The sequence below is a fragment of the Gossypium hirsutum genome, chromosome D11, assembly GCF_007990345.1.
Source record: "Gossypium hirsutum isolate 1008001.06 chromosome D11, Gossypium_hirsutum_v2.1, whole genome shotgun sequence".
In the NCBI taxonomy this organism is placed as follows: domain Eukaryota; kingdom Viridiplantae; phylum Streptophyta; class Magnoliopsida; order Malvales; family Malvaceae; genus Gossypium; species Gossypium hirsutum.
The window spans coordinates 15,908,526-15,969,617 of NC_053447.1; the positions used below are offsets into that span (position 1 = coordinate 15,908,526).

The 61,092-nt window shown below is 34.1% G+C and overlaps 5 protein-coding genes and 2 pseudogenes across 11 annotated transcripts; 4 read left to right on the forward strand and 3 right to left on the reverse strand.

Annotated features, from left to right (window-relative positions):
• Window positions 1-3,216: 3,216 nt before the first annotated feature.
• LOC107910951 (protein GAMETOPHYTE DEFECTIVE 1-like) lies at window positions 3,217-5,938 on the reverse strand (annotated as a pseudogene).
• A 2,571-nt stretch (window positions 5,939-8,509) lies between these two features.
• On the forward strand, window positions 8,510-10,310 carry LOC107912459 (aspartic proteinase NANA, chloroplast). The gene is made up of 2 exons (XM_016840646.2): window positions 8,510-9,149; window positions 9,384-10,310. Exons 1-2 carry the CDS (start codon window positions 8,572-8,574, stop codon window positions 10,207-10,209), a joined length of 1,404 nt encoding a protein of 467 aa, XP_016696135.2. The 5' UTR covers window positions 8,510-8,571; the 3' UTR covers window positions 10,210-10,310.
• An 8,712-nt stretch (window positions 10,311-19,022) lies between these two features.
• LOC107912458 (nuclear transcription factor Y subunit B-3-like) lies at window positions 19,023-21,574 on the reverse strand (annotated as a pseudogene).
• A 9,604-nt stretch (window positions 21,575-31,178) lies between these two features.
• Window positions 31,179-33,287, forward strand: LOC107912457 (alpha-1,6-mannosyl-glycoprotein 2-beta-N-acetylglucosaminyltransferase). The gene has a single exon (XM_016840644.2). The coding sequence runs from the start codon at window positions 31,667-31,669 to the stop codon at window positions 32,984-32,986; it is 1,320 nt and encodes a 439-aa protein (XP_016696133.1). The 5' UTR covers window positions 31,179-31,666; the 3' UTR covers window positions 32,987-33,287.
• Window positions 33,288-34,504: 1,217 nt separating this feature from the next.
• On the forward strand, window positions 34,505-40,357 carry LOC107912456 (phytochrome C). Of its 5 annotated transcripts, XM_041106268.1 has the most exons (6): window positions 34,507-34,739; window positions 34,903-35,045; window positions 35,303-37,401; window positions 37,902-38,718; window positions 38,886-39,182; window positions 39,672-40,357. In XM_041106268.1, exons 3-6 carry the CDS (start codon window positions 35,358-35,360, stop codon window positions 39,883-39,885), a joined length of 3,372 nt encoding a protein of 1,123 aa, XP_040962202.1. In that variant the 5' UTR covers window positions 34,507-34,739; window positions 34,903-35,045; window positions 35,303-35,357; the 3' UTR covers window positions 39,886-40,357. The 5 variants fall into 5 exon arrangements, with proteins under 5 accessions (XP_040962203.1, XP_040962202.1, XP_016696129.2 ...); XM_041106269.1 differs by having other exon boundaries at window positions 34,505-34,697; window positions 34,903-37,401; window positions 38,886-39,123; XM_016840640.2 differs by having other exon boundaries at window positions 34,507-35,045.
• A 2,703-nt stretch (window positions 40,358-43,060) lies between these two features.
• Window positions 43,061-44,935, reverse strand: LOC121223795 (uncharacterized). Of its 3 annotated transcripts, XM_041106272.1 has the most exons (3): window positions 43,866-43,986; window positions 43,676-43,763; window positions 43,061-43,567 (listed from the first exon to the last, which is right to left on the reverse strand). In XM_041106272.1, exons 1-3 carry the CDS (start codon window positions 43,981-43,983, stop codon window positions 43,546-43,548), a joined length of 228 nt encoding a protein of 75 aa, XP_040962206.1. In that variant the 5' UTR covers window positions 43,984-43,986; the 3' UTR covers window positions 43,061-43,545. The 3 variants fall into 3 exon arrangements, 2 of the variants coding, with proteins under 2 accessions (XP_040962206.1, XP_040962205.1); XR_005921158.1 differs by lacking the exon at window positions 43,676-43,763 and having other exon boundaries at window positions 43,866-44,935; XM_041106271.1 differs by having other exon boundaries at window positions 43,676-43,983.
• Window positions 44,936-45,924: 989 nt separating this feature from the next.
• On the forward strand, window positions 45,925-49,566 carry LOC107912455 (putative pentatricopeptide repeat-containing protein At5g09950). Its single transcript, XM_016840638.2, has one exon. The coding sequence runs from the start codon at window positions 45,958-45,960 to the stop codon at window positions 49,192-49,194; it is 3,237 nt and encodes a 1,078-aa protein (XP_016696127.2). The 5' UTR covers window positions 45,925-45,957; the 3' UTR covers window positions 49,195-49,566.
• The last annotated feature ends 11,526 nt before the right edge of the window (window positions 49,567-61,092 follow it).

The window sequence follows — 61,092 nt, forward strand, 5'->3', positions numbered from 1 at the left end:
AGTAAATGTTAAGAATTTATTGTATTTGATCTGTAAGCTCTGGTAATATTCCATAACCCTGTTCTGGCAACGGATATGGGTTAGGGGTGTTACAAATCAAAATAAAAGATTAATTACACTAAACTGCACCTAAGAGGACTAAATTGAATAACAGATAAAAGTGTACAAATATCAATTCAATGAACTAAAGTGGTCGGTTGATATCCATGTTTCTATTTAATTCTTGAATTAATGATCTAAATTGCTCAAACTCTTAATTGGTCCAATGTTACCTTTCGGTCACCATTTTACCCAATTGGATAATTTAGTTCGGTTTATCTCTCGACCTCACTAAATTAAATTAGGACAATCAAAATGGTACACAATAGGTTCTCCTATCGATATCACCTATCGAATTGTTCATCTAGAGACGTCAATTCTAGGTTTTGAAGTCTATTTGATTTAGTCTAATTTTTACGATTTAGTCCCTAACCCAAAAACTATCCATACAACATTTCAAACAACCAACCACATAAGATTTAGCGCCTATCCATCATCAACATACAAATATCAGTCAATTTCATGCTTAAATGATTCATCAAAGAAAACATAAAAAAATGACAAAGTTGAGAAGTTCTTAATGGCTATTGAGGGAGTCCTTTTTAAAGATGATAACAGCAAGAAAGGAGAAGAAAATACAACCCAAAGATGATATTTTTATACTTTTGAAAGCTGACAAAGAGAAAATCTATTAGGTACTTTAAAGAGAAATCAAAATAACAAGAGAATGTTTTGCATCTAATTGTAAAAAAGTTAAAGCTACAATAAAATGAAGAAACTTAACAACTACTAACTAACTAAGCTAAGAAAGGAAAAAACTAAAAACCTAAACATGATAAAAGTAATAAAAGAGAGAACTAGAAAGATGATAAAAGAGACCCATTTATGTTTGACATTAAGTAGGCCTTTAATACAACTAAGTTTACAACCCTAACATTTGACAAAAATGCTCTTGGAGTTCATAAGTTGACTTCATAGATGTTAAACACAAAATTGCCCTTGCTACATGTAGAGGAGAAACTTAATTATAAAGTAATTATACCAAACCACACAATGGAAAATAGTATGTTCAATTGGTTTAACCTAAGAATGTCTTAAACCCTAACTCACCAAAATCAATTAGCCATTAGCCAAACAATTTACCATTAGTGTAAATAGACAAGGAATCATTGAGTAATATGGACTTTTGCAATGACAAATTTTGTCATTTAGTTTTAAGAATTTAATTTAAAGTTTTAAATGTTTTAGGTGCTTGTATGAGAATTTATTTTAAAAGAAATTAATAGTCTAGTTAAATTTAAATAAATTAAAAGTAGTAATGAGAATTATCTAAAAAAATGAGAAATTATTTTTCAAAATATTTTAAAAGGTTAATAGTAATTTCTGAAAAAATGAAGAGACTTAATTAAGATTAAAAAATTTAAAATGTAATGAGAATTAAAAAAAAATTAGAATCTAATATCTGACTCCTATTACCGTTCGAACTTTTGGCTTTAAGAAAAACACAACATAGAAAAACATAGATAAGAGTTAGGGCAGGTCAATGACACTATTAAATTTTAAATAAAAGAAATAAAATAAAGATATAATAACTTATTTGACCCTTCAATTTTATAAAAAAAATCATTTTAACTCTATTTTTTTTATCTCTTTTAGCCCGTGAATTTGCATTGCCTGTCAAGTTACTTCAAAATGGATGAAAAAATGTTACTAACATGGCATCTATGTGGTAGTCCACGTTATCAATTAATTAATTTTTTAAAAATTTTAAAAAATATATTTTATATTTAATTTTTTTAAAATTTTAAATTTTTAAAAAATTAATTAATTTATGATATGATATCCACATAGTAATTCACGTGTTAATAAAATTAACAAGTGTTAACTTTTTTATCTATTTTTTAGTGATTTGATAAATAATACAAATATATAAATTAAAATAACTTTTTTTTCTATAAAATTAGAATTCCTTGTAAATCATTATGCATAAAATAATTCAAAGTCAACCACATATATTAGCACAGATAAAGGATACATTGATGGCCTGTGGAATGTTTTTGGACCTTGTTTCCGATTTTAGATGAATTAAAGTGGCCGAAAAATTGGACTGAATCACATTTAATTCAAGTGAGTATTAACTCAATTAGTATTAAAGTCAGTTCTTTATTACTTTTGAGAAGTACTTTTGAGAAATTTGAGTGTTTGGCATTCATGTTAAAAAGTGCTTTTGAAGAATAAAATGCCTATTTTAGACATGAGATTATAAAGTAACAAATATGTATTTAAATAATGTTCAAATTAGTTAATATTATGATATTTTAGCAAAAATATAAAAAAATAATTTATTATAACTTATTGTTAATATTTTAATATATAATATTAATTTTAAATATTTCTAAGTAATTAATATTAATTATTTATAAAATTTAATTAAAATATATAAACTATATTTAAATATTTAAATATAAAAATTAAATATTTGTAATTAGATATTGACACGTTGTATTATTATAAAAATTATTTTTTATTTTTAATTAATGCTTTTAATAAATTTGTATTATTTTATTTTAAAATGTATTTGAATATATAACTCATATTATATACTAACATAACATAGAAAATATAAACCTAACGAATTAAAATATTACATATATTTGGATTAAAGTTTTAAAAAGGGATAATATTTATATACTAAATATAAATACTAAAAATTTGTCAATAGCATTTACAATTTAAAGTGAATTTATTAAACTAGATGCTATATTTGATAAGCATATGAAAATGATTTGGTTATATTCAATAAATGATTTGGTTAATACAATACTTATATTTGATAAGCATATGAAAATGATTTGGTTAATACAATACTTATATTTGATAAGCATATGAAAATGAAAGTCGAGACTGTCTGATAAAGAACGTAAAAAAGAATATTTCATGGAAAGAAGATTGTTAGGATGAATTCTTCAATTCCAATCATTTAAATAACGAGTCTCAGGAACCAAACAATATGCCAAATTAGTGGACCGTCCACATCATTAACATTGCATACTGTTTTAAGATGAACAAGAATGGAACTAAAGTGTCTACCGAGGAGTAACATACTGCTATTTTTGTAAATAAAGTACAGAAATTGTATAAATAGATGGTTGAATAATACACATCCAGAAAAGATCATTGCCAATAAGCCACTAACAAAGTTGCCTCGTAAACAAAGAAATAGTTCTTAGGTTCTGCCTAAATTTCATGATAATGATATAAAACTACATCAAAGATCAGAGTCACTTTGTTCATAAGAACATAAAATAAATCATTGGCAAGAAACAATTTTGCAGCATGTCATATGTGTTGAGCATCCAAAGGAAATAAGAAATTGTCGGCCAGTGGCTCTCATCTTACTCGCCAGCATAGTAGTATCGCCTCACTATGGCATCCTTAACCCCCATTTCAACTTCTTGTCCAAAACACACTAATTTACAGGTTGTTTATTCAACACTTAGGTCCAATAGCAAAAAACTGACATCATATTTATAAGAACATATGTAAGCACTAAAAGACACCAAAGCTCCAACATTTGGAAACCATATATTACTCTCTTTTTTCCTTAAGAGACGTGAATTTCTCCACTGGCATGTACCTCTTTTACCGTTTTCTCGTACTCATCTTCTTCGTCTTCTTCTGCATCTTCTTCCTTTGCATCCTCATCTTCTTCTCCACCCTAGCCAAAGCCTCTGATAGGCCGTGATACTCTAGGGGCAACTTTGGCCTCTTCAACTATTTTCATGATTTCATCAACACTTTGGAACAGCATATAATCACTCATAACATGTGCCAAGAAACACCAGCTGATCTTTAGAACAGCATGTAAAGCCATCAATTACTCTAGCACACAAGATCATTTATTGAACACTTGCAATGATAGACAAAAGTAACTAAAAACGGTAAAACACTTGCAATTTGGCATGAGAATCACACAAAGCTGATGCCGCAAATCAATGAGGCGAATTGAGCCCTTTGAACTACTATATGCTAGCATATTACAGTGGGTAGGGTGAAACTCTGCTGATGTTATAACCTCTGCAATGATAGACATTACAATAACCATTACTTTTGCAAATATATTGAACAGCACTGAACTTGCATATGCTTTAAGAAGTGAAAGCAACAAACTAAAGTACCAAAATAGAATAGGCTTACCAGTTAGATCCTCCATGTTTGCAGGCTTTACATCGACAATATTGAAACTTTGATTGCTAATTTCCAAGTTCCAAAGATTTATACTGGAGGACACTGCTTCAACTCTGATAGCCTCCTTGAAAAAGTGCTTTCTTCTCAAAGCATTGGTCAAAAGGCTCCTGAAAGATGAAACAAAAGGAGGTCCACACAGAATAAGACATTAACTACGGCCCTCGCAAAAACTGCAAAGTTCTGTGAATTAGCATACCTACAATTTTTGGAAATAACTGCTTTAGCTCGTTCCATAGAGAGACCAAGCAAATATGCTAAGTTTGCAACATCATTAGGCCCTCTTAACTTCACATACAGAAGGTGCAGCACTAGAAAGTATGACATTTTTTCCTCGAGTCCAATCCAGCAGCAACTGGAAAGAATGCTACAGATAATTAGTTCACATTGACAGCATCCACTACTATCTAGAACAACCAAAATTGCATCTTATAAAGCAACTAAAAAATCATAACTAAATCTCTCAATTTTTGCTACTCACCAATTGTTCATATCCTAGTTCATCACCATTTCATCAGCTATAAATTTATATTTTAATGCGCTAAAACACAAGAATTATGAGAACACAGTAAAAAAAAAGAAGAAAAAAAGAAAGAAACAACCGTTCAAAAACAATGTGACAAGCTCTGGATTCCTCACCTTAGCATTGGATATGATTTGCCTCATTTGATGAACATCCACAATAAGATCAGAATATGTTATTTCAAAATATATCCCACGCTGTGAGACCTCAAGATGAAAATATCCATTAAAACAAATCAAATTTTCAATTTTGAATGAGTATAGAAATCAAGTCAATAACAAACCTTAATAGCAGCTTTAACCATAGGCAATTTCAATCGAAACAGCAACTTGTCTGAGAAATCAATTGAAATTATATCCACCTAAATCACAAAAAAAAAAGTTAAAACCTATATCTTTAAAACCAAATTGGAAAAGGAACCAAATATATATATCTATCTTATTCCCAGATCTTGTCCATACCTTTATTCTTTAGAATAACCTTCTGGCCTGGTTGAGTGCCAGGACGGACCTGCAAATTGAAAGCAACATAGATTAGGAGCCTCAACTATAACAAATAATTAGAGGTCCCTTTCTAAGCTTATCACAATCATACACAATTTCCAACAAACCTTGAGCACAACATCACTGGTAAGAGTTGGGACCTGGATGGTTCCTCTCAAGATTGCCTGCAAAAAAGGGAAAAAATTCAAATTAATTCATTTATCAGATAGAAGGACCAGTCTCACCAGGAGGACATATACAAAAGGCACATTGAAGCAAACAGTAGAATATAATCCCAGAGTTAACAAACATATTAGTCATTGCTTAAAAAGATTTAAAAAGAAATGCACAGTTAGAAAATCCAACAAAGTTATTTGACAGTGGGATATAATCCACTGTAGGATATAATCCCAGAGTTAACAATCCCATAGTTTACTACTAAATTTCAAAGAAATGAAAACCCAAACATTCTAATGGATCAAAACCCATTAATACCATCGCAAAATCGAAACTAAATTTCAGCATAAAATTAGAAAAAACGAGGAGAAATCGTAGAAAATCGAAGTAAAAAAGGTAGGGAAATTGAGAGGGTGGCTGGGGTAGATCAGATAAAACCGAAGCGTTGAAAACTTACCCGGAAAGTAACCATTGTTGTCTCTTACTCTTTTTGCTCGATGTAGGAGATGAAGGAAGCGTTGACAACCTAAGTTTATCTCCTATCCAATCTTCAATCAATTACGAAAATCAATCCCAGACGAACAAAAATATACAGAAGACTCACCGGCAGAGGGCAGAGGAACAAAGAACCAGCAGAGGGCAGAGATGAGGGCAAAGAACCAGCAGAGAGCAGAGAGCAGAGACCAAAGAGCAAAGAAGGGCGTTCGTGTGTGGCTAAAAAAGTAAATGAACCAGCCCAAAAAGCACTTTTTGGCTAAAAAACTAAAAATTTTTACTTCTCCATCTGGCCAAAAACACTTCTCAGCTTCTGAAATTTGCTACCAAATGAAACTTGTTCTTCATTGCTTTTCAAAGAAAAGCACTTTTCTAAGTAAAAGCTCGTTTCTTAAGTAACGAAGAACACAGCCTTAGTATTGTTGTCGATCAAATCTTCTGTTTCTGTTTAAAGATGGGAGAGGACTATAGTTAATTCTAGATATTATATAAAAAAGAACAGATATGATAAAAATTTATAGATTAATGTTAATTTTTTTTAATATTAGCTTAAGGGTGTAAAAAGCCTTAAACATTTTCAAAAAAACAATTAACTCTCTCTTTTTTTTACACTCAATTTGGTAATTGAACTTTCAAACGTATAAAAAAGGTCTTCAAACTTTTCAAAAAAAAAATTAAGTCTCTCCTTTTTTTTACACTAAAATAAGTAATTGAATTATCAAAATTCATTAAAAAGACTCTTTGACCATTAACTTAAACAGTTGACTGCTCCTAATTGTTTTAGTTAAAGTTAACACGTGTCACAACTATGACATGACATGTGACAAAAAAAGATAAAAGATAAAAATAAATAAAAATTATAAAAGTTATTAAATTTTAATAAAAATATAAATATTAAAAATTAGAAAAAAATTTATAAAATTTTATAAAGTCGTAAGAAAATTATAAAAAATATAAAGAAATATAAAATTCGTAAAAAATTATAAAAATATTGTACCAAAAGAAGTTTTTTTATATTTTTTTATTTTTTATCATTTTTCATCACATGTCACGTTGTGTTACGATACGTGATGGCTTTAACTGAAAAAATACCAAGGAGTCATTAACTTTGACGGTCAACGGTTAAAGTTAATGGTTAAAGGATTTTTTTTCTAGATTTCATAATTTTTTTATGATTTTTATAAAATTTTATAATTTTTTAAAGATTTTTATATTTTTTCTAACTTTTAATAAAATTTAAATATTTTTATATTTTTATTAAAATTTAATAATTTTTATAAAAAATTTATTTTTATAATTTTTTGTCACATGTTACGCCGTGGTTGTAACACGATGTGACTTTAACTGGAAAAAAAATTAAAGATAGTTGATTTTAAAAATCAACTGTTAAAGTTAACAGTAAAGTCTTTTTAATACATTTTGATAATTTAAATATCAAATTGAGTGTGAGAAAAAAAAACAAAGACTTAATTATTTTTTAAGTTTTCAGTATTTAATAAATATGAAGTGCGCAGGGGATTTTCAACTGTTACACACGTACCAAAATAAGTTCATATTACAACAAATATACAAAAGAAAAAGTTATTTAATTATGAAAAGAACATAAGCATCCTTATATATTTTTCATTTTCTTTTAAGGCCTCCTTTGGATCTAAATTTTGCATCAGTTCAGTGCGTTTTCTATTGATTTCTGTGCAACTGCTGCTTTGAAGCTCTTTGGATGGCCAACTTTCAGTGCAGTGGAAGGGAGTTCATCGCACCACACCCCAAAATTTCCACTGCTCTATTTCTGGCCAATTGAAAATTCAAAACTCCAAACGCAGCTGTCATTCCTTTTTTACCCCTTTTCATTTATTAATAAATTGAATAAAGAAAAGTAAAAAAAAAACTTTGATGGAAAAAATAGAAAACGTTGATGGCTAAAGGAAAAAACATTTTATTATAAATTTATATTTTAATATTTTATTAAATAAATTAATAAATTCACATATTTTAATAATTTAAAAAAAGTAAAATAATTTAAAATTTTTTTATTATATATCAATTCTAATATGATGTCCTTAATAGTTATTTTTTATTCTCACCTCACCGTTACAACTGCGTTTGAATCCAAACACATACTTCACCGCTATTTCTAATCTCACTGCTACAATACCTAATCTCACCGCTATAGTAACTAATCTCACCGTCACCGCTATTTTTAACCTCACCGGAGCTAAACACACCGCCCATCCAAACTAAGCCTAAGAGTTATACATATTTATATGAAAAAGAATGTGTTATACAATAATTGCTTTTATCGGAAATAAACATACCGTCCATTTAAAGTCGCATTAGTTTTAAATATTTTAATAAAATTTTTGTTTATTAAATTTGAAAGAAAAAGTTAAATTACAAATATAATTCTCTGTTTTTATAAAAATAGAGTTGGACGAAAGAGTCAAATCAAAGAGAGTAAATAGTTGGGTGGAAAGAAAATGAGGGAGATGCAAACAAGTGTATGGAGCGAGGGGGATGCATATCATGTTTAAAAGCTCAAGGAGGGTGAAACAATTCAATCATACTTGCACCGGCATTCGGTTTTTCTCCTTCTCAGCCTTCAAATAAAGGATGGAGAGGAACATATCCCTGGTTTCCCTGTTATGCTTCATTCTTTTCAATGGGTGTTTGGTGTTTGAGGCGGATGCTGTGAAAAGCCAACGCAGCGAAAAGCTCAAGCTGATTCACAGGCATTCACCTGAGCTAGGACACAATCCTGGAACGACCCTTGGACCCCCAAAAAATTCAGAGGAACGATTAAAACAGCTGGTGCAGAGCGACAAGGCTAGACTTCATGCCATTAAACGGAGGCTAGGCGTAGTGGGGAAGGCGAACGATTGGGTGGAGTTCCCATTCCGATCGGCGGCAGATATGGGGATCGGGCAATACTTTGTTTCCTTGAGGATGGGGACCCCTGCCAAGACCTTTACTCTGCTGGTGGATACGGGTAGCTGTCTTACATGGTTTAAATGCAAATATTTGTGCGTTGATTGTTCCTCAGTCGAGGAAGGCCAAAGGTATTTTTACCCTAATCAATCAAGCAGCTTTAAGAGCATTCCATGTTCATCACAAGAGTGCAAGACCATCGACAAAGCAAGTACTCTCGTAACTTGCCCTCATCCAAACGCACCATGCTATTATGATTACAGGTAATTATATATTCATAATCACTTTTTTATTTTTTTTTACGAGTCCAATATCACAACAATTGTATTATTTGTTGTTTATTTAAATAAATTAAAAAGCTTAATGATAAATTTAGTCACTTTTGCATGTTTTGTCAAAATGGTTTATTTTTGTTTATTAATCACATTTTATCCTTTTTTGGCTGGCTGTTTGATATACTAGAGTTAACCTAACCTTGTTACGCTTGTTGTTCATAGTTATTTGGATGGATTAAATGTGGGGGGATCCTACTTCAATGAAACAGTTAAATTCCGATTCAGCAACGGCCAAAAGAAGGGACTAGAAATGACGATGGGGTGCACCGATGGTTTAAACCAAAAGAATAGGTTTAAGACAGTCGATGGGATACTAGCATTAGGGCTCAATCCGTTGTCTTTTGCTGTGAAAGCAGCTCATGAGTTCGGGGGCAAGTTTTCCTTCTGCTTGGAGAATCATTGGATCATAAAATCGGAGAGCAGCTACCTCGTCTTTGGTGCAGAAGATCAAGTGCCAAACATGCAATTCACAGATCTGTTAACCGAAGAATCAAAAATGACCTCACTTTATCCTATAAAGGTCACCGGTATCTCAGTTAATGGCACGATGCTGGATATTCCATCATATGTATGGGATATGACTGACAGAGGAGCCGGTGGGATGATTGTGGACTCAGGTAGTACCGTAACGCATCTGGTGGAACAGGCGTTCGAAAAAGTCATTGCTGCTTTCGAACCTTCTTTAAGCATGTATAACAAGACGAAAGGGAATTTGGATTATTGCTTCAATGCTCCACCAGCTGGAGAGTTTGATGAGACGCGCGTTCCCCGAGTGGCCCTCCATTTCGAGGGGGGAGCTAAGCTCGAGCCGGCGGTCAACGGTTATATCTTCGACGATTCTAAAGGAGTGAAATGCCTAGGGTTTACTAGGTTAGCTTGGCCTCAAATGAACATACTGGGCAACCTCTTAATGCAAAATCATTTGTGGGAATTCGATCTCGCAAACAAAAAGGTGGGTTTCGCTCGTAGCAAGTGCATGTTGGATTAATCCACCATTAAATTAAACCCCTACTATAGGCATGGAGTACTGTAATTGAATTTCCAAGTTTTCATGTCAACAGCTTTTCAATAATACAACATATTACATAATGTGTGATGCATTATAGCTAGTTTTATATTTTCTAGCCAAATAACACAATAATACATTCATTATTTTCTTTACATTCCTTTTTCCTCATTATATACTATAGTTATTACTCTATATACTAATGCCTTTCATTCAACCCAAAAACATTTCATATTACCTACGCAACAGGAAATAACATTATATACAATACTCACCATCAGGGACTTCATTCTTAGTTTTGGAGCCTCAAATTAGATTTTCAAATTTCTTAAAGGGATTACATAGAAATTCAAAATTTATACTTATGCATATATGTCATATATTATTAAACTTGCTTACTCGGTAGATTGTTTTAGTTTTTTTATTTAAATACAATAATTTTAAATATTACAAATACTAATTTATTTTTAATATTATAATATTATATATAATATATAATAAGATACACAAGCAACATGTGATACATAAATCACAGGCAATGTAACAATTTTTGTTATACGTGCTCTATGTATCAATTTTAAACAAAATCTAATATTATAAATTTAATATACACAACCAACTTGTGTGATATGTAGAGCACAGATAATTTAACAAAATATCATACTCGTGCTCTATGTATCACTTAAGTAATATTCTATAAAATGTAAGTGCTCATTTAGATATCTACAAAATATTTAAATTTACTTATAATATCAATTATAAAATTAAATTTATAAAATAATTATAAAATATTTTAATTGACAAATACAATAAAACCGGAGTAAAGAAACTAACATATATATATATATATATAATATCCATGCTTTTATCTTATTATTACATATTTATGTTACCTTTGATCTTTCTTTTTGAGATCAACTGCTTTGACAGTAAATCACGACATATAAACAATATGTGTGAATTAGAATCCAACTTTAACCGTGTAAAATCACATTTTCATAATTAATATTTAACCAAACATTAACTATATCTATTATATCCTTGAAGAATATTGATTTTCAACTTAACCGTTTAGTAAACTCTTTTAACACAATATCTAAAATTATCCATATAGTCTCTTCCCGACTTATAAATAGGAGGATGATGCAATTCAACACACTTAAGCCCATGTCCTCCTGCATTGACAACAATACCCATACCAATTGAGCTAATACCCAATCAGTAGGGGCGGAGCCAAAGGGGACTGGTAGAGGGCCCGACCTCCTAAAATTGAAAATTTCACCTTTAGTCTTTTTATAATTTTAAAAAATTTAAATTAATAAATGACAAATTTACACTTTAATTACAAAAATAAGAAAAATTAATTTAATTCTTTAAAAATTACAAATACATAAATTATTAAAATCGTAAAATTTTACTTTTATTATCATAAAAATATAAACTTAAATTCGCTCCTAAAAGAATTTCTCACGTGGCCCTATCAATCAGCGAGGCTTAGCAAAAGTCAATATATCACATTTTCATTTTCATATATATTGTAAAACATCTTTCTTGATCTAAAATGAGATGTTTTTCATTTAATGAAAACTACAATTTCTTCCTTTATCCAACCTATTTAAATGATAAAGTATTAGTTTTTTTCCCCTACTATATGTGCATATTGGTTTGTTAACCTTATAAGTAAATTTTAAAATATTTTTATAATTATTTAAAATTTTAAAAATGGTTTAAATGTATTTAAAAAGAAATTTTCATATTTAAAAATAGTTGTTTTAAATTCTTTTTTACTTTCCAGATTTTGAAAAAAGTTTAAGTTTGACTGAAAAATTAAAAGGAAAATAAGATAAGGTGTTTCATAAATAAGAATTTTTTAGTTAATAATACTTATTTTAGTGAGTAAGATTTTTAAAAAATTCAACAATGTATTAGTGTTAACTGTAATTATGATATTGTAATTATGAAGAATAGATTGCCAATGTAATTGTTAAGGATTTTTAAATTTGGGGTAATTATAAGTGTTGGGAGTGTTTTTCTCATATGTCATTGAGGTATTTATATATGCTTATATTGTTACTATTACATCTCATAATTGGGTCTATCATTTCCTTTCGGTCTTGGGGCTTCCGATACTGACATTCTCTGCTTCTGGTGCTGATATTCTCTGCATGCTCCTTAGCTTGTTGGATGCATGTCTGCGTAGCACACGGTCTTTTCTGATCATGGGGTTGGCATCCTCAACAAGTTCCGTACCCGTTGGTTACGAGTATGGATTACTTGTAAGGCTCGCAATCCTTTTTGCGAACACCGTTCGCGACCCCATCCTGCGAGATGTGTCTACAAACTCTTCTTGCGAGTTGTCTTGGCGAATACGCCTCTTCCGAGTCGAGTCCATCTAGAACAAGGGTCGGAGACCCGAATCCTTCTAGGACATTTGGGTTGGCGATTACAGGTATATAACAATAAGGGTAAATTATTTAGTTATGATCTAGGGTGCTTTTATTTTAATCTTTCAAAAAATATTTCAATTTAGCCATTGGTGTTAGAAAAATTTATTATTTTACTCATTCAAGTTTTAAATATTTAATTGCTTTAGAGAAAATAAAAAAGAAAAACCTCAATTTTAAATATATATTTTTTGGCTAAATTTTCTTTAAATCTGAATCTTCAACATCTTGCAACCTCCATTATCCTCTCCATGCCCAACACCTTTTTCCGCTCTCATTGCATTACCCACGTGACATTTCCTTACATTGCCTACCTGAAATACAAGAGAGCATACCATGGCACAACCAGAACTTTTCTTCATCATTTGAACAAAGATTTAAAGAGAAATAAAGACCAGTCAACATTTGTCTTTAATCTATGGCCACTCCTCTTTTTCTCATAAACTCTCTATTCTCCAAATCTTTCCCTTCATTTCCCTCCTCAACCATTAAAACCAGGCCTCTATGTTCTACCATGGTAATCCCCATAACAAGCTTCCTCTTTTCCCTTTTGATTACCTTTTCTTTTATCCCTTATTGAATTTGCTTTTTTTAATGGTTTTGTTAGATGAGAGGAAGTTTCTGAAACTAAAGAGGCAGCAAATGTGGATACAAAGAAGAAAACTATATTTGTAGGTAGAGCAACGGGTAGTACTGGGAAAAGGGATTTCAGTCAAAGCTGGGGTTCATGATTAGGGGAAAGCTAAAACTTTGCTTTCTAACGATAACCTATCTCTTGTTTAAATTTATTAATGAATTGAACGTGTTCTAACTTGGATACATCGAAAGTTCAATGGCTTGCTATAAATGGTAATGTTTTGTTTTTTTTCAATAAAGAAATGGAAATTTACTAAAGAATCAAAAGTTCTCTAGCTTGGATGATCTTTGTTGCTTGAGAGAAATTTGGGTTTTTATAGCTATGTTATTCGGCTTCCAAACTCATCTCTAACGTGTATTCGATAATATGATCTTTTGAGAATCTACAAAATACATGGAAATTTGGGATTTCCTTACAGAAAATGTCACTTGGGTGGTGCAATGTGTTGGTCGGTGGTATGTGGAAAGGGGAAGGAGGTGCTAGGCATGGAGAGGACAATGGAGATTGGAAGATGTTCAATGTGGGTTTTAATTGGTGGATGCAAAAGTTTGACTCAAATTTAAAGAAATTTTGACCAAAAATCTATTTAAATGCCTCTTTTCTTTTTCTTAACTGTCGTTAATAGATTAAAGCTTGAATGACATGATAAATTTCTTTAACGATGGTGTCCAAATTGAAAGGAAATTTTTTGTGACCAAAATAAAAATGTTTTAAAAGTTAGTTGATCAACTAGATAATTTATTTTAATTATAAATTTTATATAAAAATATAATAATTAAGGATATTAGTGATGCAGTCGTAAACTAACTAAAAATTTAATTAAGCTAAGTGCACTTATCAATTAATTGTATAGTTACGGTGAGTAAAGATATCATTCCCACGAAGACTAAAAGTATTAGTAATTACCATCTTTCTATTATTTAATCGATAAATTCAAGTGATTGATTAAAAACTAAAATTAACTAAATCAATTAACTACGAACGTGACAAAGAACAAATCAGGAAAATAATCAAATAATAACCAAGAAGCGAAACAATACCTAGGAAATAAGTCACCTAGACTTTATCTGTCACTATCAATCTAAATTACGCAATTCCTTTACTTAGTGTCTTGATCTGTAGAAGTCCCTAAATTATGTTAATATTTCTCTTAAAGAATAAAAGCAACTGGCTCTAGGTTGATTAATTGAAATTTCTTTCTAATTAAAACCCCTATTATCGTTTTAACTCGATCTATGGAACCCCCTATTAGATTTGACTCTAATCCAGTAGATTTATGTCGTCTTATTTCTAGAATTGTATGCAACTCCATTCAATTACGCTAGATTTACTATTAAAAATGCTCTATTCCTCCTTTGATTTAAGCAAATCAAACATGAATCAATAGTTTAGAAATATTAAACCAATAATTAAGAACACATAATTGAAAAGAAGATCTAAGTCTTTACTGCGTAAAATAAAAATCAAACAACAGAATTTATCATAGAGTTCATCTCCCCTAGGTATTTAGATAATTAGTTTATGTTTGCAAATAAAAACCTCCCAAAGATAGTATAATCGAAAGAAACAAAGAAACTCATTATAATCTCCTGAGAAGTCAACCGGGAGTCTTCAATCTTGACAAAATCTGCTTTAGAATCGGTTTCAATGGTGTTTTTCAAATTGTTTTCTTGAGTATTCTATGACGGTTCCCTCATATCTTCTTATTTTTGTCATATATAGGTCTTAGAATGCACAAAACCCCTAAAAATCATGTTTTTTTCCGTTTTTCAAAGTGTAATTCGCGAAACCGAACGACCTGTTGTAACAACTCGTTTTCAGTGGTGGCGAAAACAATAGTTTTGGGACCACAAATTCGACGAGTGAGTCCATAAATATTATTATTTAATACTTACTAGTCAAATATAGTATTATATTAAATTTTGATTTGATAATTTTTATGATTTGAATGAATAGTTAAGTCCAAGTAGTTTGTCCTTAAAGTTAAGTTGTTTTAGAAAAAGAGGTATCGATACCTCATTTCTATAAACCGAGATCATAAATATTTTTATTAAATATTTACGGAGCGATTATATAGGTATATTGAAAATTGGTCCAAAAATTTTGATATTTGAAGAGTTAATTAAAGAAAAAAGACTAAATCGTAAAATTTATAAAATTTAATCACTATTGATTAATATTAATTAATTGAGTTAAAAAATGTTTTTCCATGGCTTGGAATAGCAATTAAGTCATTATAACTTATAATGGAAGGTGGATGATTGATTATAATTGTTGAAGTTAAAAGTTTTTAATTAAAATGATATTAAAAATAAATTAAACATAAAATAAAATAAGAAAAGAAAAGAAAACAATACCATCTTTTTCATTTCTTCTCTCCCACCGAATAAGCCACCATGCAAGAAGAATTTGAAGCCTTCAAACACACTTTAGCATTCGGCCTTTTGTATGGTATGGAATCTAAACTCGTTTTTAGTAATTTTTATATTTTTGAGATCGTTGTAACTTAATTCAGTTAATTCGTACCCCCATTTTCAAAATTGTTAAAGATTTCTAAAGTTACCATTGATGAATTTATAATGTTTTTTAAGTTTGATGATAGTTTTATAAGCTTGATAGATAAAAAAAGGCTATTTTATAAAGTAATTTTGATTAATTTTAAAGTTTAAGGACTAAATTGCTAAAATAATAAAGTTAGCATGAATTTATGTGAAATTTGGTAAACATGGGTTGTATGAGAGCCATGGAACATTCGTTAGCTTAGTTCGATTTTAATTGTGTTAATTGTTTAAGTTTTGGGTTTATGGACTATATTGAATAAAAGATAAAAGTTTAGGGTAAAAGATAAATGTTGATTAACGAGTTAATTATGTGAATTTTAGTATTTAAAAGTATTTTAATTGGATAATGGAATTAAATCATTATATATAGATGAAGAAACGGGTCAATCAATAGACAAACGTGGAAAAGGAAAAATTGTTTATTAGTCATCGGAGTTGTGTTTGCTGCAAAATTGGTTTAGGTAAGTTCGTATAATATAAATGAATTGATTTAGTTATCTAAGTATGTTGTATTTAAATTTGCTTGCATAGTAAATATTAAATTGTAGAATTGAATCAAATTGAAATAAAATTCTAATTGAGGGTCATGATTGAACATGAAAAAAAGCATACAATTGAATTCATGTGAAAAATAAATGCTTAAATAATTATATGATATGTTAATTATTATTTATTTTATGAATGAATTAAATTGATTGATATATGGCAATTAGTAAATTGCATTATTAACTAAATCGATGTTATGTTTGTTAACCTTTATATAGGTTAGCTAATTACATCTAAATAAAACTTTAAAGTATAATGAAATTACAGATAATCCAAACAATAAGTAGGTTTAAACTAAATTTTCTTGTTTGACTAAGAAATATAAAACTCCTAAATAACTTAAAATACTTAAAAATATATCCAAAATTCATAATAAATAAATAATAAATAAAATAAAACTGAATAAATAAAATATTGAGCTCGTATATAATAATTAAGCCTAAAAATCGAACCCAATATGATTTAAAGTCGAATTAAAAGCTTAAAACTCGTGATTTCCGTAATAATCCCGTCTAGAAATTTTGCTCACACAATCTTCACTAAAATGTTTATAACTTAAGCTCCCAAACTCAAAATTGAGTGATTTAAAGTGTGTTTCAAATATAAGATCTAGATCTTCGTACTCAAAGAGGACATATCAACCTAGAAATGCCTAGATCCTGTCCGAAAAGCCATTGCAAGTTGACCGATTTTCCAAACTTGAAAATTGACAGCTTCGGTGAATGGAATTTAATAAAAACCTTTACTTTTTGAATTTAAAAATTTAGGTCCATTTTTTAACACTATTATAATTCTTCTATTAAATTTTTTGGTGTGGCATTTTGAAATTAAAAAGCAATACTAACTTGGTATCTATGTAATAAAAAATGACATTATAATGGATCTAAATTTAATAGAGAATTTTAATAGTGTTAACAATTCTTAAAAACTCACATCATAATTTTACTCAAAATATGGTATTTAGACTAACTAATGATATTATAAGAATTGAAGAGGAAATTATGTCAAAAATTAAATTATAGAGATTAAATTTCAAATTTAAATGAAATATAAAGATCAAAATTGAAATTTAACCATTTTTATGTAATCTCAAGAAAATAAGAGATTACAAGTGTCATCATCTTCTCCTATCAAAAATAGAAAAAAGAAAGAGAAAAAGGATAGTTGTTACGTAAGGAAGGCCATAAAGCCTTTCTTTTATATAGACTAGTATCGTCCATTCGGGTTGATGTCTCTCTCTAGACCGATATTTTGATTGATTTTTAATTTAATTAGTCAGTTTGGTCTGATTTAAACAATTGTTAAACTTCATACATTTAGAATTTTAGTCTTTTTATTTTTATTAATAAAATTGTAAAAATATTAAATTAATTAATAATATTATAAAAATATAAAGACCGAATTAAATTTAAAAAAATTTTAGGTGATTATATTCAAAATTAAAAATGAAAATGAACTAATTTTATAAAAGAAAAGAAAAGAAAATAGAAATATGAAGAGAGTGTAGCACATGTGGTTATGAAAATAGTTGTTTGAAGATTCTTTTTATATATATATTTAAATGAATTCATATCATAAATTGAACTATTTCAGTAAACTAATTATTATCTATATTTATTGGAATATTTTATGTCAAATTTAATTTTCAAAAACATGTGTGAGACACGTGGCAAACCATGGAGCAATGAGTTGTTTTCCATCAAACAAATGTAAAAATGAATTTTTTAAGAATTAAGACAAAATGGGAAGATTAAATTTATTGATTCAGGGTAATGAACGAAAGTATGATTTTAAAAAGTAAATTATACTCAAGGATACAGTTTTAGCCAAAAATAAATAAGGTATTGTATGTGGCTCTTGTCCCGAAAAAACTAAAAAAATTCAGTTGGAGGGTGGAGCTATAAAGTGGGCAACTAACTATGATGTGTGGAATAGAGTGGAGTTGGTGCTCCTCATGTTGCCCCCGCCCCCACTTCACTTTCATTTGCTCTCCCAAACCCACTTGCCACATGAATCAATCTTTTCTTCAAATATGGTTTAAGATTTTAAAACCAAACAAAACTGCATGAGAATGTTTGAGCTGAAACCCTATATGGTAACAAATGGAGCAAAGCTGGAAAAAGGCTTCCCTTTTACAACATCATCTATATTCAATACCTGACATAAACCCATAGTTACCAAGGGTGTTTTTTTTTTTTTGACCCTCATGCAGCAATTGAAACAAGCACAAAATCAGCTTTTACATTCTATTTGAAATTCGGAGGATTGAGGCATGCATCTGATGATATCTAGAATTGGAGGCATCTAAAAATGGAATAGTGAAAAGAGGAGGTCTCCCCTCCCCTCCCCTATATTGTATTGAGATGAGGATGACCCAACCCACCCAGTCCCACAGGTGGCAAAACACATTTCCACCTTTTTTTCTAAAACAAACATGCCCATCCAAACTTTCCTTTTCCTTTAACATTGAGACACTGCTTCTCCAAACTCTCTGCTCTATCTAATATTCCCCGTCAATTCAACACATAAACTAATAACAAAAGAGACGGCAGAAAATGAATTAAAGTTTTCATCTGCAGTAGTTGCACACAAGGTTTTTTCCCCCCATTAAATTAGAATACTACTAATTCTCTTTTATCATTGAAGGTTACAACTTTTTTTTTTACTATGCATCATCTTCTTCTTTCTTCTTGCCGACAATCACATATCCCACAAAATAGAGACCTAAGAAATCGAGTTAATGCTTAACAAGTAAAATTTAAATACCCCAATCAACAATTAACTAACATCAACAATTTTCTTCTCAAACCATGCTCCATACCCCCTACCAAACCATCTACCTTACTTTCTACCTTGACCTGACAGCAGCTCCACCTCTTGCTTCATCATTGGCGGCGGCAACGCCTGTGCCACCACGTTTCTCCATGCTAATCTGATGATGATACCCACCGGAGCCGTAAACGTGACCTTGATGATGACCCATCATCATCATCCCTCCGTACATCCCTCCTCCATTGAACCCACCACCACCACCACCACCCGGACCTACTCCACCTCCACCGCCACTCCCTCCGCCACCGCTGCCACTTGCCCCGCCGGAGGAACCACCACTGGCGCCATCTTTTCTCCCCTTCCCATGGAGCTCTTCTCGCCTTCCATTTCCCTGTACTTCTGCAAATAAATCTTCAACGGCTCCACGTACTCCTCGAAACCAAGCGTCGTCATGGCCCAAAGCAGATCATCACCGTTAATGGTCTTCCGCTTTTCGCGCTGACACTTGTCGGAAGCTTCTCCCGTGATGAAACTGATGAACTCGGAGACGCATTCCTGGACCGTTTCTTTAGCGTCTTTGGAGATCTTAGCGTTTGCCGGCAACGCCTTTTTCATGATCCTGCTTACGTTTGCGATCGGCAAGAACCTGTCTTGCTCACGCGCCGACGTTTCGCTGTGAGCGTTTCCTCCGCTGTTGTTATGCCCCCCCGATTCATTGTCGGATTCAGCCATCCCCAAAGAAAAAAGAACAAAAAAGGGAAAAAAAATCCCGGACAAGTTTTCTATGAGCTAGCGGAGAATTTGGGGGGTTCGGTGAGGGTAGAATTGGGATATCACGATGATCGTTGTCGCTGGTCGGAAAGGAAGAACGAGTTCCGAAGAATGAGGAAAGGAGTGTCGGACGCAGAGAGAGAGAGAGAGAGAGGTTGTTTGGGTCCGTTGGATAGATGGGATAATAATGCATCGGGGATGACACGTGGTTGGTTTTGGACCGTTTGTTTGTCGATAAGAGTGGACTCATGAAGTGGAATTTCGGTCGTTGGATTTCCTGTGGGCCCTGGAGATCTGAACGGCTTGGAAACGAACCACGTGGTGGAGGAAAATGGGAGAGTGCGTTTTTACTTTTTAGGAGCACGAGAGAATCTTTAGGCGGCTGCTGCGGCTCAGCGATTTTTGGCTTGGCTGAGGTGAGCTGAATCGAGCTGGCAATGCCAACTCATCATCCTTTGTCTTGGTACACGTGGCAAAACATGAGCCTTTGATGTTACATGCGTCTGATTGCGGAGCTTTCCAAATTGTTAGTACCCGATTCTCCGATATGCCATTGCCCATTGCCCATTGCCCATTGCCCTGTGAAGTCTTCCATCTTTTTACCCTCTAAATAAATACTCTTATCTGTGTACCTTTCGGATGCTTTTTTTTTTTACTTTCACATATATCCATTTAATTATTTTGACTTCATACTTTAATCTATTTGACTTCAACTTACTTTTTAAAAATTAAACCAACTTAAGTTTGGGTATTTGAAATTAATTTTCTGGGAATGCAATACGCTTTTTCTTTGATTAATTTTCTGTTTAAAAATAATTATTAGCTAAAATAATTTTTTTTAAATAATTCAAATGTGAATTTGTCATGTTTTTTCAAAAAATAATGTAAATTTTGCTTAACTATAATTCTAATAATATTATATTAGCCTTAACTTATATGGAGTAGTGATTTAAAGTTATTATCAAACACTCGTTTAGCATGAGTTCAAATTGCATAACCCTCATCTCCGTCTCTAATATTATATTTTATTTATATAAAATAAACATATTGTGTTAGATTTAAAAATGAATAATATATACAAAAAATTTAATTAAAATGATTAATTTTTTTATCTTTTTCATGATTTATATTATTAAAGTTTTAATTATATATTACAAATAATATTCGAGCAAGCATTTAACATATAAAAGTAATCATTTTACATTTAAAAAAAAAGAAATTGTTGGGAGAAAATACCAGTCGAAAAATATATAATAAATATATTTATTAAAATTAAGAAATAAATAAAATATTGAATGAAATGGTAAAATTTATCATTGATGAATTAATAAAATATGATAAGACAAAATAGCATGAGAGTGGAAGCCTTTGGAAAAGAAGCTCAAAGCCTAGTCCTTTTGGATCTAAGGATTACAAGATGGTTGAAGCCCAACTAGGAAATTGGATGGTCGATGGGTGTGGAACCGGTGACCGACCCCTCTTTGGCCCGCCGTTGGGAAAACGGCTCTAATAGCAAGCCGAAATTATTTTAGTAGATTTGTATATTCATGTGATTTTCAATTCATTCTATTTTACGTAGGTTGGGAGTGATAAAATTTAACCAAAATTATTTACATTTCATGCTATATGTCATATTTATTTTAGTGCTTTAATTGTTATATTTATATTATTATTACGTTATTTTTGTGACCTGCTTTTTAAAACTCCTATTGTGTGAATACCATGTATTAATTCATCCTTTTTTTTCTTTTTTTTTTTTGCTTATGGATTAATATCAAATGCAGTGATAAAACTTTCACAAAGGATGACAAAATTTTTATCTTTTTTACTTTCAATATACTAAATAATGATCCTTTCCCAAGGAATTTTTTGGTTTATGACCTCAAAATTTGGCAATGGAATTAAATCTCCATGTTAATGTATTTTAAAAAGTATATTATATCTATGTTTGGCTGCATCAGGGTTTGGGCTTTGGATTCCTTACCGCGCATTAAATGTGAATGTGCTAAGTGGATATTAATCGCTATTATTTGACTTAAAAGATTTAAATTTTAAAATTCAAAATTTATCAACATGTAAAATGATGAAATTAGAGAACATGAACTAAACCCATAATTTATGCATAGTACAAGCTCTACTTGCATAATTTGACACTTTACTATTTAGGTCAATATTGATATTTCAAAATTTTAAAAATACAGGGATTAAATTTGACTTGCTAGAGTATAATGAATAAATTTGTAATTTACACATAGTACAAAATTAATAGCAAAATTTGAATTTTATAATTATTATTTGTATTTTCACACTACTAAATCCACATAGGTGGACTAAAAGTTTCTTCCACAACTTCTGAAATGTTGAAACTTTCTCGTGCTCCATCTTGTCTTACGAGGCTAAAACTTAAGTCTAGTAAATCTTGCAGTCTTAGGTGATTTTTTTTTTGTTTCAAATTTGCCTAAATCAGCCTAATTCTCAAAAAGTAAGAATTCTCCCGAAAATTCTCTAAGGCACTGAAAATAAAGTGGAAGCAACTAAAAAACGAAGGAGCAACGAAAAAACTTAAAAAGTCACAAGAAAGCAATGCACACCAAGTGTTTGCGTAAATAAACTCAAATATATTCTAACTCAATAATGAAACAATGATAGGATTACAAATGAGGAGGAAGACTTCTATTTATAGTTGAGCTCCCCCATATCCAATGGTCATGGGCGAAGCTAGAACAAATTTTTAGGGGAGACAAATGAAATTTTAATTTTTTATAGTCTATATCTTTATAATTTTTTAAGGATTAAATCAAATTTTAATAATTTAAGGGGGGCAAAGTACAATTTTACCTTTACTAATTTAAACTTTTTTAAAAAATTTAAATGCTTAAATAAAAATTTTACATTTTAGGGGGGACGGAACCCTGCCAGGCCCCCTTAAATCCGCTTTTGCCAATGGTACAAATTAAATTAAATTAACGACTGAGATAATACCAATATACAATACGAGAGTTCTAAGATATTTAAACTTTCGATCAAACTTTACTTATCGTGGTTACAACAGGATCCTTAACTGGACCATTCCTCACCTTAGAAATGACAGGCCTCTTCGATAAGTCCCTAATCATAATACCCTTTGCCCCAAGCTTTCTAGATGAACAACTATTTTGATCTGATACCTTACCAATACTAAACTTGAGCCCTACCACCTCTTTCCCTTTTGATTGAGCCTACTTTAACTGAGCCCGTTTCGACTGGCTACACTTTTTATCCATTTCAAACACGCTTACAACAACTATTAAGTCGCTACTATCCTTTGGCATAAGACCATCATCCTAATCATTTTGTTCAGCTATAAGATTGAAACGTGATCCCGTATTCCGTGGATGTTGAGGTAGACCCTCATCCAAAGTCTTCTTCGACTTTCTCTTAAATTTTTTAGCAACTACCATCCATGATCCAAAAGCCTCCCCTTTTGCCCTTTTATCAAGGTCTGTCGTCACTGGTTGTTGTTCATTACTTGTACCACCATGACCTCGATCATCGACATCATCTCCTATGTCCCTCGTACTTTTACCAATCTTTGGACAAAGTTCTTGCAAGTGCCCAAACAAGTCACATTCAAAACAAACATTTGGTAGACTCTCATATTCAACTCGTTGTAGTCTCCCCTCAATCCAAATCTTGGAAACTAGAGGCTGTTTGAGATCAATACTGATTGCCATACTTGCAAAACGACCCCTCGACCCATTTTCTGTGTTATCATCAACCTTAAGAACTTCTCCAATAATGTTTCCTTTAGCTTTCAACAAATTCTTTTTGTACATGGCATCCGAAAACCCTGGAAGTTGAATTTATACAACCATTTGATACAAAAAATCTATTGCGATGTTGTGAAAAAGGTGGACCAAGGCTGCACAGTTAAGTATTGTCTATATATCATCCATGGACCTTGCAAGAGCGCCATACTGTAGTCTGTCTGAGTCTGAAATTTGACTATGTAATAGTGGCTCTCTAAATCCATTAGTTGGAATGCTCGTTTAGACCTCCAGAGGCTATAAAGTTTGGTACAAAGTGCATTAAAATCAATTCTATGGCCAGCAACTTAATGACGACCAATTTCGAAATGCTCTTGTGGATCAACGTATGCAACCTTTCCGAAAACCGAATATCAGGAACACCATCAACGAGTTGTGTAATCACATTACCATCTTTAAGATCAAAACCATCATCTTCATAGGTCTCAGATCCCTCCTTACCTGATTTCCCATCAAGGAGCATTGCCTTAAAAGTCATCTGGCCTATCATATCTTCCTCCATCGCCATCGTATTCCCATCCGGTGGATCCTCCTCTCGTTGCCGCACTTTCTTCATAGCTATTGCCATACCAGTCTCTCCCAAGTCATCGCGTTGGGAGGAGACGCCACGACTTGTAGAGAATTCCATAACCCTGCTTATTGTTGAACAAAACACACAATAGGTATTTTATAAGTTTTTATTATATAAATTGATTAAGACATGAAAGGTGAAGACACAATTTTTAATTGCCTAGCAACTTAAGACGTATTAAATTTACTTAAAAGCTAACACTGAAAATAAATCTGAGAATTAAGTAAACTTAAAGCTAAACCAATTAGGGTTGGTGACGGACTGTATATTCTTTTGGAAAACTTGATTGCTAAGCATCAATCAAATGATATTGATCATTAGTACTGATGGCTTGGATTTTGAAATTTTAATTCAACTGTGTGTAAAAAAATTAATTAGGGATTCTTTTGAATCACACTAGTAGTATATGAAATTGGATCATAAAATATGGTCATGTAGTTTCATATAAATTAAAATATATAATTTGTTTTTTACAATTAGATGTCCGTTTAATTTAAAAAATCTCTAAATTTACTGAAGTTTTAATGGATTTTCCTCGCCAAATTTTAGAGAAGACAATGTCTACTTTAAGCTACCAATCAAACAAAAGAAACAATGGACCAAAGGCAAGACAACAACGAGAACAAGGAAGCTTCCCATTGTGGAATCCGATGGAAACAACAATAACATTTCAATCTTGATTTAATTTCACCAAAAGTCCTCAAACTGTAGTATAAATTATAAATTAATTCTCAAACTTTTCCTCTGAGTATTAGTATTGTGTTACCAAAATCCTTCCATCATCCTAGTCATTAATTTGTTAAATGCAATATATTTATAACACAAGGATCACATTGTAAATACGTATGCGCCTAGTGCATAGAATCAATTTAAAAAAAAAAAGAAGAAATAATATGAACAAATTTTCTTGACATTGTATGTTTTTTTAACACATCATATCCAAACCAAAGTGTGTATTCAGGTATTTACATTTGGTTTCGTGTATTTTAAACACATTTTATATTACGTTCATATTGGCATTTAACACCTAGATTGATGACTAAGCAAAGTAGTGAATTTAAATTATAAAATTGTTTGGTGTATTACTTAAAATTAAGTAAATAATATAATTAGATCATTTGATAAATGTAAAATTTAAATTATGAACTCTTTCTATTTTATATGTTTATCCTTATTTTTTAAAAATATTTTACATTATTTTATAAAGATAAAGTATTTAAAAGATAATATAGTGTTAAAATAAAATAAAAATGTTTTTAAAAACAATATAATGTCAAAATAAAATAACTGGAAAAAATTCTATATTAAATGATAATACAGTGTTACCTACTTATTATGAAAATATTAGTTGTCAGCTACCTTATCAAATTAAACCTTAATTAAAACAGTCTAAAAATTAAACATCAACTTAACATTTCAACAATAATTTAGATACGTTTATTGAAATTTACCCTTCGGTAAAAAAAGTTTTCGAGAAAAAGTAAGAAATATTTATTGATAAAAATTGTGGAGAGCTATGGAATAGAGTGTTGGTAATTTTGACGAGTTCTAAGTAAGATACTCCTCGGTTCACTTACTTATATTTGAAAATCTGTCTAAAAAATGAAAAAGTTTAGACAAAAAATTTAAGATTCATCTTCTATATGGGTTTAGTCTTGGGCAAAATCTTTTATTCTGAGTCCAGCAACATATTATATTATAAAAATTAATTATATATGTTATATAATGATAATGATTATATATATTTGTATTAAAATCACTAATTTAATAACAATTAAATTCATTATCCAAAACCCAAAAACTTACCCAATTAAATAATCTAATCCAAAATATAAAATTTTTAAAATTATATTTAATACAATGAAATATTTATTGTTATAAAATAAAGAGAAATGGGGAGAATAAAGAACAAATAAAATATGAAAGCAATAGAGAATGTACTTTATTGATCAAAAAGGGTGATTACAATGCTCCATCAGAGTTTCTATTTATAAGCATAAGAAGTATAAAAGAAGTAGACATCTAATTCTAATAATTATTAGAATTTAAAGTATATTAAAACTTCATCTTGATCATGATGGACATCCACTTAATAAGATATTTATAACACCCACCCTTAGATGTCCATTGATAAATAATGTGCCTCGTTTAAACCTTATTAGGAAAAACCCAGTCGGGTAAAAACCTAATTAAGGAAAACGCGTATACGATCTATAATACGCATAATATGCTGCCTCATTAAAAATCTTACCAGGAAAGCCAATAGGACAAAACATTGGTTAAGGGAAAAAGAGTGCAACGCATATTTACTCCCCCTCATGAAAACATTACACATTTTCTCATATTCTACGTATTCAATCTTGAATACTGATTTTTCAAATGATTATTTGAATGTATTTGCTAAGCATTTATATTACCATTTTTTTAAAAGTCCTGAGTGAGGGAAATTTGGGGAAATATATTTTGATCTCTTCAGGAAATTCAATAATAATCATAACAAACTTTAATCATGATTCTTTTAGAAAAACACAAATAGGTATTTTGGATCATTTTATAATCCTCTTTCAACTACTATTCACTAAGTCAAATTTACCACATATGTTCAAATTATTTCAATTCATATAAATGAACAATTTCTCGAGAATTTCAATATGCTTCTGGCATCCTAAATCATTCAAGGATTTTAATATAAACTGTACTATATAGTGATTCATAAAAGGTTATAAAAATAACCACTAAACGCAAGTTAAATCTTTTATGAATTGTCAATTTAATAATACATTTAAAAGTTATTGCATCCACCACAAAAGAATATTATGCCTTTTCATAATCAATGCCAGGACTTAGCGAAAAATTTTATATTTTATTTCGCTTTTGCAAAATTACTTCAATTACAACTTCACTGGCTTTATACATCTAGATATTTGGACTAGTAGTCCAAAAACTCTACTAATTTAATTGTACTTGAGTTGCATCTTTCTATATTGATCAATTTATTACACATATATATTTCTCAATAGATTTATTCAAGATCCTCCTTTTATTTTATTATTTCAAAAATAATATTGCATGCAAAATCATTGTCGACCACTTTTATTATTCGGTTCCACATTTTCTCGAATTGACATAACTTATCGAGATCTCTTATTTTCATTATTTTAAAATTTAGTTTCAAGTACTTGAATCTCTTCTAGAGTTTTACTTATTAGTTATGTCTTGGGTCTCTTCTGGAGCACCTGCCTCCACTATATGACCTTTTTAGAAGAATTTTCATCTTTGGAACTGATCAATCTATTATTTATTCTAACTTATTGTCCTACTAGGACTTTGATTCAAATTAAAATATTAGATGGTATATAACACTTGGTTATTCTCATTAAGTTTGTAAATACATCTAACAGTTAACTTGTAAGGAGTTATTCTTATTGAACTTCTAGTTTAAATTACTCTCCCCTAACTCACTACAAGTAATTAATTCTCTCTCCCCTAATGTCGGAAAAACTATCAAATCAAAATTGTAATAACAAATCATGTCATAATTGATTCTCGAATGCATTCAAAACATCTAATAATATAAAGAAACTTGTAATTAATATATATTCCCAACTTTCTTTGAGGATTCACTCATCTTTGTGCATTGTGGTGGAGCAATTAGAACATATACGCACATACAAAAATTCAAAGATGAGAAATATTTAGCTTTTGATAAAAAACCAATTGTAATGGGAAGTATTTATAACTTATTGGCTTGTTGCGTACAACACGTAAATCAACATAATCTTATGTTGAAATAGAAAGTTTTGTTCTCATAAGTAATAATTTAGCTATTAGTTGGAGGCATTTGATAAACAATTCAGCTAAATCATTCTGTGTGTGAGCATGAGCTATAAGATGTTCAACTTTTAACCCAATTGACATGCAATAATTATTGAAAACTTAGGATGTAAACTCACCAACATTAGCAAGATGAATTGTTTTAATTGCATAATCTGAAATTAATCATTTAAACAAGTAATGTTGCAAAGGATAGGTTGCAAATTGATAACACATATGTGATTATTTTGTAGATGCATCTACCAAAATCATATAATATCAAAACCATCCACATGGTGGATGAATGGACCCATTTTCATTTCAAAAATGTAAGACATTAAATCTCAACTTTAGCTAGTGAGTTTCTAAGAATCAATTTTCATTGAGGACAAACAACAAATGATAATTTTTTTTTAATTAAAGAATCTTGTAGTTCTTTAATAAATGTCCATATAAATTCTCAATTAATTTTCGTATTATATATGATCCAAGATGGTCTAACTGGTCATGCCAAGTAGTAAACACATTTGTATAAGTTAAATTTTAGTTTACTTTAACATGTGTTTCAATTGTACTAAATTGTAACAAATTAATAATTTTACTATCATTGCTTTTACTTTATATCCAAATATAAGTGCTATTGTGACATTTACTACTAGAAATGTCTAAATCAATGTGGATATTATAATATCACTAAATCAACAAAATAAATATAATTTCCAAACAATTATATGCAATATTCACTTCAGGGAATATGCCAAAATCTTCAAATATCTAAAAATAATATTTTTCTTCATTTCCAATCTCAATATGAGATCCATTATAAATATCGTTTAAAACCAATAGATTAACCATCACAAGATAATAATACATTAACTCTTCTGGAGCTTTTGACTAATTTTGTACTACCAAATACTGAAACAATATTATTTATATTTTCTTTTGCGTTCACTTCGGGGAATGCAATAGATTTACTAGGACGAACCTATAAACATACCAATAAATTTTTTTATTTCATAATCACCATTGTAAAACATGCTTGTATTTCAAATCAAAATCTATCTATTCATGTTGTCATGATTAGTCTCCAATCACATCCTCAATTACAACAACAATCATGATCTCTATATTTTCATTTTTCATAATTATTATATACTGCTACATTCACTTCAAGAAATGAAGCAAAACTAGTGGGCATAATTTTTCATTAGTAACATATTATTTTGCTTAGCCACTAGAAAGTATGAGATCGTTCGAAAATACTATTAAAGTCATTTTCACAATATTGCTACTGCAAGAGCACATTAAATATTTCAATCATAGTATAGTGTATTCCTTCGAGGAATATATATATAAAAACAATTACATGAGTATCTCATGTTATTTATATATATAGTTTTAATGTAAAACACATGAAGGTTATATTCAATATATATCTTCTTGATCTGAAAAATACTATTATACTTTATAAAATTTTGCATTACAAGGAGCTAAAATATAAGCTCTTAAAGAGTTTTTTTTATAGTTTGATGCAATATTAGCTCTTCAAGAGTATATAATCATTTTATTGTATAACATTAATGAATGCTTAATTTATTTTAAATAAAATTTTATTTATTCATATAAAAATAAAATGAATAGGTATAAATAAAACATATATTAAACGTAACAAATAATAAATTCATGTCACTAATAAATCATTGTGATTAGATAATATATATTTTATACATCATACCACAACATAATACAAAATATTATAATGTCAAATTAAAATAATTTTACAACTATAAAAGTTTAAACATAAATATTTTCCAACCTCCACCTCTTATGACGTAATTTCATCTCTAATTTTACAATGATATGAAATTATCACAGATAGGGTGAATATCCCAAAGTTCATCACAAGTAAGTATTTTTACTCATATTCCGCAATAATCATATATCTTAATCAAAATCAAAATTAAACCAATCAATTCTATTAAAAATGAAAAAAAAATATTTATCTCCACATAAAAATCCCAATAACTAAATATGTGAAGGGTTTTATAAATTCATAGAGATGCAGATAGTGAATTATATAAATTGAACTTTTTAATAGAAATCAAATCAAATTTCAAAAGAAATTGATTAGATTGACTTACATTACCATGGATGAGAAGTAGTGATTATGAACATCCTTTGTAATGAAGAAAAATAGATCATCCCCAAGCAAATATCAAAAAGCAAACTTTAAGAGTGAATCTTACTTCTCGATTTCATATAGATAACAGTATCAAATCTTTCACCATCCTTAAGAACAAAAAGTAAAATAAGTTAATCAAAACAATGATAACGTATAATGAGAAAAGAATGAAAAATAATAATCAGATATGAAATATTAAATAAAAGAAACTTCTTGTAAAAACTTTGCATCTTGCTGCCAAAGATATTGAAAATCGTGAAAGATAAATTTGATCGTCGATAAAAAGAACTATCACTTTGAGCAAAATCGTGCTGATAACATGTTATAAAATAAAGAGAAAGGGGGAGAATAAAGAACAAAAATATATAAAAACAATAGAAAATGTACTTTATTAATAAAAAATAGTGATTACAATTCTTTATCAGAGTCTTTATTTATAGGTATAAGAAGTATAAAAGAAGTAAATATCTAATTCTAATAACTATTATTAGAATTTAAAGTATATTAAAATTTTATCTTGATCATGTATTCATGGACATCCACTTAATAAGATATTTATAACATTTATTATATTTATGATCGTGTTTTTTAATATAAATACTTTTTAATCTATTTTTAATATGTTAAAAACTTTTATTTTAATATTTTTAGTGTATTATATTTTAAAAAGATATTTTAAAATAAAAAATTAATCTAAAAAATATCAAATATAACTTAATCGGATCAGATCTGAATTTACTTTTTTTTTAATTAGATTAAACTTGAAAAAAAAAAGTTTATTTTTCGAGTGAAGCTCGATCTTAAACTACCTTACATAAGCTTGACCCGCACATTATTACCTCTAATTTTAAGATTAATTTTTTTTTTCAAACTTGTGTTTCTGAACTTTACCACCGTCTTAGTCTTTAACGAAAGTCAATTTCTCCTTGTTGAATTTACCTTCTTTTTGTTTTCTTCTTTTCTTACTTTGAATCCGTCAACCAAGTAGATCTTTCTGATTACGGGCAGCCATGGCTGCTATTTCATCCATCTCCTATTTTCATTTATTTACACTTTCTCGATCTCTCGACGTCCCTCGAAACCTAACATTGATCCCCATTTCCCATGAGTTTTGGGGGTTTCTCTTTAACCGCTAAAACCATTGATCTCTGTTGCCGCAAGGAAGAAGCTCAGTGTTAAAGAACTGTCCTTTGAGGGTTTTGGCACTTACCCTTTTACTTATTCAGTTTCTTGTTAACTGGGTTGCTTTTATTCTTTGCTGTTTGGTTGTCTATGATTTTTTTTTTATTTTTGTGGTATTTGTTTGAAGATAGAAATTTGAGTTGGTAGTTGGTTGATGTTGTGTATTGTTTGTTCCATGGCTAATTGCAAGAAACTGCGTTTGAAAGATGCAGCTCTTAAACGTATGCTATCTGTAGTTGTAGTTACCTTATTAGGAGTTTTACTTTTGATAGTTTCTCTTAGGACCAATACAACACCAGGTTTAAGTGAATTAGATGAAGATTTAAGTGAAATCACTGATATTCAGAGCTTTAGTGAGAAACTCAACCTTCCTAAACAGAATGAGTTTTCGATTCGATTGGCAAAGATAAACCAGATGCCCCCTAGGAATAGAGATCTGTATCCTAAGTTAGCTAAAGATCATATAACCATTGTTTTATACGTGCATAATCGGCCGCAATATCTCCAAGTGGTTGTTAAGAGCTTGTCCAAGGTTGTGGGCATAAGTGAAACATTGTTGATAGTTAGCCACGATGGCTACTTTGAAGAAATGAATAAGATTGTGGAAGGGATCAAATTTTGCCAAGTGAAGCAGATATTTGCCCCGTATTCGCCTCATGTGTTTCCCGACAGTTTTCCAGGTGTTTCATCAAATGACTGTAAGGAAAAAGATGATGCTGGGAAGAAACATTGTGTTGGGAGTCCTGATCAGTATGGGAACCACCGGTCTCCGAGGATAGTTTCTTTGAAGCATCATTGGTGGTGGATGATGAACACTGTGTGGGATGGGTTGAAGGAGACCGGAGGACACAATGGGCATATTCTTTTCATAGAGGAGGATCACTTCATTTACCCCAATGCATATCGCAACCTACAGCTTCTTGTTTCGCTGAAGCCTATCAAATGCCCGGATTGCTATGCTGCAAATCTGGCACCTTGTGATGTGAATTTAAGAGGGGAAGGATGGGATAGTTTGATTGCAGAGAGAATGGGAAATGTAGGTTATGCCTTCAATTGGACTGTTTGGAGAAAAATCCACAGGAAGGCTAAAGAGTTTTGCTTCTTCGATGATTACAATTGGGATATAACAATGTGGGCGACAGTCTATCCTTCGTTTGGCAGTCCAGTGTACACGTTACGAGGTCCAAGGACTAGTGCAGTTCACTTTGGGAAATGTGGTTTGCATCAGGGCCAAGGGCAGACTAATGCTTGCATTGATAATGGATCAGTGAACATGCAAGTAGATGACATTGATAGGGTTGCTAATATCAGACCAGAATGGGGTGTGCATGTGTATGACAATCAACCTGGGTATAAAGCTGGGTTTAAGGGCTGGGGTGGCTGGGGGGATGACAGAGATCGTCAATTATGCTTGAATTTCGCTGAAATGTACCATTCGTACAACACTTCTCTTTCAGCTGTGACGATGAGTTGAGACTTGAGCATCTCGGATTTCCCACTGTTGTAACTGGTGAGATCTACATTATTTTCTTCAATAGTTTATAGAAACACGTATAAATTCAAAGTTGTTATAGTTTTGTATCATCGAGATCGTTTCTCATTCTTTCTCCAAATTGGCTGCTTGTCTTTGGAGCAACATGGAGAGCAATAAGTTTGTGTTGGCAGTAGTGGATTCTTTTGAGGTCATATTGCTTTGTAAGTTGGTTGACATACAAAATTTTCTTTACCATATTAGTAAATGGAAACACACACCAACGGCTATGTGATTCTATCAATATCGTGTGTCTCATCTATTTTCATACATGCACAACCAAGGATGGCTTGTTTATGTTTTTCCCATAGAATTGAAAATTGCTGCATTGCCTATGATAAGAATCTATTTTCTCCTTCCAGATGTTGATACTACTTTTAGGCTTTTAGTTGTATTCTGCTAGAAGCTCTGTTAAGTCAAGATCTTTGTTTATGGTGAATTATTCAGCGATAAATTGAAACTCAAAGACGCTTGATCTACACCAAATTTAAAGTCAATACAATCAGTTAACAGCTTTTTTCTTGATTTGGAAAGGATGCATATCCAATCACAGTTTTTTCCCTGACTTGATGTAAATTATTTAAATTTAAAATTAATTAAAATGGCCAATTGAATTCGATTGGTATGTGTATTATTGCTAATGTGGGAGGACATGAGTTTGAATATGTTGAAACGCATTATCCCCTTATTTTTAGAATATAAATAATAAACATTCTAGCTTGAATAAGATTAATTTTAGATGGTAAAATGGACTAAAATGCTTTTGATTAGGATTTTACTTAAATATCATCTAAACTCGAATTTGAATATGATTAGACTTAAATTGTAAAATTGACTTAAAAATTTAAGATACAGAATATTTTAAATGAATCAAGTAATTAATATTATTTAAGATTTTAGAAAATTTATTTTATTTTAATTAACGTAACAGCTTCTAATTTACTAACAAAATATCAAATAGATGAAACATTGTAGTGCGAAAACACCGAGACAGTTGGGAGCTCGGTAACAGTACAGACAGCGACGTTAAAGAGATATGTCACGACGACGCACGTGATGATGGTTTTAGCCTGTTTGGTAGTTAGCTGTGAGTTGTGGCGGTGATGATGATGATACCACCACGTAAAATCCGAAGTCATTGGGTTTTTCTTTTTTTCTTTTAAATAAGGAAATTTATTTTATTTTATTTTAAATTAGAGTATAAGATTGAAAAAGATGTAAATTATTTTTAAGATTTTAAAATAATATTAATTATTTTATAAATAGATTGAAGTCTAATTATCATTTTTAAATAAAAAAAATAAAGGAAATGAAGAGAGAAGTTGGATCTTATCCTACACACTTGTCAGTGTACTTTTGATATGATTTTTGTTCAAATTTCAACTAATTTATTAAATTATTTTGTGATACTAGATTAATAAAAAGTTTTTTATAATAATAGTTAGTTTAAACAGGTAGGTAGGCAAAAAGCCATTTCTAAGCCCCTCATAAAATTGCATAAACTCAGAGCCAGAAAAGACGGGACCGAACTCAAGCCATCTCGGGTCTCAATTGTCAATTGTCAATTCTCAATCAGACAGCAGCAGGAGTTCCCCCCTGAAATTCATCTCTCTGCTCCTGGAGCCTCCTCCACTCTCTCTATATAATAGTTGCTGTAACTATTTTTTCCTTTCATTAAGTCCAGCACTCTTTCCCAGTAATACGCAATTTTTCTTTCCTATTAACTACCTCTTCAATTCACATACAGTGTCATCATTTTATTAGTTTCTTCAGCATCGGCTTTTTCTTCTGGGGCTTGGGCTTTGTCAATGGAAACAGTTTAGAATAATGAGTTGATTACTTGGTTTCTTTTTGTTTAGGATTTTAGAGGGGCAAATTACGAGGAACCTGCCCAAGGTGGTGGAATCTATTTTCCTGGCGAGCCTTTTGATTTCATTGGTGCCTTTTTATTTTGGGGTTGAGAATGGAATCATCAGAATTATCTATCTGAGAGAAAAAGCTGGTAACTTTTTCTTCTTTTTTTAATGGTTGTTGAGGGATTTTTACTTTGGTCATGATTCCCGGGTCCAGTAGATTCGTGCTGGCAACAAATAGGATTCTTTTAGTATGGGAATTTCAATTTACTTATGGACTATGTTGGTGAAGTCTCAAGTTTTGTCCTGGCATTGGCTGTACAAACATTAACAGATTCCATATAGAGCTTTAGGTTTTTCTTTTGGTCATGCTGATTTTGAGATATTACATTTATATGGGTTGAAGAAGAAGAAGAAGAAGAAGAAGAAGAAGAAAGAGGAAAAAAAGGGCGTTTGAGAAAATGTCATCCATGTCAACAAACAAGAGTAACTGTTCTAGGAGCAGTTCGGCACGGTCAAAGCAAAATGCTCGTGTGATTGCGCAAACCACAATCGATGCCAAGCTACATGTGGATTTTGAAGAATCCAAGAGGCTCTTTGATTACTCCACTTCTATTGACTTCAACATTTCAAGTTCAACCAGTAATGTTCCATCTTCTACTGTGTCAGCTTACCTTCAAAAGATGCAAAGAGGGAGTCTAATTCAGCCCTTTGGTTGCTTAATTGCTGTTGATGAGCAAAACTTCACTGTTCTTGCTTATAGTGAAAACGCTCCAGAAATGTTGGACTTGGCGCCTCATGCTGTTCCAAACATAGAGCAGCAAGAGGCTCTGACTTATGGAAGTGATGTGAGAACACTGTTTAGTTCTCCTGGTGCAACGGCCTTGCAGAAAGCTGCTCATTTTGGGGAAGTTAACCTTCTCAATCCGATATTGGTTCATTGTAAAACATCAGGCAAGCCCTTTTATGCCATTTTGCATAGGATCGAAGCTGCGCTAGTTATAGATCTAGAACCAGTTAACCCAGCCGAGGTGCCAGTAACAGCTGCTGGCGCATTGAAGTCCTATAAGCTGGCAGCGAAAGCCATTTCAAGGTTGCAGTCCTTGCCAAGTGGGAACATATCTCTGTTATGTGATGTTTTAGTTAAGGAAGTTAGTGATTTGACAGGTTATGATAGGATAATGGTTTATAAATTTCATGAAGATGAACATGGAGAAGTAATTGCTGAAAGCCGTAGACCTGATTTGGAACCTTATCTAGGCTTGCACTACCCAGCTACTGACATACCACAAGCCTCAAGATTCCTTTTCATGAAAAACAAAATTAGAATGATATGTGATTGTTCTGCCCAACCAGTTAAGGTGATTCAAGACAAAGGATTAGCTCAACCATTAAGTCTCTGTGGATCCACGTTAAGATCTCCTCATGGGTGTCATGCACAGTATATGGCAAGTATGGGGTCAATTGCATCTCTTGTGATGTCAGTAACTATCAATGAGAATGATGATGAGATGGACAGTGAACAAGACAAGGGAAGAAAATTGTGGGGATTAGTGGTCTGCCACCACACTAGCCCCAGATTTGTTCCATTCCCACTGAGATATGCCTGTGAGTTTCTTATACAAGTATTTGGAGTGCAAATTAACAAGGAAGTGGATTTGGCGGCCCAAATGAGGGAGAAGCATATTCTGCAAACCCAGACTGTGCTTTGTGACATGCTGTTGAGAGATTCCCCTGTAGGAATTGTTACTAAATCTCCGAATGTTATGGATCTTGTTAAGTGTGATGGGGCCGCACTTTACTACAGACAGAAATTTTGGTTGCTTGGAGTTACCCCTACAAAGGCACAAATTAGGGATATATCAGAATGGCTTCTTGAGTACCATAGTAGTAGTACGGGCTTAAGTACTGATAGCCTTATGGAAGCTGGCTATCCAGGTGCTTCAGTTCTTGGAGAGGCAGTTTGTGGGATGGCTGCTGTTAAGATCACTTCTAAAGACTTCCTGTTTTGGTTTCGGTCCCATACAGCTAAAGAGATCAAATGGGGTGGTGCAAAGCATGATCCTGGTGGCAAGGATGATGGAAGAAAGATGCATCCAAGATCATCATTCAAGGCTTTTCTGGAGGTTGTCAAGTGGCGTAGCCTGCCTTGGGAGGATATAGAAATGGATGCAATTCATTCCTTACAGCTGATATTGAAAGGATCCTTGCAAGGCGAGGTTGCTGATGATTCCAAAATGATTGTGAATGTACCATCCATTGATGACAGGATTCAGAGGGTGGATGAACTGCGTATTGTCACTAATGAAATGGTCCGCCTGATTGAGACTGCTGCTGTCCCAATCTTTGCTGTTGATTCCTCTGGTAACATAAATGGATGGAACTCTAAAGCGGCAGAACTCACTGGCCTGACTATTGAGCAAGCAATTGGCATGCCATTGTTTGATCTTGTTGAGGATGATTCAGTTGATGTTGTCAAGAACATGCTTTCATTAGCCCTAGAAGGTGATAGTGGGATTTATCTTTTGAACTCGCTGCTTATTAGATATTTCTTTTATTTTTTTTGGTCTAGAAATTATATCCTTATTTAATTGAACATTGCATTTCAGCATTGTGGATATTTTTTGTTTCTTTCATATATACCTTTGGTTAAACTGTTTCACTCACATTTGCATCCACTATTTTAGATAGCGCAATCATATTATGGAGTGCATTGCCGTGTTATTTACTAGTGACATGTTAGTAGGCACACTGATCAGAGTATTGGGATTGGGATTAAGGTTTTCTGTATCGTTCAGCATGGGTTGCTTACTTAGTGCTATCATGCTGACTAATTTTTAGGTCTCGTCGGTTTTCATTGAACCATGTAATTGGACATTTCCTTGTGCAGGAAATGTCACTTTAGCTTTGTCCATTGGGCTCCACTTATTCAATCAAATTTCCTTTACACTGTTTAGGTGTTTCCTGAATTTATGCTTACATTTAATGTTGATGAGAAATGGCAGGTATAGAAGAACGAAGCATTGAAATCAAGCTTAGGACTTTTGGTTGTCAGGAAAATAATGGACCTATCATCTTGGTTGTTAATGCATGTTGTAGTCGAGACTTAAAGGAAAATGTTGTTGGAATTTGCTTTGTTGGGCAAGATCTCACCAGCCAAAAGATGGCCATGAACAAATATACGCGTGTCCAAGGTGACTATGTTGGTATTATGAGGAACCCATCTGCTCTTATTCCCCCAATTTTTTTGATTGATGAGGTTGGCAGATGCTTGGAGTGGAATGATGCAATGCAAAAGTTGACTGGTATGAAGAGGGAAGAAGCCATTGATAGGATGCTTCTAGGGGAGGATTTTACAGTAGACAAGTTCGGCTGTAGGGTGAAGGATCATGACACCTTTACCAAACTCAGGATATTATTCAATGGGATAACTGCTGGTGAGGATGCAGATAAACTATTATTTGGGTTCTTTGATCAGGAGGGTAAATTTGTTGAAGTATTACTCTCAGCAAACAGGAGGACTGATGCTAATGGAAGGATCACTGGGATTTTGTGTTTTTTGCATGTGGCTAGCCCGGAGCTTCAGTATGCTTTACAAGTGCAGAAGATATCTGAACAGGCAGCAGCTAGTAGCCTCAATAAGTTGGCTTACATCCGTCAAGAACTCAGGAAGCCTTTGAAGGGGATTGTATTAATGCAGGGTCTGATGGAGGATTCCGATTTGAGTAGCAATCAGAGGCAGCTTCTGAGGACAAGTGTAATGTGTCGGGAACAAATGGCCAAGATTGTTGATGACACAGACATTGAAAGTATTGAGGAGTGGTAAGAGTGCTTAATATGCTTCTTACCTTAGTTAGCGTCATATTTGTTCATTGTTACAATCAATCTTTCATGGATTGAACATTTCTCATTATTGTATGGTGTTGTTCATAAGCTGGCCTTATCTCTTCTCTCTCTCTCTCTTTAACGAAAGGTTGCTCTGTGTGCAGCTACATGGAAATGGACTCCGGGGAGTTTAACCTTGGAGAAGCCTTGGAAGCTGTCTTGAAACAAGTTATGTTAATGAGCCAAGAGCGGCAAGTTCAGGTGATCCAAGATTTACCTCCTGAAGTCTCATCCATGTACTTGTATGGAGACAATTTGAGGCTTCAGCAAGTCCTTTCAGATTTTTTGACAAATGCACTCCTCTTCACTCCTGTGTTTGAGGAATCATCGGTTTCATTCAGGGTAATTCCTCGGAAGGAACGTATTGGGACGAAGATACAAATTGTTTATCTTGAATTTTGGTAAAATCCGTTTCCTGTATGATTTATCATGTTCATAGCTGATGCAATCTGGCAAGTTCTTTAATAAGAAATGACTCAACCGCCACATTTACCACATGCCTTTTAATTTCCTTTTTCCCTTTTCTGCAGAAGTAAAATAGGCGGGTGGAGGGAGTGACTAGAGTAGTCATAAACTTTAGTATGGTTAGCGACATTAGTATTGTTTACATCCTCAAACTGATAAATTTGTTGTTTTTGTTCTCTGCTTGGGTTCTTTCCTCGCTTTCCTTTGTTTACCTAATTTGAATGGTCTTACTTTTCCACCCTTCTTTTAGCCATTTTAAGGATGCATTTATTGTACTTATGGCATGTAGAAATAAATTATTTTTAACTTCTCTTTGGGTGAGTATTCATACTCTCCCAAGCAGTGTGGCAATCATGTGGTGTTTCTATATATCCTAATATAAAGAATCAATATGAAGCTGTTAACTTTGAGTGATTATGTTGCAGGATCACTCATCCAGCACCAGGTATCCCCGAAGATTTAATTCGGGAGATGTTTCACCAGAGGCAGGGTGTCTCAAGGGAAGGTCTTGGCCTATACATCAGTCAGAAGCTTGTAAAGATTATGAATGGTACTGTACAATATCTAAGAGAGGCTGAAAGGTCATCCTTCATTATCTTTTTAGAATTTCCATTGGCTCGCCTGCTTGGCCACCATTGAAAACCCATAGCCAAGTGAAGCTGATAAGCATCGAAACAAGGCTACTGCAGCTTCTATATGAACCGTATCAGTAGCTTGTCATCTCAACCAAACAAGCACCTTAACACCTCAGGGTGATCATACCGAGTCTGGATGATACCGAGGGCTGCTCAGCTTGTTGAAGAGCATTCTCCATTACAAGTATGTAAAGCAGGCAAAAGTTTGATGCAGAGTCGAGGCTTTGGTAATGGGAACACCTGATAAAAGATTAGCTAATATCTTAGAAACCCCCTTTTATTAGGTATCTTTCTTGCATTACAATTCAGTCGACCGAGGTAATATCTAATTTCTTGGGCATATGGTACCAATGTTGCTGCTTTTGGTGTATAAGAGGCTACTGTACAGTGAAACCTCCAAATGATCTATTGACTTGATGAGTGTTGAAATGATCACTCTCATACATCCTTCAATACTAATAGTATGTTTACATTTATAGACTTTTGTTTAACAAACTAACTAACTTGCATATACCTAACTCTGCTAACTACTAACTGTCTTAACTTCTCAACACTCCCCCTCAAGTTGAGGGTTGATATATATCTTTAACCCCTAACTTTGATACTAAGCACTCATGTTGCTTGATGCTTAAAGCTTTTGTCATCAAATCAGCAAGTTGCCCAGTTGTTCTAATATGCTGCATCTGAATCGTTCCATCCTTGATTTTATCTCGTACAAAATGACAATCAATTTCTATATGTTTCGTCCGTTCATGAAAAACAGGATTAGTAGCAATTTGCAACGCTGCCTTACTATTTGAAAAAACCAAGGATTTATCAAATTGACTAGGACTAACTTCCCTCAATAAGCCATTCAACCATATAACCTCTGCTACAACCACTGCCATACTTCTATATTCAGCTTCTGCTGATGATCGAGAGACTGTGGTTTGTTTTTTTGACTTCCATGAAACAAGGGATTCTCCAATTTTAACACAGAAACCGGTCACCGACCTCCTAGACATGGGACATGAAGCCCAATCAGAATCACAAAAAGCAATCAATTGTGATTTGCTTGCTGCAGATAGTAAAATGCCTTGGCCAGAGTTTTTCCTTATGTATCGTACCACCCGAAAAGCAGCTTCCAAATGTGATTTTTCAGTCTGTGCATGAACTGACTCAAATGTTGAACCGCAAACATTATGTTCGGTCGTGTATTCGTCAAATATAGCAATCTTCCCAACAGCCTTTGATACATTGTAACATCCGTGATTAAATCATCTCTATCAACCTTTGTTTGTACCGACTCACCATATTCAACTGATGTGAGCTTCTGATTCTGCTCAAGTGGTGTACATACTGACTTTGCTTCCCCTAATCCTAAATCAGCTATCAACTCCAAAGTATATTTTAGCTGATTCAATATAATCCCTTTGTTCGATCTCATCACTTCTGTTCCAAGAAAATACTTCAACACACCTAAATCTTTCATCTTAAAATTCTGATGCAAAAGCTGTTTCAATTCATTTATCATGCTAACACTACTGCCTGTAATTAACAGATCATCTACATAGATGAGTAAAACAACCATGTTACCTTCATCCCTTTTTGTGAACAAGGAATAATCATACTTGCTTTGTACATATCCTCCTCTTATTAAGGTCTCGGTAAGCTTCAAATTCCACTGTCGAGAAGCTTGCTTCAGACCATACAATGACTTACGCAGGCGACATACACGAGACTCCCCCTGGTTGCGAAAACCAACCGGAAGTTCCATATAAACTTCTTCGTACAAGTCCCTTTGAAGAAAAGCATTGTAAACGTCCATCTGAAAAATAGGCCAATCATGATGGCTGCCATGCTGATCACAGTCTGAACCGTGACATGCTTAACGACCGGAGAAAAAGTATCATGAAAGTCAATACCAGCCTTTTGACTATAACTTTTACCAAAAAGACGTGCTTTAAAATGTTCCACCGAACCATCAGAAGTGTATTTAATTTTGTAAACCCACTTGCATCCATTGGGAACAACACCAGCAGGTAAAGGAACAACCTCCCATGTACCGTTAGCCTCCAAAGCTTGAATCTCTTGTTGCATAGCATCAACCCACCGTGAATCCAAAATGGCCTCATCATAAGTTTGGGGTTCAATTAAAGAAGAAACATGGGCAGCAAACAATTGAGTATGAACAGGCAAATGAGAAAAAGAATAAACACTAGCAATAGGAAACAAACCTGTGGCACAAGAAGTGAGCGACTGGTTAGAGCAAACATAATCCTTCATCCAAGTAGGCGGCTTAACAGACCTTGTAGTACGACGTAAAGGGATATCAGTAGGCGTAGAAGACGAAGAAGGAGTAGAAGAAGATACGGGCACACAAGGTGAAGAAGAGGGAATAGATATAAAAGAGGAAGGTTCAAGTTGAAGAAAAACGGAAGTATCAACATCAGGAAAAGACAAAAAAGGTTTGGTAGGAAATGTAAAAGGAAATACCGTTTCATGAAAGGCAACATCTCGATTAACAAAAAAAGTTTTGGTTTCAAGACTGAACAATAAGTATCCTTTTTGCACAAGAGAATAACCCATGAACACAGACGGAATAGCCTTAAGAGAAAATTTATCATGGTAGCTAGGAGTAGTAGCATAGGTGAGACAACCAAAGACCTTCAATCGAGAAAAATCAGGAGACTTATGATACAAAAATCCAAAAGGACATTTCCAGTTCAAGATAGGAGTAGGGAGACGATTAATCAAAAAACAGGCAGTTAAAACACATTTGCCTCAAAATTTACTAGGCATGTGAGACTGAAACTTTAATGACCGAGCTACTTCAAGTAAATGTCTGTGTTTTCGTTCAGCAACTCTATTTTGCTGAGGAGTGTGAACACACGAAATCTGATGGACAATTCCAGACATATTAAAAAACTCAGTACATTCATTCTTAAAGAACTCATACCCATTATCACTACGAACAGTTTTAATCGTAGTAGAAAACTGATTTTTAACCAAAACAAAAAATTGTTTGAGACATATAAGAGCATCACTTTTATATCGCAACAAATATACCCAAGTCATTCGTGTGTAATCATCAACAATTGTTAAAAAAAACCTATGACCACTATGAGTAGAAACTCGATAAGGTCCCCACAAATCTATGTGAATAAGGGAAAAATCAACATCAACACGAGATTTATGAATGGGAAATGGAAGCCTAGTTTGTTTAGCCATTGGACAAACAGAACATTTATGAATACTGTCAACATCGGACATTGTACAAGAAAAATTAGGAACCTTATTAAGTCTTGAAACCAACGCATGACCAAGTCTATTGTGCCAAAGAATAAATGAGTTTGTAGAAGCAACAACAACTAAAAGCTGTATTCAATTAGGACTCTAACTTTACAGAATTAGAAGCTGTGTACAATTAGAACTTCTAAGACTACTTAGTCCTATCTTCATTATCGGGCCCATCAGGCTTCAATGTGACAGGCCCGTCCAACAGCTCTTTGAATCGGGCCAGTTCTCGTAGGCCAAATGATCCCTATCTGAGCAACAGACCTCCATTGGATGCATTTGGTGCGCTTGTCACGGGCTTTGAACTGCGGTCAAGAAGATGAAACCACAAAAGTCTGTTGAGACAGATCCAGGATGTAAAGACCACCTCGTGCTTTACCAATCCCCCTCATCTTTCCACTGCAGAGATCCTGTATGAGACAAAAATGAGGATAAAAGGAAACCATCAATGAAGATCAGTGGTAAGTTTGGAAATAGAAAGTAAATTATAACGAAAATTTGGAACATAAAGAACTTTCGTCAATGAAAGGTTAGGCAAAACTATGCAAGTTCCAATATGAGTGACTGAGACTGAGGAGCCATTTGGAAGTCGAACACTTGGTGATCCTAATGCACAAGCAACAGGAGATTCCAAAAAATGAAGATCCGACAATATATGGTCAGTAGCCCCAGTATCTATGATCCATTTGTTACCAATATCCACCATACCTGCTATACTGGCAGCAGCTTCAATCGCAGCAGGTTCTTTGTTCAACAAATGCATGATTTGATTATACTGCTTCTGTGTAAATACTGGCGCTTGTGAACGAGACCCACGGGAATCCATTACTTCACTACTACAAGCAGAATCAGGAGCAGAAACATTATTTACTGCAGAAGCAGAATTATTGTTCACCTTCCTTTTTGTAAACTTAAAATCTGCAGGATAACCAATTTACTTGTAACAGGTCCCTTGCAGTGATCACAAATGCCAGTAAATATTTTTTTTCTGTTCCATCTGAACTGAAGAGAAAGGAACCAAATCATCTCCAATATTACTAGAACTATGGTTTCTCTGCGACTCCTCTTGCATAATCATCGAATACGCATGATTAACAGACGATAACGGACTCATCAATAAAATCTGATTACGTATAGCACTATATGATTCATTTAATCCCATAAGAAAATGAAATAAATGCTGCTGTGCAACATGAGTATTGTTCTGCCTAGATTGAACACATCCACAAGAAGATGGAGGTACAAGGGCATCATACTAATCCCAAAGTAACCTCAACTTAGTAAAATAGGCAGATATAGAAACTGTACATTGAGAATATGTAGTAATCTCACGATGTAAGAGATAAATTCTTGAACCATCGATTTTGTGGAACCGCTCACTAAGATCATTCCATACTGCCGCTGCACTGGACGCAAAAACAATCCCTGCAGAAAGCTCTTTACTAACGGTATTCAAAATCCAAGAAAGAATAATCGCATTACATCGCTCCCACTGATGACCCATTTCCTCCGGTACCATATCTTTAGAGCAGGTGCCATCCACAAACCCCAATTTATTCTTCGCCAGCAACGTAATTCTCATCGTCCGACTCCAGACATTGTAATTCTTAACACCAATTAACTGATGGGCTACTAACAAAGTGCCCAGAGTATCCGAAGGATGAAGATAACATGGATGATTGAAGTCAATAACAGAGTCGGAAAGATTCATCACCTCTGTTGCTGAAAGAACAAAAAACCAAGAGACCGACAAACAAAACCGTCGTCGACACAAAAAAATTGAAACAAAAGAACGCCCTAGATTGCCAGCCCAATTCTACTGAATCAATCGAATTTGGGCTACAAACACCAGCCCAGTTAACTATTTTATGAAACTTAAAAAAGCTATTATGTAAAAGAAAGCCACTGTCTAATCATACCAGCAAAACAAATAAGAAAACCAACTAGAACAGCAACCGACTAGCAAGAAATCATCGGAAAAAACAATTGCCGTAGCTCTGATACCATGTTGAAATGATCACTCTCATACATCCTTCAATACTAATAGTATGTTTACATTTATAGACTTTTGGTTTAACAAACTAACTTGCTTATACCTAACTCTGCTAAGTGCTAACTACTAACTGTCTTAGCTTCTCAACAATGAGAAACCCTTCTCTAGCTATGGGGGAGAAACAGATTCAAAGACATTGGTGGGTCGTGCTTGTGAATGCAGAAGAATTAGATGAGTTCTCGAACAACTGCGGACATCTCCTTCAAGCCATTGGTACTGCAGACAGTTCCATAGTTTTCAGTAGTCCAAAGTTGCAGTTCCAAAATACCCGTAGTAAGAGTTAATATTGGGAGGATTGGCGACCGACTTTCGTGTTTCTAAAATTGCTGTTTCCTCCATTGATAGTATTTATGTTGTCTTGTTTGTGTTCTTTGATGTTCCTGTTTGTAAATGGCGGAGGCCTGTCTGTTTGTTTGTAAGCAGCTGTATCATTGTGTTGGTAAAACGGCTGTAAACCTATCGTGTTCTTTTTTGTTCAATGAGCTTATATACTTAATTTACGTGAAAAGGGCGGATTCAGTTTATGTTTTTGTACCATAATAATAATAATAATAAACGAATCTTTATGCATGAATGTTAATATTAATGAATTGTCTGTTTCAATGAGAGTTTGTTTTTCAGTGTAACATTTTTCGACCCTTCACTCTTAATATGCATAGCCATTTGTTCGTCAAAAGCTGATAATTTTGAGCAACACAAAGGAGGGCGAAAAAGCATGAACCAGAAAGGTCGACCTTCAACGTCGCCATGCTCCGGTTTCTCTTCCCATCTACTCAAATTCCCATGCGTGTTACCTGCAACTCAACACTTGATTTTACTTCATTCGCCCCTTCACTTTTTACCACGAGCGCCACTAACCAACATCTTTGCAGACCCCATGTCCTCCATTCCTTAATCAACCCTTCTCTTCCTTCTTCAATCCCATTGGAAAACTTGCTTACTCACTATAAAACATCTCAATCTCAACTCTCCTCCCCGCCCTTTTCAGCTTCAAGCTTCGAGCTACGCGAGTCTTTGGTTACGCGGTACAGAGATTCTCGTAGCTTAACCGATGCTAAAGAGTTTCATTTGCAGGTCCTGAAACATGGGTTTAACGAGGATGTGTACTTGTCCAACTCAGTCATCAATGTTTATGTAAGAGCTGCAGATTTAATATCTGCGCGAAAAGTGTTCGACGAAATGCATGAGAGGAATCCGGTTACCTGGGCTTGCTTGATCTCAGGGTACAACCAAAATGGGATGCCTAATGAGGCGTGTGAGGTTTTTAAAGAGATGATTTCTATGGGTGTTTGGCCTACTCATTATGCCTTTGGCAGTGTTCTTCGAGCTTGTCAGGAGCTCGGACCATGTGGTCTTCAATTTGGTTTGCAAATTCACGGGATGATTTCGAAATCTCAATATTCGTTTGATGTAGTTGTTTGTAATGTGATGATATCAATGTATGGGAGTTGTTTGGGGTCCATTGCCGATGCACGTCGCATTTTTGATGACATACAGGTTAAGAATTCAATATCTTGGAACAGTGTTATATCAGTTTATTCGCAAACTGGAGATCCAGTGTCTGCATTCAAGTTGTTCACGATGATGCAAACAGAGTGTATAGGGTCCAGTTTCAATCCTGATGAATATACATTTGGGAGTTTGATAACTGCCGCTTGTTCTTCCATTAATTTTGGTTTATGTTTGCTCGAGCAAATGCTTAGTACGATTACAAAATCTGGGTTTCTTTCAGATCTCTATGTAGGTAGTGCTTTGGTGAATGGATTTGCAAGTTTTGGTTTAACTAACTATGCTACGAAGATTTTTGGGCAAATGAGTTCGAGAAATGTAGTCTCTATGAATGGTTTGATGGTTGGATTGGTTAGGCAGAAATGTGGTGAAGAAGCAGCTAAAGTTTTTATGGAGATGATGAACTTGGTTGATGTAAATTTTGACTCTTACTCTATATTGTTAAGTTCTTTTTCCGAATTTAACGAGTTAGAACATGGGAGAAGAAAAGGTAGAGAAGTTCACAGTTATTTAATTCGTAGGGGCTTAGATGACACTGTGGTTCCACTTGGAAATGGACTTATTAAAATGTATACTAGATGTGCTGATATTACTGCTGCTACTTCTGTTTTTAGACTTATGGTTAATAAAGATTTGGTCTCTTGGAATACCATGATTTCTGGTCTTGACCAGAATCAGTGTTTTGAAGATGCTGTCTCAACCTTCTACGGAATGAGAAGAACTGGATTAATGCCTTCGAATTACACTGTAATAAGTGCCCTGAGTTCATGTGCAAGCTTGGGGTGGAGGATAAACGGACAACAGATACATGGTGAAGCTCTAAAATTGGGACTTGACGTGGATGTTTCGGTCTCAAATGCTCTTCTTGCATTATATGCCACTATTGGAGGTCCTCCTGAATGCAAGAACATTTTCTCCTTGATGCTGGACCATGATCTAGTTTCATGGAATTCTGTGATTGGAGCATTAGCTGATTCAGAGTCTTCAGTTCCAGAAGCAGTTAAATGCTTTTTGGACATGATGTATTACGGGTGGGTTCCCAACAAAATAACCTTTATAAACATTCTTGTGGCAGCATCATCTCTTTCACTCAGCAAATTGAACCATCAGATACATGCTCTAGTAATTAAACACTGTCTCGCAAATGACAGATCTATCGAGAATGCACTTTTGGCTTGTTATGGAAAGTGCGGGGAGATGGATGAATGCGAGAAGATCTTTTCCAGGATGTCTGAGAGAAGAGATGAAGCTAGTTGGAATTCCATGATATCTGGGTATATACATAATGAACTATTGGACAAAGCTGTTCATTTAGCCTGGTTTATGATGCAGAAGGGTCAAAAACTGGATGGTTTCACTTTTGCCACTGTTCTAAGCGCCTGTGCTTCAGTCGCAACATTAGAGCATGGCATGGAAGTTCATGCTTGTTCTATAAGAGCTTGTTTAGAATCTGATGTTGTGGTTGGAAGTGCAATTATTGACATGTACTCAAAATGTGGAAGGATAGATTATGCTTCAAGATTTTTCAATATGATGCCAGTAAGGAATGTATATTCTTGGAATTCTATGATATCAGGCTATGCTCGTCATGGACATGGAGACAAAGCTCTTGAGCTCTTTATGCGTATGAAGCTAGATGGTCAATTGCCAGATCATGTAACCTTCGTCGGTGTTTTATCAGCTTGTAGCCATGTGGGATTGGTTGATGAAGGGTTTTCTCATTTCAGCTCTATGAAGGAAGTTTATGGGTTGGCTCCCAAGATGGAGCACTTTTCATGTATGGTGGATCTCCTTGGCCGAGCTGGTGAACTTGACAAAATAGAAGATTTTATAAATACCATGCCAATGAAGCCTAATGTTCTTATTTGGAGGACAGTTTTAGGGGCTTGCTGCCGAACCAATGGCCAAAAGACAGAGTTGGGTCGGAAGGCTGCTGAGATGCTCTTTGAATTGGAACCTCAAAATGCAGCAAACTATGTCCTCCTTGCCAACATGTATGCTTCTGGGGGAAACTGGGATGGTGTAGCAGAGGCCAGGGTGGCAATGAAAAAGGCAGCCGCAAAGAAAGAAGCCGGTTGTAGTTGGGTCAAGATGAAAGATGGCGTCCATGTATTTGTGGCTGGTGATAAATCACACCCGGATAATGATATGATCTATGCAAAACTCAAGGAACTTAACAGAAAAATGAGGGATGCCGGATACGTGCCGGAGACAAGATTTGCGTTGTATGACTTGGAAGTGGAGAGTAAAGAGGAAATCCTGAGCTACCATAGTGAGAAACTGGCAGTGGCATTTGTTCTCACACGCAATTCCAGATTACCGATTAGGATAATGAAAAACCTTCGTGTTTGTGGTGATTGTCATATGGCATTCAAGTATATATCAAAGATTGTTGGTAGGGTAATTATACTACGGGACTCAAACAGATTTCATCATTTTGATGAGGGTAAGTGTTCATGTGGAGATTACTGGTAACTGACTTGGAAATTGCATGCAACACTTGGGGTGAATCTGAGGAATATTATCAACTCCTGAGGTTGAATCTGACTATTGCTTGGCTCACAGCGGGGTTCAGTATGCTCTACTCCATTCCAATACATACCATGGTTTGTTGGCAGCTGCTGGGTAGTAAATGCTCATCCCCTTCCAATTATTTTTCTTCAATCGGAATAAATACTGGGATAAGAATTTAGAAAAAAAAAACTGAGTTTACCCACAGTCTCACACTAACATTTGGAATTCATATTCAGCGTCGCAGAGAATTAAGTACTGATGTTAAGATTCTTGGAATTTTGAACAATGTCAATCAATATTACATGTGGGTAATATACAAGTTGTTTTGTATCATTCTTGAGCTATATCAGGTTTCTGGGTTTTTTTTTTCTTTAATTCAAATTTTAACGTTGATTTCATGCACCTTTTGATTTAGAATTATTCCATTTAGCCCATATGTATTAGATTTTATTTAGTCATTAAAGTAATAGATTATTAGTTGAATATTTGGTTGAATTGGTATCGGTTGAAAAAGTTTATGGTTTAAGCTTATTCTTAATTTATTAAAAATATTAATTTTAAAATTATATATAATTTTTTATTTTGTTATGAATGTTATTTAATGGACCTTTCATCTTTCATCTCTCTTGACCTTCCACCTTTCATCTTTTTTAACCTTTAATTTTTCATCTTCCTCAAATCTTTCATCTCCTTATAATCCCTTTTTCTTATTTACGTATTAGAATATGAAAATTCTAATCTCCATATATATATAGTGGAGTTTACAACTTGTAAGTATGATGAAAAATTATAGAATGCAATAAAAATTCTTATATTTTTATATCCATCTTTTATCTGTTAGTTTTGTTTATAATACGTTATCAGCACGTGTGTTTACATCAATCCAAGAGTTGTGTTTTTCGTTAGTTTGGATCAAGGAATGTAATACATTTTATAAAAATGTCTATCATGATAAAATTACTTATGTTTATAATTTGTTTCATTTGTTTAAGGGTTTCACTAATCTCGTAATTTGTTAAAAACTTCTAACATAGTCAAATTATTTGTAATTTATTTTTTGACTAAATTTTGCTTGTGAGAATGAAAAAGATGATTATGACATCGTTGGTACAACTCATTTGAAAGCTGCTAATTTCTTCACCACCCCTGAATGAAATAATTGATCTTTTAATTTTATTATTATAGTTTTAAAAAATAAATTTTATGCAAGTTTGTTATGTTTTTAACAACATGGTTATTATATTATATTTTAAATTATTTATGAAAATTTTATATATTTTAAAAATTTACGTGACATTTATTTGTTTTCTTTGAAGAATATGAATATCTCTCAAATTCAATTAGCGACAAATGGGGAAGACTTATGCTTAGGAGACACTGCAACTACCCATACTATACTTAAGAATAAAAAATATTTTTTTCATTTAACAATGCAAAAAGCTAGTGTGAGTACTATATCTAGTAGTACCAAAATCATAAAATGCTCAAGAAGAGCAAATATATTGTTGCCTAGAGGAACTAAGTTTCAAATTAATGATATGTTATACTCTCTTAAATCTCAAAGAAATTTGTTGAGTTTTAAAGATATTCACCGTAATGGATATCATATTGTGACAATAAGTGAAGGGAATAATGAATATCTTCAAATTACGAGTATAATTCGAGGAAATAAAATTATTTTTGAGAAATTTTTCGCACTCTCCTGTGGTTTGTACTACACGAGAATTAATACGATTGAAGCACATGCTATAATAAATCAGAAATTTACTGATGACTTTATTATTTGACATGACCGGTTAGGTCATCCCAGTTCAATTATGATGCGAAAAATTATTGACAATTCTTGTGGGCATTAATTGAAGAGTTAGTAGATTCTTCAAGCTGATAATTTTTCATGTGATGCTTGCTCTCAAGGAAAATTAATCATTCAGCCATCACCAGCTAAGATAAATTATGAATCTATCACTTTTCTAGATCGAATATGTAGTAGGCCAATTTTGGCCCACTAATACCAAGCCCATTTCCCCCTCTTACAACCCAAACCCGATTGATCCATTTCAATACACTAAAACCCCTGCCCAAACCTTAGCCCAACTACCCAAAACCCAACACTTGACCCAGGCCCAGAAGCCCAAACTCCAGACTTAGGGTTTCAGAAACCTTAGCCTACTCAGCCGCAACCCTCCCCACTTGTACTTAGCCCCATACACTGCTCCACTATAGCAGCCCCATACCCCCACGCGTCTGACACCATCTGCCGCTGCATGCTCCTCCTCCACCACCAACTCCTCCATACCCTGCAAAGACAGAAGCAGACCAAACAGAATAGGACAAAAGATAAACAATATTTTCCTAGTTTTGTAGTCGGCTATAAAGCTGAGAAATAAGCATTTGTAAAAGGGGGATTTTTGCTATGAAAACAAAGATTTTCTTTCAATATTAACAGATTAAATACAAGAACCATTCGAAAATACATATACAATCAGGGGCTCTAACACCAAATCGGAGAATCAAATCTAAAACCTAAGGTGACTTTTTTTACTTTTTTTTCTTTACTGTTTTGAGTTTGTTTTTTACATAAAAATACTAAAAAATATCAAAACATAAAAACTATTAAGCATAAAAAAATAGAAAAAAATAAAAAATATATATATATTTTTTACCTTTTCCGCGGTGGCCGGCGCCGGCGCCGGCGAGCCTCCGGTGGCCGTCCGGTGACCGGCCCCTGGCCGGATTCCCCTCTCTTCTCTCTCCCTTCTCTCTTCCCTCTCTCTTCTTTTTTTCTTTCCCTCTCCCCAAATGATTTTTTGGGTTATTTTAGGCCTTATATAGCCCTCCAAAACGACTTCATTTTGGGGGCTACACTTAAGCCCCAAAACGACGTCGTTTTGGCCATGCCCGACCCATCCGACCCGACCCGCTAGAGGATCCGCGTGTTTTCGTTTGAATGGGATATTTATGCGCGCAGTCCTTCCGCTTTTCTGATGCTTCACAATTAAGTTTTTTATGGTTTTCAATTTGGCCCTATAATTTCTCGCGCTTTTCGATTTAGTCCCCGCCAATGTGCTGCGTTTTAATGGAAAGGAATAATTGTTGTTTCGGTCCCCCAACGTTTCACGCGCGTACAATTAAGTCCCTTTTCTTTGTTTTCATTTCAAATTGGCCCCACAACTTTGTTTTTAATTCAATTTTAGTCCTTTTTTGTTGATTTTTATATCTTTATTAAATATCCTTGTTATTTTATATTATTAGTATTATTAGTATTACCATTATTATTATTATGTATTAGTATATATTTTTATTATGTACGTGTATACCTATATATATTTTCATATTTAATATTTTTATTTCACTTTATTTTAATATTTATTAATGTTATGTTTGTTTCTTTTATATTCCAATGTTATCATTATTATTATTCTTATTATTTTATTAGTTTATGCTTGTTATATATTTATATATTATAATACGTATATATACTTGATATATTTGTATATACCTCGGTAATATTATTACTAGTTTTCAATATACGCATATATTACCTAAATATTTAGTATTATGTATATTCTTCATGTATTATATATATGTGTTCTTAATACTATACTTTATTTGTGTCATGTTTTTTATGTTGTATTATTATATTTTAATATTATAATATATAATTATATATACATATATCTTTTATATATATTATCATTGTATATATTTTAATATTATTAGTTATATTTTCTTTTACACTATTGTACACATATTTCTAATATTATATTATATATACTATTGTTTATATATATATATGTGTGTATGTATTTGTGTAGTGTACAAAATAGTTTTATTATTATTCTTATCATTTCTAAGGTATGCATATACTGTACATGTTCTATGCGTGTTGTATGGATTTTAATATTGCTATATATACATATGTCATCGTACGCACGCATGCTTAATATTATAATTACGTGTATACATTCATTATTTCATTTCGTGTTCAATTCCATTATTACATTATACCTTCATCTTTTCTAATATTATTGTCACCTCGATTATTTGTTTCAATATATTCCTAGCTCTTTCATTTATTGATTTCTATTTCATATTATTTTACTTTGCATTATTTCGAAAATATTCTTATTCATTATTTAAATCAATTTCAATAATCAAGGCAATATACCGATTTAACATTAAGTCATCGAGTTCATCGCTATGTTGGGTGAACGTCAATTGACTCGTGTTAAAACGGCATACCCTTCTCAAAAACTGGGATAAACTAAAATTTCTCGTTTTTTTAGGATCATAACTAAACTTTACATTGAATTCGCATTTTTGAAAATCAAGACAACACATGTTTATGAGATACCAATTTTTGGGCGTCGCGAGGGTGCTAATACCTTCCTCGCGCGTAACCGACTCCCGAACCCTAATTTTCCTCTGGCTTTTAATGTAGACCTAAACTCAGCCTTTTGTTTGTTTTAATAAAAGATCTAATAGGTGTCCGATCACACCTAGGAAAAAGGATCGGTGGCGGCTCCCTATTTATTTCAAAAATCAAACGTCAAATTTTCAATAAATCGTCACAATTAGCGACCGAAACCAAAATTTTTACGTCGCTACAGCTGGCAACTCCACTGGGGAGAAATTGTTGAGAGTCGTGTCTGGAATTAAACACATTTTGTCAAAATTTTCAAATTTCCTTGTTCAAAGTAAATATTTGGTCATGATCCGAAAAATCTCGTTTTCAAAATTCATGCATTTATATCGTGCTGTAAATATTTCTTCTAACTTGCTTATTTGGTTGTTTTTCAGTTTTTAATTTTTATGGTTTTAATTTTGGTTTAGTTTCTTTAAATAAAACGTAAAGGTTTACAAGTTTCTCCCCACACACCGTGCACGTGCATTTTTTATTGCATAACATGAGCTCTATACCCGGGCTCCGTCCCTGTTAAAAGAAAGTAAACGCTACGCCTTCGTGAGTTAACTCGTCCCTCCGCACAGGCTAGTGAATACTTTCGGGTTACATATCACTTATGCTTTCGTGAGTTAACTTGTCCCTCCGCATAGGCATAAGTAAATGTAATCCCTCGAATTGATCTCGTAAGCCTATGATGGGCCATGACTGAGGCTCTGTGCTAATCTTAGCAGATGATAGTACGGGCAATTCGAGTACCCACCTAGAACCAAAACCGCATATAGTGAACCATACGAGCTATCCAATTAGAGCCATGCCGAACCTCTGTCCGCTTATAGTCACCAAAACAAGTACACGGGGAAAATACCTTTTGCCATCCATTTACACTGTTTGTGCAAAATAATTGGATTGGGTAGTTTAATTTGTTTTTCAAATTATATTTGTTGTGTTTACTAACCAAGTTTGTTTGTTTTCACTTTTATTTTCATCATGCATCATAGGCATCATATTAAGAAGGTGTTGACTAAGGGTTGGTTGCCAAAAAACGGGTTTCTGATGGAGGAGTCAATTACACAAATAACCGAGAAGAGTGCCGTGGTTCGGGACTGGTCTCTAAAAATTCAGAAAGAAAAGGGGGATAGTCTAGTGGAAGGATGTGTCGCCAATTTGCCCGAACATATAACTGTAAATGTTCGCCAAAATAACCTTGAGAATTTGGTTCGAATTTGGAATCAGTGGGATTCAGACACTAGAGACATTTTCACTGAGAGGTATGGAGATATAGCTCACCTGATCACCATCCGTATAGACAAACAGTTGATTCAAGCCATGGTTCGATTCTGGGACCCAGCTTATCAGTGTTTCACCTTCAATCAAGAAGACATGACTCCAACCATAGAAGAGTATGCTGCTTTACTCCGCATCGACAATGTACAATTCAGCAAAATATATGTGAAAGAGCCTAAGCCGATGACCTTCAAGAAAAAGTTAGTAAGACTGACAGACATGACTGATGCATGGGCCGAAAAACAGATAAAGAATAAGAATGAAACCATTTGCATTCCATGGTCCTCCCTACGAGATTTGGCTCTGAACCATCCCAACATGCTGAAAAGGGTAAATCTATTCGCTTTGGCCATTTACGGTTTGGTCATTTTCCCAAAAGTTCTCGGACATCTCGAAGTTGCAGTAGTTGATTTCTTCGAAAGGTTAAAACAAGGAATCAACCCTGTCCCGACCATCCTAGCCGAGACCTTCAGGTCCCTGAGTAGTTGTCGAAGAAAAGGGGAGGGACGATTTATCAGATGCGCGCAGTTGCTCAATGTTTAGATTTTGAGTCACTTCTGGAAGGTAGAGCGCACTCCGTTCCATATGTTTTCTAAAACATTCTCCCCGCTAGAAGCTTACCTCAATAAAGAATGGCCGAAGGAAGTCACCAAGCAACATTGGGTATCAATTTTTCAGAATCTTCGCGCCGAGAATATAACATGGAGAGCACCCTGGATCCGTCCTTCAGTTTTGCTATACAAATGTGGAAGCCAAGATTGGGTACCTTTACTCGGGTTATGGGGAGGAATTGGATATGCCCCGCTATTAGTCCAAAGGCAGTTTTCTTCGTGACAATTCCTCCCCTCAACTGGAGGATTAGCACAGTTCGAGTTCGCTTTCGTGGGTGAAGGATATATAAAGAGAGTCTGAGACACTACAAAGTATTGGAAGGAAATTCATTTCATGGAATTAGCTTTGTATGCTGATACCCTTACCCAAGATTACGACATATGGAGGAAGCAATGGGTAAATAGTCAGCAAATCTCATCAACAAACTACACCATCCAGAATCCTTTCTCGGAGGAAACGCCGTCTGAGCTAGAAATGGCAAGACAAGAATTCGAACGAGAAAAGGCCAAGATGTCTCAGGACCTTAGTGCCCTTCAAGAAGAAAACTATCAACTGAAGATTGAAGTTTAGGTTGAAAGGTCCAGGACTGAAAAGGTACAAAGAGAAGCCGAGATTGTGAGAAACGACTTAAGGGACCTTCATTTGGAAAACAAGAAATTAAGAAACACTATAAAGAATAGCGGGTTGGGCAAGTCGACAGCAGAATGGAAGGAAGAAATTAGCAATATCAAGGGAGGAATGGAGTTTTGGAAGGGAAAAGCAAAGAAAGAGGAGGAAAAGGCTGCGCGCGCTGTGATAGAGTTAAGAAGGAAGAACGCCGAGTATGAAATAGTGGCTGCAAAATTGGCGAATAATCAGTCTGAACATCAAGAATTAAAAAAGAAAACACGAGATCTAGAAAATATGCTGCAATCTCGTCAACAACAATTAGATAACCTCTTGAAGGCTCTAGAAGAAAAGAGTGAGCAGTACGATAGGGACATTCACGCGTATGAAGGAACCCTCAAAGAAAAAGAAATGCAACTTGACTTCTTGATCAATGAAATTCGTAAAGCGACTATGCAAGTTGTTCAATTATCAGATGAAGCCGAAGTTCTCAGTTGCCAATTCCCTCCGAGCCAAAGATCGAGCATATCAAAGTTTTTAGAGCAAGTGAAGAAACAAGGCAATGTGGCTAGGAAATTCGTGTAAAAATGAGAACTTTGTGTAATAGACTATGTTGATAAATGAAATGCCTAAATATGGGGCTATCTTGAAATCAACACCAATTTCTTGCATTTCATTCATAACTGACATTCATTTGACATTCATGCATTCATTCATGCATCAGTTCATTCATTGCATATCCCATACTCGTTCGCTGATGTTAAAACGTACAATTCGCAGTTGCAAGATTTCAAGACTAGAACCACGTCATCCGTATAAAACGCGCCGACAAGCTAGAGTAATGGAGAATGAATTCAATGAGAGAATTGAAAGGATGGAAAAAGCTCAAAAGGAATTACAAGAGCAACTGGCCAAATCGCAACAAGAGACGAGAGACCTAATGGTGATATCTCGAGAGGAATCACTCGAGCAAAGAGATCAGATGGCTAAAATGATGGAGATGATGACAACTTTGGTTAAAGGAAAATGGCCCATGCAGAACCCCGATGTTATGGAACCTCGGTCAAGAATTCACCATGATCAGGATACACTCTATCCCCCGGGATTCACTCCACCGCCCGCATATACAATACAAAGAGGGTATACTCAAGAGGAACCCACTGGCTTGGAGCATCGACCCATGCCACCTGCTCCACCCATTAATTTGGGGCAAGGAATGTTAGCGTCGAACCCAGGGGCTAGTTCTGCTAATCCACTAGTTCCAGATCTGGATGACCCAGCAGAGGTAGCCAAGTTGAAATTGGATAACCATGACGCAAAATATAGGAGTCTAGAGGAAAGACTCAAAGCAATAGAAGGCACTGAAGTCTTCTCCGCACTAGGTGCCAAGGAACTCAGTTTGGTATCTGATCTAATTTTGCCCCCGAAGTTCAAAGTGCCTGATTTTGAGAAGTATGATGGAACAAGGTGCCCAAAAGCACATCTCATTATGTTCTGTCGAAAAATGACCGGTTATGTGAACGAGGATAAACTACTCATACATTGCTTTCAAGATAGTCTAACAGGGTCAGCTCTTCGGTGGTACAATCAACTTAGTAGAGAAAAGATTCGATCCTGGAAGGACTTGGCGTCAGCATTTTGCGAACAGTACAAGCATGTATTGGATATGGTGCCAGACCGTATGACCTTGCAAATGATGGAGAAAAAGCCATCAGAGACCTTTAGACAGTATGCGCAGAGATGGAGAGACGTCTCAGCTCAAGTGGAACCTTCACTAACAAAAACGGAGATAACCGTTCTCTTTATCAATACTTTAAATGCACCGTTTTATGAAAAATTAGTGGGAAGTGCCACGAAAGATTTCGCGGATATTGTAATATCCGGTGAACTCATAGAGAATGTCGTCAAGAGCGGTAGAATGGAAGGATCAGAAGGCTCAAGAAAAGCAGCACCCTTAAGGAAGAAAGAGCCAGAAGCCCACATGGTGGGAACTGGGAGTCGTTACATGCCCAATTCGTATCCTAACCAACCCCGACCTCGAAATTATCCACCCCCGAATTCCTATTATCCCCCTCAAACCCCTTACTACCAAGCACCACATCCGTCCTGCCCCGTATACGCCACGAACAACCAAAGACCCGTCACCACTTTCCCACAAAACACGGTACCCGCCCAAAGCCAATCAAGGCATAATCCCGAGAGACCGCAATTTACCCCCATCCCTGTGTCGTATGGGGAATTGTACCAAAAACTTTTAGAAAAACAGCTAATTTCTCCCCATTACATGGCACCCCTTAAACCTCCATACCCAAAGTGGTACGATCCAAACGCTAGTTGTACATACCACGCAAGGAACCAAGGGCACTCTACTGAGAACTGTCTCGCTTTCAAAAGGAGAGTTCAATGACTCATTGACGCGGGTATCCTACGATTCGATAGTGCTAGTAACGCCACGGGGAACCTGTTCCCTAACCATACCGAAGGGAATGTGAGCACAGTGGGGAAAGAGGATGAATGGAGGGTCAGAAGATGTGTATCAGAAATAAGGACGCCTCTACAGAAAATCTGGGAGGTATTGGTTAAGAAAGGATTGCTCTGTCACTCTGATAGAATTTTTGGAGAAGAAGGTCAAAGTTTTTGCAATTTTCATGGGATTGTTGGACATGACATTCAGTCATGTGAGGACTTTAAAAGGTTACTTCAAGACCGGATGGATAATAAGGAGATCAAGGTCCTTAACAAGAGTGAAGATGCCAACGAAAGAGAAGTATGCGTCTCTGATAGCCAATCATCAGGGCCCCTTTATAGTGCTGATCGACCGTTGGTAATTTATTACGACGCGATGAGAGAGCCATTGAAACCACAGATGGTAATTGAAGTACCATCTCCTTTCCCGTATAAGGACAACAAAACAGTACCGTGGAAATATGATGTTAATATCGTTACACCGGAAGTTGAAAAGTCCAAAGCCATAACTGAAGATGTTGGGGAGGTAGGTCATTTTACTCGAAGTGGACGATGCTATTCTAAAGAAGTTGAACCGGTAAAGAAAAGTAGCGACTCGAAGCAAAAAGGGAAAGCAGTGATGTACGAGGTCGAAGTCGAGCAAGAAATTCCACCCGTGCAAGAAACTAAAAAGCCTGTGAATGAGGAAGAAGCTCAAGAATTCTTGAAATTTATTAAGTACAGCGAATATAGTGTGGTGGAACAATTGAGCAAGCAGCCAGCACGAATCTCAGTTCTATCTCTACTATTAAATTCAGAGCCACACCGGAACGCTTTATTGAAGGTGTTAAATCAAGCTTACGTGGCCAACAACACATCTGTCGAAAAGCTTGATAGGTGGGTAAACTATCTGAATGCGGACAACTTCATCTCTTTTAGTGATGATGAGATACCGCCAAATGGTAGAGGCTCGGTGAAAGCGCTGCATATCACGACCCGCTGCAAGGGCTACATAATACCGAACGTACTCATCGATAATGGGTTAGCGATAAATGTTATGCCATTGGCTACACTTTCCAGAATACCGATGGATTTGTCCTACTTAAAGCCCTGTCATTCCATGGTAAGGGCATTCGACAGGACGAAGCGCGAAGTCATGGGAAAGATCGAAATCCCTTTGGAAGTGGGCCCTTACATCTATGAGATCGAATTCCAAGTCATGGACATTACACCCTCTTATAACTGCCTTTTGGGAAGACCTTGGATTCATTCTGCTGGAGCAGTCCCATCATCCCTCCATCAAAAGGTGAAATTCATCATGGATGGCTGTTTGGTCACAGTCGAGGGCGAAGAAGACATCGTCGCATCTATCTCTGCTGATGCGCCATACCTGGAAGTAAGCAAGGACGCAGTGGAATGTTCCTTTCGATCCCTTGAATTCATCAATGCCATTTTCGTCGCTGAGGGAAATAGAATTTCGATGCCAAAACTGTCGAGAAATACCAGAATGGGTGTCAAGTTGACCGTAGGAAGGGGAGCTCGTGCGAGAAGAGGTTTAGGGAGACATCTGCAAGGAATAGTGAGGGCTTTAAAGCCAGTGCACCACAAGGCCCGATACGGTTTGGGGTTCCAGCCTGACATGCGCCAAAGAAGAAGACAGTGGAAGAAGGATCAAGAGAGAAGAATTGCAAGAACTTTGGGCCGAGAACCAGAATGGGAACCAATAGAGTACCCTCATTTGTCAAAAACATTTACATCTGCGGGAATGATGTACCCTGGACAAGATGATCCACGAAACATGCTGGGATTAATTGAAAGGGATTTTCAGAATGTCAGTATAAATGTCATTGACAAAGAAGCTGGTGCAAGTAAAGATGTCTCGAGGATACGCCCTTGCCCTCCTGGTTTCATGTTGAACAATTGGATTGCTGAGGAGCTTCTTGTAGTTTATAAGCCTTCAGAGTAATGCTAAACATCAACCTTCTATTGTGTCCTTAGATATAATGGAATTCTTTTGTAGGAGCTTGCATTCGCTCTTTATCATTTAAGTGAATATCAATGAAGATGCATTTTGTCACGATTTTTTCGCATTATCACTAATTTCATAATCATTTTCTCATTTCATAGCCTATCCTTCATTGCCTTGCCTGATATAATATTGTCTATTTTCCATCTGGATTCCCCTATAGCTTCTTTCATTCACTTTCAGTGCTCAGATATTGACGACATAATAAGCCGTTACGACTCTTGAAATTGATTTGAGAAGGCTTTTGCTTAGGAGAATTTGAAGCGAAGAAAATGCTGAAGATTATGTTCGTTCTGAATGTTAGGATGTGGAACACGAGATAAAGGTTTGCCTAAGAATCTTGGAAACAATAAATTGGCATGAAGAGGAAAAAATGAAGATTGGACTCTATTCAGAAAGTTCCAGCATAGTTGATATTTATTGCGAAAAAAGATTTTCGGTGTCATCCAGACATGCAGGCTAGATGAATATGCCATAAGCT

Excerpts from the sequence above, each read along its gene's own strand:
- LOC107912459 (XM_016840646.2), top strand. The coding sequence starts at position 8,572 with ATGGAGAGGAACATATCCCTGGTTTCCCTGTTATGCTTCATTCTTTTC. Across the intron at positions 9,150-9,383 it reads CCATGCTATTATGATTACAG|TTATTTGGATGGATTAAATG; the intron begins GTAATTATATAT and ends TGTTGTTCATAG.
- LOC107912457 (XM_016840644.2), top strand. The coding sequence starts at position 31,667 with ATGTTGTGTATTGTTTGTTCCATGGCTAATTGCAAGAAACTGCGTTTG.
- LOC107912456 (XM_016840640.2), top strand. The coding sequence starts at position 35,358 with ATGTCATCCATGTCAACAAACAAGAGTAACTGTTCTAGGAGCAGTTCG. Across the intron at positions 37,402-37,901 it reads GCTTTCATTAGCCCTAGAAG|GTATAGAAGAACGAAGCATT; the intron begins GTGATAGTGGGA and ends GAGAAATGGCAG. Across the intron at positions 39,183-39,671 it reads ATTGTTTATCTTGAATTTTG|GATCACTCATCCAGCACCAG; the intron begins GTAAAATCCGTT and ends ATTATGTTGCAG.
- LOC121223795 (XM_041106271.1), bottom strand. The coding sequence starts at position 43,983 with ATGGATTCCCGTGGGTCTCGTTCACAAGCGCCAGTATTTACACAGAAG. Across the intron at positions 43,568-43,675 it reads TTGCCTAACCTTTCATTGAC|GATCTCTGCAGTGGAAAGAT; the intron begins GAAAGTTCTTTA and ends TGTCTCATACAG.
- LOC107912455 (XM_016840638.2), top strand. The coding sequence starts at position 45,958 with ATGCTCCGGTTTCTCTTCCCATCTACTCAAATTCCCATGCGTGTTACC.